The 60,820-nt window shown below is 36.4% G+C and overlaps 1 non-coding gene and 1 pseudogene across 1 annotated transcript; one reads left to right on the plus strand and one right to left on the minus strand.

Annotated features, from left to right (window-relative positions):
* The first annotated feature begins 2,629 nt into the window (after positions 1-2,629).
* On the plus strand, positions 2,630-49,087 carry LOC130981244 (lupeol synthase-like; annotated as a pseudogene).
* LOC130983803 (small nucleolar RNA R71) lies at positions 25,197-25,300 on the minus strand. Its single transcript, XR_009087777.1, has one exon. It is a non-coding gene; the product is annotated as a small nucleolar RNA R71 (small nucleolar RNA).
* Positions 49,088-60,820: the final 11,733 nt, after the last annotated feature.

The raw sequence follows: 60,820 nt of genomic DNA on the forward strand, positions 1-60,820 counted from the left end.
AAAATGTTTGGTCTTATTATGGAGTACTGAATTAGCTGTTAGTAAAATAATACTTATGTTGTTGCAGAAAATTATTGGAGCAGTTCCAAACTTGATGTTTATTTAAGTTCTAGATCCATATAGTTTCAAGCTCACATGCTGCCAAGCTACGAACTTCTGCTTCAGTAGACGATCCGCTTATAGTAGCTTTTTTCTACATGACCAAGAGATGAAATTAGTTCCCATAAAAACATAATAACTAGAAACAGATTTTCTATTCTCAAGATCAACAGCCCAATCTGAATTAGAGAAGGCACAGATCCTATAATCTTCACACTCGTAGATGATCAATCCATCATGTTTCGTTCCTGTAAGTTGTGCAAAATTCTCTTCATTGCTTTCCAATAAAAAAGGAGTAGATAGATGATGCCTATATTGAGAGACTTTATCTACAACAAATAAAAATAATTCAAGTCTAATCACAGCAGCATGCATATTATAATGCTCTAAGAATAGATCAAGATAAGATTGGATCTTCAAATTTTTCAAACCCTATTGAAAGTAGTTGAATAGAGAAAATTATTAGGGTTGACATAGGAACAGCAGTGTTCATTCCAAATTTTGATAACAATTTTTCTATATATTGAGTTTGGAAAAGATGCAATTGTCCCTCAATGCTGTTGTCTACCTTGACACCTAAATAGTATAGTTTTCCCACATCCTTTAGAGTAAAAACATTATTAAGAGAGTGAATCATGCCGTGAATTTCTTTAGAATTATTATCCGTTATAATGATATCATCTACATAATATAATAAGAAAATTATAGATTTTGGACTGTACTTGACAAAGAGAGAAGTATTTGAACTTGTTAAAGTATTTTCTTGTGAATTCATTTTGTTTTTGTGTGACTTCGAATAGACTGATCAGATGTTTTGTTTTTACAATTTATGTGATTTGTTACGTCAAGAATTTTTTGGAGACATCATCAAAGCAGAATATCGAACTATTTGAGCGAAAGGGTGTTAAACTATTTGATGGCCGGTCCAGCCAATGTTGCCAAAAAGGGTCTACACTGGACTGCGTCGGTTGCTCCCTCTAGATTCATCTTGACTTTGAAGGCCATTAAGTGTTCCTAAGGATCCATAGTGTCATTGTATTTCATGTCAGTTGATTTATCAAAACCCTTTGGCAACTTGACCTTTAGGACTTTTTGGTGAATTGGGTGGCTCCCATTATCACGGGTTCATTCCTTCTTCGTTTGGAATCTTTTTAGCGTTTAAATTTTCGCGATCTGCTGCTATTCTGTCGCCTACTGTGATGTCGATTTGGCGATCTCTCGTTTCTTTGCTTTTTTTGCGATATGATTTGGGAGATTTCTTCACTCGTGCGCTCCGGTTGGTAGTCTTTCTTAGAGGCGATCCGATCCTCCAAAGTCTGCATCCGATCTTGGAGCTCTTAGATGATCCAATTTGCTTGCTCTCCTAAACCGTTGAAAGTTCTACTTTCGTTAGAGTTGTAGTCTCCTTCTCGTAATAGTTATTTTTTATGATTGTGATTTGATTTAGTGTGGATAATGCTGGTTATCTTATTGTGATGTAAGAATTGCCGTCATTCTGCGGTTCACGCACTAGTGAGTTTGGGTGATCATTGTGGCTTAAAAGCTGCTCTCCACATTTGTCTGCCATGCCACCAAGTTTTGCAAGTAGGAGTGACAATAGGACGGGTAGGAGCGGGTTTTTGCCCTACTTGACCCCGCCCCACCCTACAATAATCCGCATTGAATTCATCCCACTTCTACCTACGGTAGCAAAAAAGTTAAACCCTAATCCGTCCTACTCCTACTCACTCCTATAATTATTAAACTCTAATAAATAAAATTAAATTTAAAATTTTATATAACCATCATTACATACATAACATAAATTAAAATAAAAATTTAAATATGATACAATATTATTAATTATTTTACTAATTATTTTATATATATACTGGAGGCGGATAGGGACGGGTTTAATCTAAATCCGATCCCGTCTCGTCCCGCTAAAAATCCATCCCAGTGGTGCGAGACGGGTATGGGCGGGTGGGTAGGGTTGCCACCCCTATCTGCAAGTGCCTACAGATAGCGGTGCCAATGTACAGGAACTTATTCATACGAGTTGAGTAAGAGATCGGAAATTTGCAGGTCTTGATAATGGAGTGATCCGAGCTCTGAAGTGGCGGAAGTAGTACCTTCAAAGACATTCTAATGTTCAAATTAGAATAAATCTAAGAGGTATAAGGTGTGTAAAATGAGTAAGGTATAAGGGCCTCTAGCTCCTCTTTATATAACTAACGGTAGTTATTTCATTTATCTTATCTGACTAAGATAAAAGAAATATTTAAATACAAATATTAGTTAGAGATTGTAGAACCAGCTTAGACCATCAAAAAGCGGCCAACCCGAATAACCAGGCAAGAGGCCATTCGAATGTGGGATTCGGGAACTGAATCCGTAACCATATGCATATGTGATAGTGTAATGAGTAAAGTTCAGAAATACATTTTTCACTCTTCTATTCATAATTCTAGTTTCCTTCTCTCTATATTCCTTTGTTCTTGGCTTGTGTTCATCATCTTTGGAAGACTTCGTAGGCAGTACAAATCGTAACATGGTCCGTTCTAGTATCATCAAAAAATTTAAAATAGACTAAATATGCGGGGCCAACCTATTTATCTAATAAAATAGACAAATTTTTACTTTTAAAATTAAATCTTTTAAATTTTGAGTTAAACAAATTAAATAAATTAATTAAAAAATGAAGGTTAAATGGATTAACTTGAGGCTAAACGAGTGGCAAAATATTTTTTTAAAGAAAATAATATAAAAAATAAACGGGTCAATCATTTAATCAGTTGGGTTAGCCATATAAATAGTCTAAGTTAAAAATTTATGACCCATGAATAAAATAAAATTGCATTAGTTAATATGTACGTAGTTAACTATACTTAATTATTATATATAGATGTAGTTGTTCATGCATGCAAAACTCTCCGGCTGATACTCTCCCAAAGCCCATACTGGAAAGATGTTTCGATATGATGCATAGTTGATGGTACAGTTCCTATAAAACATTCCTGTGGCATCCTGTATTTTTTTTTAAATAATTGGATCGGAAATTATTAAAATTATATTGATGACAGAAGCACACATGCAAATTGTTTACCAAGTGCTAAGAAAATTAATATATGGAGTAATTACCGGTTGAGGAAAGTCTCCATCTTCCATTTGTGAATTAATTATTAACTTTATTCCTTTGTGTATGGGTGTAGGATCAATCTCAGCCTTAACCAAAACTGCAGTAATTAGCACAATATTCATATTTTGCATCTAAAAATCTTCATTCTCTCATAACATAAAATAAAGAAATGGGAGAAAAAGGAACTTCATTCTCTCGTTTTAATACAGTACCATCACATATACTGTCGATCATGTTTTATACCATCTCCTGTATTCATAATATTTGTTATTTTAGTTATTTGTATACCAACTAAGAAATAAAAAGACCAAAATTGATTACCACTACCTTCAATTCACAATATCTGCTACCTTAAAAATATTATTGATTCGATATATTTGTCATTTCATATTTTAATAATGTAACGTTTATTAAATATTTACAGAACCTTTTTTTAGTCATAAAAGATTTTACAATTTTCCACCAGAGTTATTGCTTCAACACAAATTCAGTCCTTTTCATCCAGGTCATTATTTTCTTTTTTTTTTTTTTGGGTTCCTCAATTTCAATTCTTTGTGTAACCACTTATTTGCTTGTTTTATTAGTATTTTTTTTTTTCTCTAAGTAACTCCATTTTCTATTATGTGTTAGGGAAAATCATGTGCTACTCTCGCTTGCTTTACATGACGATAGCATACATATATGGAAAGAGGTTTGTGGGTTCTATTACTGACTTAATCAAATCTCTTAGAGAAGAAATGTACACTAAACCTTACGATGAAATCAACTGGCATAAAGCTCGGAATACTATTGCTAAGGTCAACACAAATTTTGTTGTTATTTACTTTTCTTATATATTTACTTAAAAGCTTATTTGTTTTCTCTAGGTTTATGTTATGCCCATTGTTATCTACAGTGAAAAAAAAAATCCTTCGGAGAAATTTAGTGTCATGTTGAGCTGGATGGAATTTGTGTAAATATCTTGGAAAATTGCAAATAGTTATTCCTTGAGTTTTATCTTTGTAATTTAGACTTCAGACATTTTAAAACATACAAATTAGTATATTAAAGTTATCAAATGGTGAAAAAAAAATCTCTATACTAACATTTTGTCAAAATAATGTTTTCACTAGGAAAAGTTAACAGAAAATTACTCACCTTTTTTACAAAGTATATCTTGGTCATGCTCCAAAAATAATCCCTTCACATATTGTAGGTTTTATTTAAAAATCACTCATAAAAAGTAATTTAGGAACAAAAGTTTACAAAATTTTTTCTTCCCCATTTTTATTTTACTATTTAATAATAATAACTTTAAGATAAGTAGTAATTTGTATATTTTAAACGTTCAAAATCTAAATTGCAGATGAGCTAATAAAAATTCAGGAGAATTACATTATTTTCCCCTACTTTAGATGTATATATGAAATTGAAATGGTATGTTATAATTTCAGGAGGATGTCTACTATCCACATCCTTTAGTACAAGATGTGTTATTCTCTCTCACATTGGAGAGCTCTTGCTAAATCGGTGGCCCTTTTCAATACTTAGACAGAAAGCACTTCAAATTACAATGAATCATATACGATATGAGGATGAAATTAGTAACTATCTTTGCATTGGAGTTGTAGAGAAGGTATATATGATGAGTAATGCTAGGAAATTAATATTATAGCAGTTAATTTTAACTAATATTATAGTAGGTTATTAAATAAGTCTAATATAAAATTTATTAGAGATAAAATTTTGTTGAATTTAAATTTCATATATTTTTTTAAAATGAGTTTCAAATGTTCTTAATTTTAAGAATTTCGAATATTTTTTTTCTTATGTTTGAATGTTCGTTATGTGATGTCGACTTTTAAATATTTTATATATATATATATATGATATATAAAAATAGAATTCAACTACAGAATTAACTTTTTCTGTTAATATGAACTAACATTTTGAAATTATTTTTTTTATTTTAAATTTTAAATCTTAATTTTAAAATTTAAATTGTCCAAAAATAAATACTAAAAAAATAATTTCATGATAAAAAATATAACTAATATTAATTAATTAAAAGTTGATAACCTGTATGTATTTTTTGAAATATATATTAATTATCACTACATTGTTGTATTTATATTTATAGTTTCAATATCCATATATAATAAACACAATTAATCATTACTTAAATGTAATGGAAGGTGATGTCTTTGATTGCACAATGGATTGATGACCCCAAGTCGAAGGCATTTAAACTTCACTTAGCTAGAATACCCGATTATTTCTGGGTTGCTGAAGACGGCTTAAAAGTTGCGGTTAGTATTATTTTCATTTTAATATATATATAACGAGGAAAATATTTAAATTGGGGCTATTATTGGATTTGAGATGAATGGTTAATATTATTAGAATCAATAATGCTAGGGAACCAACTATCCATCAGCCAAGAATCAGCCAAAATGTATTTGGGCTTGAAACCGGAAGCCCAATTGGCTTCAACATCCGAAAAATTAACCCACGGTTAAACAGAATAACCCTCATTAGAAACTCTACTTTCACCGTTTTACCAAAACTTTCAAAAACACCTTCAAAGGCGCCACACCACCGGGAAAATCGCAGAACCTCTTCCCTGTCCTCTACGGCCGCCGCAACCCCGCGCTGAAGCCTCAGCCCGCCTCGTGCCTCCACCCCTGCGGGAACTCTGCGGCTGCATGCAGGTATACCCGGCGCACAGGAAGCCTACTGTTGCAGCTGCGCCATCCGCCGGTGTTCCTCCAGTTCTCCAGCCCAGCATCTTCTGATCGTCTCACCAATAGTCAGGTAAGGTAGATGTTTTCTTTGATTTTCTATGCATGTTTTGAAAACAGAATTTGAAGTAGTTTTCTGTGTAGTGGTAATGGTGAATTTTAATTGAGTGGGTGTTTCTTCTTTCTTGGTTTTGATCATGTAATACAACCTCGGTGCATCACTGGTTGTTTCCAAGAGCATTAGTTGCATCTTTTATTGTTATTTGAAAGTTTGATCACAGGTAAATATGTTTTTCTTGATCCCTAATTGAATTTAGCTATATTCTTAATAGATAAAACCCAATCCAAAAAAGTTTGGTTTTATGATCAATATTTATACGAGATTTTACATGAAATCTGTTGGAGTTTGTAAGTTTCCTAGAAAAAAAAAATTGAACCTTGATGATAATTCAAAGAAGCTTATGAGGAACACGTGAATTGTGCTGTTGTTGGCTCATTAATTGTTAATTTTTGACCCTTTTTGGAGGTATGTAGTTCTTTACCAAGTGGAACATATATTTAAAGACCGTTTCTTTATTTATACATGTTATATTGTTGAATGGTGTTTCTTTGTTGGAGCTTTATGCTATGGGCTTATTTGTAATCTTTGGTTAAGGAGTGGTTTTTTTTTTTTTAAATTCATTGGGACTAAGATAGGTACTTCAATGGTAATTTTGATATAATTTCTAATTGGAATTGGGTTTGAGATGAATTTAAAAACCACCAGCAACAAAAAATGATTTGCTTACTTCTGAACACGTGAATGGTGCTATTGTTGTTATTGTAATTGTTACTTTTTGACCCCTTTTTTGGGTGTATGTAGTTCTTTACCAAGTGGAACATATGTTTAAAGACAGTGTCTTTATTTATACATGTTTTATTGTTGAAGGGTGTTTCTTCCTTGGAGCTTTATGCTATGGGCTTATTTGTAATCTTTGGTTAAGGAGTGTTTTTTTTTTTAAATTCATTAGGAATAAGATAGGTACTTCAATGGTAATTGTGATATATTTTATAATTGGAATTGCGTCTGATATGAATTCAAAAACCACCAACAACAAAATTTGTTTTTTTCACTAATATTATTTAGGTAATTCATCAATTGCCAAAGTTAAGCCTATATAAAGATTAAATAATTTCTACTTGTATTATATATGATGAGCTTTATATACTATACATACAGTGAGTGAATCATATTGGTGGAACACAATTTGCTGAATTCTGTTATGACTGATATTATTTTATTTGTTCAGGACAGCTTAATTTTTGTTTGCAAATATTATTACCGTAGAAATTAAATCTATATGCACCTATCATTACTACATGAGATTGCCACAACATGCAAATTCCTTATGGTATTCATTTTTTAAAACTGAACTCCAAGCACTATTTATCTGAATTCCTTAATTGCTTATTGTTCTTTGCACGGATTCAAATTCCATATATGCACGTGCACTAATTTCTTCAATAAGTTAGGAATATGTATATTGACATATCAGTGACTCTAGCTAATTAAAAGAACACTAATTATGATTTTTTTTCTAACTGAGATTGGGTCTGAATGGTTTATGCTAGTTTTGTAATCTATGATTAGCTTCAGGGACCACTTTGTTGGATGTTGCTAAATTGCTATAACTAGCGAATGGATGTTTCTGTAATTAGAATTACTACTTTGAATATTAGTTTGATATTGTATTAATTGAGAACTATTCTGATGTTGCATATTCTCTTTGAAATAACAGTTTTCGTTAAATGTTTGGGTGCTGTTTTCTGTGAGACTGTAACGGTATTGATTTGCAACAAAACCAACCAACATGGGGAAAAAGGTAACATGATTTTTACCCTTCACAGTTTACCATTCATATTATCGTATGTGTGACTTACCGTTGGTGTAACAATTATCAGAAATTGTTAGAGTTCCGATGCTCATCTAGCTACATTCATAACATGATGAAAACACTATCTAATAATAACTCCGTTGAGAAGCTTGCGGAGATTGATGAGATTGGATTCGGATTCTTGCGGCGTGTTCCAAATTGGTCTGTAAAGCAAGCCATCATGGTTCACCTGGCTGAGTCGTATCAAGTAAAGCAGAGAACTTTTGTACTCGACATAGGCAACATCCGCCTCAATGCCGAGCTAATCGGGAAGGTCTTCGGCCTTCCGTCTCAAGGTAAGTTCCTATATCTTATTTACTTTTGCATAGGCGTGCTGGCATAAATATATTTGGGCATGTAATATTACAATGCTATAACACATGAACATGTTGTAGGGGATCCATTTCCAACTCTCGATGAGAGTAATCCGTCCCACGTGGCCATTCAAAAAAGATTCCATAGACGGACAACAACCGAGCTTCGGGATTTAGTTTACAGTTGTCCAATGGCCACGGAATCAGATAGGATGGAGTTCAGGAGGTACTTTCTACTGGTGGTGATGAAAATGTTCCTGTGCCCCACCACTCAACAGGTTATCTCTCCATGGCACATCTACGCAGTGTTAGATGTTTCTGATCCGCGGAGATTCAACTGGCCGTTGGAAACTATGAAGTGGTTTGACAAGGCAGTGGAAAAGTATAAGCTGAAAGGGAACAAAACTTGTGAAGGCTGCATGTTCGTCATGCTGGTATGACGCAATTACCATTGCCAAATTTAGTATGTCATTTTCTAAACAAAATAAATTGTATACCAGTAATTTGCTTTACATTAGTTTGGAGAGTTCAGTCTCTGGTACTGTTATTTGTATGTTATTTACTGATATGTTGATGATTTACTTGAATATTTGTCTACTAATTTTGGATGCTTCGGTGTATGATTTCATCTAAATGTGTCCTAGCAATATTTCTGTGTCGCTTGCTATATTCCAGTTGACTGCTAGCAAAATAGAATCTTCTATCGTACCTCATGCTAACTGTTCAAGTTAATAGTATATTCATCCTGATTTTTCTTCATGTATAAAATGACTTGTGCCCGTCCTCTGTGTAGATCCTCTATTTTCAGCGGTTGCAATACGGTCTGCTCGAAAACTGTCTTGTGCCTGAGCCATGGCTCGATGCGTGGAGCTCGGAGATGCTAGAAAAGAAGGCACAGTATATTATATCTGAGGTACTCATTTCACTCTTGTAAAAGGTTAAGTTATGCCACTATGAAGGTCGAAAATGCCCATCAGATGAGTGAATATGTTTTTCTATATTTTCCTTTTTTCGTTGACTCTAAGTATGTTTCTTGCCGTTTTATCATTCTGTTTTCTGGGTTCTCTTTTGGTGGTGCCTTAGCATTCGATTAAGATCATTGATTCTCTTCATTTCTTAAATCAGGGACGTCTTTTGACTAGACAGGGTGTAGTTGAGGACATAAAGGGTCGTTCACCGCAAGCTGCAAGGAGAAAAACGGGAAAAAAGGCACCACAGAAGCATGGGCGAAAGGATTCGGTGCCGCCGAGGGTAAACACGATACTTTATCATGTTAATTAACAAATTTAGTTCGCTATGGTTAATTCGGTTCATGCAATCACTTCAAACAGGGGAGCTCGGTTTGTGGAGAGAAAAGGCAGGTGTCACAGGAAAGACGAACAAGTGGACGCACAACAGCTCCACCTCCTACTAGAAGCACTTCACGCCGCACGGACGGATCTAAAACTAACCCGAGAGTGAGTATATTGATAGCATTGCATAAGTTTATTAGGTTCTTTTCAATATAATTGGATGTTTCTTTACCCAACATAATCATTATGCATAAAACAGCATAGCAGGAGTGGTGCGAAAAAAAATAGAGGGGCTAAGAAGGACCGATCACGTAGGTCCAGCCCAAAGCAATCTGAGAAAAAGGAACTCCCAATTAGCACAGATGATGACGAGGAGAATGAGCCTCTGGCCAAGAGGATGTGCCGACTTTATAACCAAAGGGATGACCAACAAAAACCAAATGCTGATCCGCATGAAGTGAACCTCAATAAGGACAACGCAGCCAAAGCAACACCTGTCTCTAGCTTGCCCGATGCAGGAACACTCTCCGTTAGTTTGGTGAAACATGAAGAGTGGGAGTTCGACGGGCAAGTCTTCTATGCAAAACTATTTCATTTAATATTCTATTTTGCTTTTTAATGAATTAGGAATTGCATCCGCATACTACTACTTTTTCTCTAACATAGGTTGAGTTATTTGCAGTAATCCCGATTTCCTTTCGAACCGAGACCCCGAGAGTGAACAAATATGGCAATACCTTGAACAACTGCAGAACACGAGGCCACTGCAGATTGTGATGCCAGCCTCTCCGTCTTGCAAGACTCCTAGCCCACCAAGCAAGAAGATTTCACCGGGCATGACTCAGACGGAACAGATGCTCACCCAACATACCCCTATAAAGATTCATCCACTGCTAAAAGGGCGAAAGCTGGACGAGGCTGATGAGGAGCGATTGCGGCGATGGGCTGCCAATCGTTCGTCGGAGCAGAATCAGGTTGTGGCGGCATATGAAGGAAAGCAACATCTATCATTGCTCCGAGAGGACATCTGCTCATTGCTACCCCGGCACTGGGTCACCAGCAACGTAAGTAAATCACTCTAACACATTAATAGAATGAATATGTTTCTTAATATATTTGGTGGTACAAACATATGACCCTAACGCAATGTAAATTTTATATACAGATCGTTCATTGGATGTGTTCAACATTTAATGACTCAGAATCGTTGCGGTTTAAGAATGACTATTACTGTATTCCTCCGGGAATTTTGGTATGCACGAATTGGTGTCTTCTTATTGATCAATATTTGAGACCTGATCCTAAATTGTGCTTTTTGTATAGGAAACTGTGTTGCACAAGAAGAACTTGGATTCATTCATGGAGGTTCCTACTGTTAGCTATGTAGGGCTGGGTCCTCACTTCGGTGATGATTCTATGTGTTTTGACAAGATAGCAGCTTCGACGCGAAAATGGGTAAGTTAATGCTATAGTTGAATGTTGATTTGTCGGGTTAGGTGCTTACAGTATCGTGTTTATTACTTGGATGTTGCTTGTGATAGTTAACAGGATGTTCCCTTTAATTGCCAAATGGATGGTTCTGATATTTGTTTTTTGTTCTCACGTCTTAGGCAATTGAATCTGCATGTACTTAATTGAGATGTGATTGGCTTTCGTTGAGTTATATTTTCCTCAACACGCTAATTGTTTTAGACATTTTGTTATATTTGATTTTGGTGACTCCATTGCTCATGAAACTGCTTTGTTATCTCTGTTTCCATCACAGTGGTTTGCCCCAGTTTGTATTGATCGGCACTGGTGGTTGTATGCCTTTGAGATATATCAGAAAAGGCTGTGGGTACTGGATAGTATGTATACAGGAGAACCTAATAGTGAAAGATTAAAAATACATGCTTATGCGGTAAGTATAACTCAGTCAATTAGTTCAGCTTTTGCCTGGGTAACTCAAAATGTATCATTGCTAACGTGTTACTGCTTTTCAGGGGAGACTCATTGAAGACATGGCAAAAGTTACGATTCCTGCATATGAGCACACGGAGGCCGGTCTACCTCGTTTCTATCCTTGCGTGCCAAGACAAGATAATGGGTCAGTTAAAAAGCCACCTATCTATACTCTTAAAAACACTTCACTTGATATTGATAACATGACCGGAAATAATATTCTCTCTTTGTACATATAGCTCGGATTGTGGTGTATTTGTCATCAAGTTCATGCAGTTTTGGGGTCTAGATAAACCCTTGCAGCATTGGGACAAGGTAAAGTTAGATATATTATAACAATTAATTTGAAGCTCTTTCTAGTCAGTTTCTTTCACGGATTTAAAATTATCCTTCCACACAATATTGTCATGCAGGACGTTGTACAGGAGTTTAGGAATGAGATCATACTAGACATAGTCTTGGGTCCTCATAATTCACAAATTGGGATGGCACTGCAGGCATTGGACAACGCTCCTGTGCGCCGCAACCAGCCTAGGAAAAAGACAAAGGCTGTGAAATCACCCTACACAGCACCAAGCACGAGGAGCATGCTGCAGCGTGCGGGGTTACCCACTAGAAAGCCAGGCAAGGGAGGGAGACAACGGAAGAAGACAGATGCATAGGTAAGAAAAAATCAATATACATGCCTTAGTCTATCCATGGCCTCCAGATAGAGTTATAGGCGTTCATATACCCATTTGCCGACTTAGATTCAATTCGTGTGAGCCTTATAAAGCCAGTTTCACTGCAGGTTTAGGTTTTCATGTTGCAGAGTTTGTCAAGTTAATGGTGACATTCAAGACTCCTCTGCATGGATATTACTCGTGCTTGGCACTAGGATGTTTCTTTCCTTTGTAAATTGGATGGTTCTGAAATTATTTTTTGATCTTTCATATTTGAGGAATTTGAACTTGTATATACTTAATTTAGAGGTGAATTGCTCGTGTTTTATTAGATACTCCTTAGCAGGTTTCGTATATTAGGTATTTCAGGATTCTCAAGAAATTAGTTTTAACTAAGATTTTAATTGGATGTTGCTATTGATAGGCACATGGATGTTACTTTTCCCTGTAAGTTGGATGATTCTGATTATGCTTCATCAACTGTATAGTCTTAGTCATTTGAACTTTTGAGTACTTCATTCAAAAATATGCGGCTCGTGTTTTGTTATAACCCTTTTGTGCATGACTATGCTTGAGTGACAGTTCATTCGATTTACTAGCGTGGTGTTAACAAAGTGTAGGCGTTATTTTTTTTCCATTATTTTCTGTTGCTAAAATTGTGACGACGCTGGAAGTATAACCTTTGCATGGCCTTCGAGCGTAATCCGTCTAGATTTTAACCAAGTTTTTAACTAGATGATGCTACTGATAGGCATACGGATGTTTCTTTTTCTTGTAAAATGGATGTTTTTGAATATGAATCCTATGTTTCATGTGTTACGCATTAACGACAGCGTGCACTTCGTTGACATATGAATGGATTTTATTTTTGAATGGCAATTTTCGGTCCGAATTTAATACATTTATTTTTTTGCGAACAAATCAGTGATACCTCATTACTTCAAAACCATACTAACCAAATATTGGGGAACAATAACAACAAATGTACTTTTGATTATTTTAATGAATACTTCAAAACAGGATAAATGAAAGTGATGTAACAAGAAATTGAGGAGTTTGTTCATTTGTTTCTAACGGACCAAGAAATCTAGCAAAGTATGACAAATTACTCATGCTAAGAAACATGGCTATTAATGCCTAAAAGAGTTCAACAGGTCCATAAATCCGCCACCATCTGCTGAATTCCATATAGTAGGGTCCTCAAATCTGTTGTCTATAGAACCTTGGCAATCATTATCTGTCTGAAGGTCAACAACATCCTACAAGATCCACAGCACAAAGAGAACAACTTATGAGAAACAAGAACACCATTCCATATAAACAATTTAACATAGACGTCACTTCCGACACATACCGGTTGTGATTTCCTCTTCCTTTTTTCCATTGACTTCTTAATTGACTTGTCCAACTCTGCTCCAAGTCTCTTACCCTTAGGCCGTCCTTTGGTTTTCACCCTTGAGGGTCCCTGTATGTCATGTAAAATAACATCGCATGTGTTCCGTGTGAGCATCCTATTCTGAGTCCCATCAAGAGTGCAGGAACGCATGCTAGCACGATGATCAGTCAGCTTGGACTTTGCATCCAAAAGGGCAGCTCGCAAGATGGCTGCTTCCTCTTCACAAGCAACAAATTCTTGAGCAACGTTATAGAACTCTGAACACAGATTCCTAAACAAATTGTGGCTTTCATTACTCCGAGCCACGTCATGGCTACTCTTAATGTAAGTGTGCTTGCGGATGACATTCTTACTCCATCGAGGAAGTACATAGCAGCTCGGTACTGTGTCAACTCTATAGTATGACCAGATCGCAAGGATATGGCAACACAATATACCAACAGATTCAAATTTATTGCACTCGTACCGACTCTTTCGACTCAAAGGGTCAAACTGTATTATGAAGGTATGGTAGACAGGCTTCCCCCAAAATACCTTCTGCTCATCCACTTTAATAGAAATTGTATCTCCCTTTTGTTCAGTTGATCGAACCACACAATCGGTTTTTTTTCTTACCTCCAGCTGAAGGTTCCGGAACATATTACTGGTGTATTCCTGCTGAAACTGTCGCTCAATACCTGTGCTCCCTATACATGGGATGACTCCTTTCGAGTCTGCAGCATCATCTTCAAGCTCCTTTTGCTCCTTGTTTCCAAGCACGTTATCGTATTCATGGACGAACTGAACCAATCCACTCTTGCAATGAAGGTATCCACCGTAGAATGCGTGCATACTTTCACTCCGCTGTGTGCTCCTCATGCCGGCCCAAAATTCATTCTTGAAGAATATTGGCACCCACTTACGTCGATTCGCATAAAGATCTGCACCGGAAAAAATAAATAGCATAAGAGTGTCGCTTATTACCAACAGGATGACAGCGTACAAAGCATCGATAGAACATATAAAAGAAACATCCAGACACACTATGAAAAGAAACATCAGTATGTGTATTGAAAAGAACATCCGCTGCCATAAAATTAAGAACAAACAGAAGAATGAAAACACCCGGCAGTAATAAAATTAGATGAATAAATATGCACCATGAAACCAACAGACGGGATTTAGTTTAACGATCACAAACCTGCTAACCATCTGTTCTGACCTAACGCAAATTCTTTGATGAAAGCAGCCCAATCAACTTCAAACGATTCACTCGAAGGAGAGTTATACACAATGTGATTCATCATTGCACTCAGCTCTCCATACCTAGCGTAGCCACCAAGCTTGAATTGTGTTTTCTTCATTATGTGCCAAATGCACCATCTGTGGACAGTATCAGGTAGGACCTTCCTTATAGCACCAGCCATCGCCTTGCACTGGTCGGTAATGATACCCTTTGGCGCAGTCCCAATGCATCTCACCCACTGCGTGAACACCCACTCAAAACTAGGGATCTCTTCATTGCCAAGTAAAGCACAGCCAAGAAGGGTTGACTTCCCATGGTGGTTTACACCGACAAAGGAAGCAAACGGTAGACCATGCCTGAGAATACATAAAAAGCAAATGTAAGGTAACACGACAAATTTAACAGATAACTGCTCATGCAATTCACCAATATTTATATAGACCTGTTTCTTCTATACGTGGTGTCGAACGATACCACATCTCCGTAATATTCATACGAAGCCCTGCACCTTGCATCTACCCAGAGTGCGCTCCTAAATTTATTAGCATCGTCAACATCTATGGCATAAAAGAAGTTGGGATTGATTTCCTTCATTCGAAGGAAATAATTCATCATCCCATTGAAGTCCGCATTGTCATCGGAGCATCGGAGATTGCTTGTAATGTAATTTCTGACATCCTTTTCTGAGAAACTCAGGTTTGAAGACCCACCAACTTCGTTTGCAAGTGCTAGATACGTCTTGTTGGGTCTTATGCCAGCTTCGTCGTTATCCGTAATGACACACTTGGCATGCATGGTCAGCTCCCGGTACTCATGATAGTGGACGGCTTTATCAGCCGAACAGGGGTGAGAATGCCTCAATTCTACCCTGGACACAACCCAACATTCATTCTCCCTGTCCAGCATGACATACATTCTTGCTTTGCATCTCGTGGCTGTTATTCTGTTTGACCTAGTTGCTGCCTTAACACGAGATTCTCGATAACCCTCTCGAGTGCAGTGGAGAGACTGATTAATGGGTATCTTTGCGTCCTTCTGCATCTTGTCAAAGTTCGTGTTCCTGACTTTAGTTACAAACCCCAATTTCTTTGCATAACTTGCATAAAACTCCTGTGCCAAATGCAGCGAATCAAATCTCATTCCTATGGCTGGGATTTCCTCTTCACCGAGCCCACTATGATCCGGCAACTGTAAAGCCAATTCACATAACCAAAATACAAATTAAAGATAGTATCAAAGTGGTAACTATAACGTGCGAATACACAATAAGAAATACTTCAAACCTCGTGTCTTAAATCCAACTCATCATTTCTCGTCACCATGACGTCGGTGATTTCGTCGACCTTCAATTAAAGACAACCGGGACAGAAGTTTAATCCACTTATGACCATTACTATATAATGAAGCAATCCAATAAAACATATCAACAAATAAATAGAAACATATATAGCACTCAATCAGACTTTATTACTATAAACAAATTATTTCTCCAGATTTTTCCAAATGCTAATAATCTAATTACCATGAATAAGAAGCCTTCACAACACACATTTTAATAAAAAATTTCTATTAGGAATCAATTAATCAATAACAACATTTAATTGATTGCATGCATTATGACATAGACGGACACCATAGTGTGATTGAAATAGATCTTGGACTATACGCACATCTAGGGTCAATATTCAATACCAATAATTTTGTCTTTGCCAGCATAGATGTTACATGTCTTCCATTTAATTTCCATATCCACTAACTATGTCTATCTCTATTGGAAGTTTTATTATCAATGACATTAGCTAATTATCATCTATTCCACAACCCAATGTATTCAATTGCAATCATATCTTATTAACATGTCCACTAGCAACGTCGGTGTCCAATATTTTTTTTTCAAAGAAATAAATTTAAGAAACATCTAAAAACATGGAAAAGAAACATTCACACTTCAGGTTCTCATATAACTATTCATCAATTCAATACTAACATATACAACATAGAACGTACCAAGGAACCCTCTTGATTAACAACGCCATCGTCATTCAATTCATCATTGCCTTCACTAGCATTGATCACTGTGCTATTCGGTTTCCCTTCCGGATTTGAGCGTTCCATGGAGAATTTTTTTACAGAATATTTGCGCCGCCACAGCCGCAACTTCTTTCTAGAGTAACAGAGGCACGGACCGAGGAAAAGCAAGGATGGAGGCACGGTTTATATGATTTGATGTGGACGGTCTAAAGCAAGTGATGATGATCAAGGTGACATGCATGCAAGGCTTCCGGGGACGTGATGCATCAACGGCGGCTACTTGGTGAATGAAAAGCGGCCCCAACGGTCAATGAAACAACGCCGGCGACACAGCTTGAGTGATCGGGTAAAGACGGTGGAGGAAGTAGGCGGCTGTGCTTCTTGGGGGAGAGAAAAAAATGACGACGCTTATTGGAAAGGGTAACCGAGGGTGTTGAAACTGAATGCTATGTTTCCGTGATTCTCTCCTACGAGAATCGTTTCTTTCCTCATATTTTGTAGGTTGTCAACAGTAATTTAAAAACAAATGAAATTATACATTAATAAAATTAAATTAAATTAATTATATTTTAATTATGTTGTTCCATTCTTGGCTGATTAGGAGTTGGTTCCGTATACTTTTCCTATTAGAATATAAAATTACATAACTTTTTTGTTTTCGTTTCTCATTCTCGTTATATACCATATACGTAAGCTGTATCTATCAAAAGAAGTGATTTCATATAATGAGAGCAGAAGACCAAAGTCGAGTAGTACAATCATACATAAATAGCCTAAAATTAAAATATCACATGAATTAATTATGTTTTAATTTTGGCTATTAATGTAAGCCTCAACTACATCCTTATACGATATATAACCATTTATATAATCTTTTTTGTCTTATTAGTTTAAATTTTTTAAAAAAATAGTATTATAAAATGATATCATAATTTTAAATTTTAAAGGTCTACAATTTAATCTTTGATGAACTAAAAAAAATAATATAAAATAAATAAAAAAATATTTATGTAAAATTTAAATAAATTTAAAAGAGATTTTTATTTAAAAAAATGTATAAAAATATAACAATTCATATTATTTTTTTCTATTCGCTTAATTTTTTTAAAAAAATATATCATAACATTATAGAACACTATCTAAATTTTTACCACTTATGCCAATATATTTAAAGAATATATGTTATTACTTTTTATAGTTATTGATTATAGCAATTGAAGATCTTTAACGCAGGATATCGGTAGTCAATTGTGGGATGTATCTTTTGGTATACAAGCAATAATAGCTTGCAATATGATTGAAAAGTATGGGCCTACACTTAAGAAAGCACACGAGTTTTTGAAGGCTTCACAGGTAATAACTTTATGTACTATCCAATACGTTATATAAATTTAAAAGTTTTTATTAAAAAAAAATTTACGGTTCAATTTTTGTTTACTAATAAAAACAGTACAAGCCAAATAAAAAAATTATGCAAAATTCAGACAATTTGGAAAAAAAAAATTATGTGAAAAAGATATAAAATTATTTATGTACCTGCACTTAATAACTCAAATTTTTGAAATATTAGTTTTATATATATATATATATATATATATATATATATATATATATATATATTCCTACACTGGCCCAATAATAAAGGCCCAGGTCCAAATAAAAGGCCTAGTCCAGAGGATTGAGCCTTACTAAACACCAACCTTCACACTTAGAAGTCGGTGTCAAACCCGACTTACTCCCAAGAAGTCGGGACGGAGAATAGTTGGCAGATAAACACTCATTCAAATGAGTAACTGCTCCTAAAATCTCTCTAACTACTTTAATCAAGCCATATCTTAACCTCCCTAAGATAATGGGACGGTTAACACCCTAAAAATATGGCACTACTCCAACGGTGGTTATTGGCTCACCACTACAAATACACTGACACCCCTCAGGTATCTCTAAGCCCAATACTCTCTAGACCTGCTCACACCCTTGCTAACTTAGGCATCGGAGTGTCTTTGCAGGTACCACCCCCCATTCACTCACGAGCACAAGTCGGAAGGAGGCTCCAACGTGCAAACTAGCTCGGAAGCCACCATCCGCGGACGATTGGGCCAACCAAAGCCATCCATCTTATTAATCTCCGGTTACCCATCGTAACATTGGCGCCGTTGTCGGGGACCTGAGAGATCATCCAACGATGGCAGATAGATCCCACGAAGAAGGTCATGTGGAGACAGACTCTGAATAAGAGAATCTGGACACAGGCAACAACGATGTGGACCTCACCCTCCACCAAGAAATCGATAATCAACACAGGGAAGGCACTTCCGGAATAAAGAATCCGAAGGTAAACTCCTCAGAAGGGCGCGAATCAGAAAAAGAAGGACCACCCCATGTGACTGAACTCATGGGATTAGTCCACAGCCGCCTGGAACAATTAGAGCAGGAGCGAGAACGACAAAAGGAAACTGAAAAGAGCCTAAAAGAGGATATGGAACGACGAAAAGAGTTAGAAAGAAAGCTCTTACAGTTGGAATCCTCCCTCAAAAGTCGCAACTCCCGCGACGAACAAGAAGAACCACCCCTAGGTGGGGAGGATCCCTTCAGCGAGGACATCATGAGGGCTAAAGTTCCGAGAAACTTCAAAAGCCCTGACATGGACCTCTATGACGGGACCACGGATCCGAAGCATCACCTGAGCAACTTCAAAAGTCGGATGTACCTAGCTGACGCTTCCGACGCTACACGATGCAAAGCCTTCCCGACCACTCTATCGAAAGCAGCGATGAAGTGGTTCGATAGCCTCCCCCCGAGGTCGGTTACTAGTTTTGAAGACCTCTCAAGGAAGTTTTTGATGAGGTTCTCAATCCAGAAAGACAAGGTGAAACATGCACCGAGCCTCCTGGGAATAAAACAGGAGATCGGAGAATCTTTGCGAGCCTATATGGAAAGGTTCAACAAAGCATGTTTGGAGATTCAAAACTTGCCCACAGAGGCAGTCATAATGGGATTAGTCAATGGACTCAGAGAAGGTCCCTTCTCGCAGTCCATATCTAAAAGACATCCCGTTTCTCTAAGTGATGTACAGGAAAGAGCTGAGAAGTACATCAATATGGAGGAAAACGCCAAACTAAGAGACCTGAGTTGGCGACCTGGGCCCCCTCCCTCAACAAAAGAGAGAGAAAGGGAAACCAAGAAAAAGGAAGAGCTCGGTCTCGAAAGGCCAAGAAAATATCACTCTTATACTCCTCTGAAAATTTCTATAGTGGACGTATACAGAGAGATTTGTAATACTGAGAGATTGCCACCCCCTAGACCCATTAAAAATAAAAAAGGGGGAAGCCGCAGCGATTATTGTGAGTACCATAAAATATATGGTCACTCCACAAATGACTGCTACGACCTTAAAAATGTGATAGAAAAGCTGGCTAGAGAAGGTCGGCTTGATAGATATCTCATAGAAAGGTCGGACGGTCATGGAAAGAGAAAGCGAGACGACATGGATAGAAGAGACCCACCACCGCAAACACCAGAGAGACATATCCATATGATCTCAGGAGGGTTCGCGGGAGGGGGACTTACCAAATCCTCTCGCAAAAGACACCTCAAAAGAGTCTATCAGGTCGGGGAAGAGTCATCCGACCTCCCCACCATTTCATTCACAAAAGAAGATGGGCGAGGAATAATCCCTGGACATGATAATCCAGTAGTGATAACCATGATCCTAGCAAATGCCCATCTCCACAGAACCCTGGTGGACCAAGGAAGCTCGGCGGACATCCTTTTTAAGCCCGCTTTCGACAAGCTAGGGTTAGATGAGAAAGAATTAAGAGCCTATCCCGACACCCTATATGGATTAGGGGACACGCCAATAAAACCACTAGGATTTTTGCCCCTTCACACTACTTTTGGAAAAGGGGAAAAATCAAAGACTCTGAGTATAGACTTCATAGTCATTGATGTGGGGTCAGCATATAATGCTTTAATCGGCAGAGCTACCCTCAATCGACTCGGAGCAGTGGTATCTACTCCCCACCTTTGCATGAAATTCCCGACCTCAGCGGGAATAGCAACGGTAAGGGGAGATCAAAAGTTGGCAAGGAAGTGCTACAATGAAAGCCTAAACCTAAGAGGAAAGGGCAGAGAAGTTAACACAATAGAGCTCGGGGGCACAAGGGCCAGAGAAGAGCTGCGACCACAACCGGGAGGAAAAACCGAGGAGATACAGGTCGGTAAAGAGGAAGGGAAAAATACTCATATAGGAGCCAACCTAGGGGAAACTCTAAAACAAGGGTTGGCTAAACTCCTAAGAGATAATTCCGACCTCTTCGCCTGGAAGGCCTCTGACATGCCTGGGATTGACCCCGAGCTCATGTCCCACAAGCTCTCGGTTTATCCAGGATCCCGACCTGTACAACAAAGAAGACGCAAGCTCGGCCCAGAACGAGCCCTAATAATAGAAGAACAAGTACAGGCGCTTCTGGAAGCTGGCTTCATCAGAGAAGTCAAGTACCCAACATGGCTAGCCAATGTAGTGCTAGTCAAAAAACAGAATGGCAAATGGAGAATGTGTGTCGACTACACCGACTTAAATAAGGCATGTCCCAAGGACCCTTATCCCCTGCCAAGTATTGATTCCCTAGTGGACTCTAGCTCGGGGTACCAATACTTATCATTTATGGACGCTTACTCGGGATATAATCAAATCCCAATGCACGATCCAGACCAAGAGAAAACATCATTCATCACACCCAGAGCTAATTTCTGCTACGTGGTTGATGAGCGGATAATTTATACACTTTTTGGCATTGTTTTTAGTATGTTTTTAGTAGTTTTAGTTAGTTTTTAGTATACTTTTTATTAGTTTTTAGTTAAAATTCACTTTTCTGGACTTTACTATGAGTTTGTGTGTTTTTCTGTGATTTCAGGTATTTTCTGGCTGAAATTGAGGGATCTGAGCAAAAATCTGATTCAGAGACTGAAAAGGACTGCAGATGTTGTTGGATTCTGACCTCCCTGCACTCAAAGAGGATTTTCTGGAGCTACAAAAGCCCAATTGGCGCGCTCTCAACGGCGCTGGAAAGTAGACATCCTGGGCTTTCCAGCAATATATGATAGTCCATACTTTGCCCAAGATTTGATGGCCCAAACCGGCGTTCAAAGTCACCTCAAGAAATCCCAGCGTTAAACGCTGGAACTGGCACCAAAATGGGAGTTAAACGCCCAAACTGGCATAAAAGCTGGCGTTTAACTCCAAGAAGAGTCTCTACACGAAAATGCTTCAATGCTCAGCCCAAGCACACACCAAGTGGGCCCGGAAGTGGATTTTTATGTCATTTACTCATCTCTGTACACCCTAGGCTACTAGTTCTCTATATATAGGACCTTTTACTATTGTATTTTCATCTTGGTTCTTCTGGTTCCTCTCTGAAGCCGAAACCAATGATCACTCTTGTTCTTATGTATTTTCAACGGTGGAGTTTCTACACACCATAGATTAAGGTGTGGAGCTCTGCTGTACCTCGAGTATTAATGCAATTACTATTGTTCTTCTATTCAATTCCGCTTGTTCTTTGTCCAAGATATTCATTTGCACCCAAGAACATGATGAATGTGATGATTATGTGACGCTCATCATCATTCTCACTTATGAACAAAGTGACTGACAACCACTCTTGTTCTACAAGCAAACGAGGCTCTAATGTTTATCTCTTGGATTCTTTAACCGGAATCTTCGTGGTATAGGCAAGAACTGATGGCAGCATTCAAGAGAATCCGGAAGGTCTAAACCTTGTCTGTGGTATTCTGAGTAAGATTCAATGATTGAATGACTGTGACGTGCTTCAAACTCCTAGCAGGCGGGGCGTTAGTGACAGACGCAAAAGTATCAATGGATATTATTCCGGCCTGACCGAGAACCGACAGCTGAATTCCGCTATGCCGTGACAGGGCATATGCAAATCGCTTTCACTGAGAGGATGGGAGGTAGCCATTGACAACGGTGAAACCCTACACAAGCTTGCCATGGAAAGGAGTAAGAAGGATTGGATGAAGACAGTAGGAAAGCAGAGAGACGGAAGGGAAGGCATCTTCATGCGCTTATCTGAAGTTCCTACCAATGAATTACATAAGTATCTCTATCTTTACCTTTGTGTTATTTTCGTTCATCACCATATCCATTTGAGTCTGCCTGACTAAGATTTACAAGGTGACCATAGCTTGCTTCATACCAACAATCTCCGTGGGATCGACCCTTACTCACGTAAGGTATTACTTGGACGACCCAGTGCACTTGCTGGTTAGTTGTGCGAAGTTGTAGTGATCACAATTTTGCGCACCAAGTTTTTGGCGCCGTTGCCGGGGATTGTTCAAGTTTTGAGCAAGCTTTTTGTCCGGTAACATTAGTGCCAAAATCCGGCAACAACACCAAGTTTTTGGCGCCGTTGCCGGGGATTGTTTTGTGTATGGACTACTGACGGTTCATCTTGTTGCTTAGATTAGGTATTTTTTTCAGAGTTCTTAAGAATGAATTCTAGTGTTTCAAGGTGATGTTCTTATCATCACCAAAGCTGATTGATCATCATCAATTTAGCTCTTGAATGCAATGTTCTGCTGAAGCTTAGCTAGCTATGTCTAATTCCTTTAGACTAAAGCTTTAGACTAACATTGCATGATTCCTGGAATTCTCATTAAGAATTTTGATACCTTTATTTTCTTTTCCATATAATTTTCGAAAAAGCACAAAAAAAATTTACAAAATCATAAAAACCAAAAATATTTTATGTTTCTTGTTTGAGTCTAGAGTCTCATGTTAAGTTTGGTGTCAACTGCATGCATTCCTTCATGTGTCTTAAGGATCTTCAAGATGTTATTGATGATTTCTTACTCTAATCTTTAAATTCTCTTGACTTGAGTGTTTTGTGTATCTCATATGCATTCTCATTAGTGTCAGTAGTATACAAACTGCTAAGTTTGGTGTCTTGCATGCATTGTTATTTGATTTTAGTTGCATTTTGATTATTAAAAATCCAAAAATATTTTTAATTTGTGTCTTCTCAAGTCAATAATACAGAGAATTGAGGATTCAGAACATACAGCAGAGGAATTGCACAGAAAAAGCTGGGCGTTCAAAACGCCCAGTGAAGAAGGACAGACTGGCGTTTAAACGCCAGCCAGGGTACCTGGTTGGGCATTTAACGCCCAAAAGGGTAGAGTTTTGGGCGTTAAACGCCAGAATGTGCACCATTCTGGGCGTTTAACGCCAGGATGGCACAAGGGGGAGGATTTTGTTTTCAAATCAATTTTTTTCAAGTTTCCAAAGTTTTTCAAAATCAAATCTTTTTCAAATCATATCTTTTCAATCAAATGTTTTCAAAATCAATTCCTTTCCTTTTTCAAAGATACTTACTAACAATTAATGATTTGATTGAACATCTCAAATATGTTGCCTTTTCTGTTGAGGAAGGTTTAATGTTTGAATCATATCTTTTCTTGTTAGACAAGTCATTGATTTTCAAAATCAAATCTTTTAAAAATTGTTTTCAAAACATATCTTTTAAAATTGTTTTCAAATCAAATCCTTTCAATCATATCTCTTTAATCACATCTTTTTCAAAATCAGTTTTCAACCAAATCTTTTTAATTTCTAATTTCAAAATCTTTTTCAAAAATCACTTGATTTCTTTTCCACTTTCAATTTTCGAAAATTAACAATCAATTTTTTAAAATGCTTTTGACATCTTTCTAATTAATTTTCGAAAATTCTCTTCCCTCCTTCTCACATCCTTCTATTTGTGGAGTACTACTCCTTCTTAATGCACAATTCGAACTTTATCTCATCAAGTTCGAATTCTTCTACCTTCTTTCTTCTATTTTTCTTTTCCTCTGACACCTCAAGGAATCTCTATACTGTGACATAGAGGATTCCACATCTTCTTGTTCTCTTCTCTTTCTTATGAGCAGGAGCAGAGACAAAGGCATTCTTGTTGAAGCTGACCCTGAACCTGAAAGGACCTTGAAGCAAAAGCTAAGAGAAGCTAAAGCACAACTCTCTTTAGAGGACCTGACCGAATTCTTCAAAGAAAAAGAACACATGGCAGCCGAAAACAACAACAATGCCAACAATGCAAGGAAGGTGCTGGGTGACTTTACTGCACCTACTCCCGACTTCTATGGGAGAAGCATCTCTATCCCTGCCATTGGAGCAAACAACTTTGAGCTTAAGCCTCAATTAGTTTCTCTAATGCAACAGAATTGCAAATTCCATGGACTTCCAATGGAAGATCCTCATCAGTTTTTAGCTGAGTTCTTGCAAATCTGTGACACAGTCAAGACTAATGGGGTTGACCCTGAGGTCTACAGACTGATGCTATTCCCTTTTGCTGTAAGAGACAGAGCTAGAATATGGTTGGATTCACAACCTAAAGATAGCCTGGACTCTTGGGAAAAGCTAGTCAATGCCTTCTTGGCAAAGTTCTTTCCACCTCAAAAATGGAGTAAGCTTAGAGTGGAAGTCCAAACCTTCAGACAGAAGGATGGAGAATCCCTCTATGAAGCTTGGGAAAGATACAAACAATTGATCAGAAAATGTCATTCTGACATGCTTTCTGAATGGAGCATCATAGGTATTTTCTATGATGGTCTCTCTGAACTATCCAAGATGTCTTTGGATAGCTCTGCTGGAGGATCTCTTCATTTGAAGAAGACGCCTACAGAAGCTCAAGAGCTAATTGAAATGGTTGCAAATAACCAATTCATGTACACTTCTGAAAGGAATCCTGTGAACAATGGGACTAGTCAGAAGAAAGGAGTTCTTGAGATTGATACTCTGAATGCCATATTGGCTCAGAATAAAATATTGACTCAACAAGTCAATTTGATTTCTCAAAGTCTGTCTGGAATGCAAAATGCACCAAGCAGTACTAAGGATGCTTCATCTGAGGAAGAAGCCTATGATCCTGAGAACCCTTCAATGAAAGAGGTGAATTACCTAGGAGAACCCTACGAAAACACCTACAATTCTTCATGGAGAAATCACCCAAATTTCTCATGGAAGAATCAAGAGAAACCTCAACAAGGTTTCAACAACAATAATGGTGGAAGAAATAGGTTTAGCAATGGCAAGCCTTTTCCATCATCTTCTCAGCAACAGACAGAGAGTTCTAAGCAGAATACCTCTGACTTAGCAACCATGGTCTCTGATCTAATCAAAACCACTCAAAGTTTCATGACTGAAACAAGGTCCTCCATTAGGAATTTGGAGGCACAAGTGGGTCAGCTGAGCAAGAAAATCACTGAACTCCCTCCTAGTACTCTCCCAAGCAATACTGAAGAAAATCCAAAAGGAGAGTGCAAGGCCATTAACATGGCCGAATTCTGGGAGGAAGAAGAGGCAGTGAACGCCACTGAGGAAGGCCTCACTGGACGTCCACTGGCCTCCAATGAGTTCCCCAATGAGGAACCATAGGAATCTGAGGCTCAAAATGAGACCATAGAGATTCCATTGGAATTAATTCTGCCATTTATGAGCTCTGATGAGTATTCTTCCTCTGAAGAGGATGAGTATGTCACGGAAGAGCAAGTTGCTAAATACCTTGGAGCAATCATGAAGCTAAATGACAAGTTATTTGGAAATGAGACTTGGGAGAATGAACCTCCCTTGCTCACCAAAGAACTGGATGACTTGTCTAGGCAGAAATTACCTCAAAAGAGACAAGATCCTGGGAAGTTTTCAATACCTTGTACCATAGGCACCATGACCTTCAAGAAGGCTCTGTGTGACTTAGGGTCAAGTGTAAACCTCATGCCTCTCTCTGTAATGGAGAATCTAGGGATCTTTAAGGTGCAAGCTGCAAGAATCTCATTAGAGATGGCAGACAACTCAAGAAAACAAGCTCATGGACTTGTAGAGGATGTTTTGGTGAAGATTGAAGACCATTACATCCCTGCTGATTTCATAGTCCTAGAGACTGGGAAGTGCATGGATGAATCCATCATCCTTGGCAGACCCTTCCTAGCCACAGCAAAGGCTGTGATTGATGTTGATAGAGGAGAGTTAATCATTCAAGTGAATGAAGAATCCTTTGGGTTTAAAGCCCAAGGATATCCCTCTATCACCATGGAGAAAAAGCATGAAGAGCTTCTTTCAAAGCAGAGCCAAACAGAGCCCCCACAGTCAAACTCTAAGTTTGGTGTTGGGAGGCCACAACCAAACTCTAAGTTTGGTGTTGAACCCCCACATTCAAACTCTAAGTTTGGTGTTGGGAGGTCCCAACATGGCTCTAAGTATCTGTGAGGCTCCATGAGAGTCCTCTGTCAAGCTAATGACAGTAAAGAAGCGCTTGTTGGGAGGCAACCCAATGTTTTATAATTAACTATTTCCTTTTGTTATTTTATCTTTTTTGTAGGTTGATGATCATAAGAAGTTACAAAATCAATGAAAAAAGCAAAAACAGAATGAAAAACAGGAAGAAAAATAGCACACCCTGGAGGACGCACTTACTGGCGTTTAAACGCCAGTAAAGTTAGCTGTTGGGCGTTTCACGCCCAGTCTGGCACCATTCTGGGCGTTTAACGCCAGAAAGGGGCACCAGACTGGCGTTAAACGCCAGAAAAGGGTAAGAAGCTGGCGTTAAACGCCAGAAATGGGCACCAGCCCGGCGTTTAACGCCAGAATTGGCTCAAAACGTGTTTTTGAATGCCATTTGGTGCAGGGATGACTTTTCCTTGACACCTAAGGATCTGTGGACCCCACAGGATCCCCACCAAACCCAGCACCCTCTCTCTTCTTCAACCATTCACCAATCACCTCAATACCTCTTCCCCAAAAACCCCCACCTCTCAAATCCCACTATCATCTTCACTCCTTCATTTTCACACACACTAAACACTACTTCTTCCCCTTTTGGCCGACCCACAAAGCCATCTCCCTCTCCTCCATTTCTTCTTCATCTACTCTCTTCTTTCTTCTTTTGCTCGAGGACGAGCAAACCTTTTAAGTTTGGTGTGGTAAAAGTGTTACTTTTCGTTTTTCCATAACCATTTATGGCATCCAAGGCCGGAGAAATCTCTAGAAAGAGGAAAGGGAAGGCAAAAGCTTTCACCTCCGAGTCATGGGAGATGGAGAGATTCATCTCAAGGGTGCATCAAGACCACTTCAATGAAGTTGTGGCCATGAAGAAGGGTCAACTTTGATCAAAGGTTGGACCAAGTCCTCACAGACATTTGTGAAGAGGGCGCTCAATGGAAGAGAAACTCAAGAAGGAAGCCGGTTCAACTGAGAAGGCATGACCTCAAGCCCATCACTAAGAAAAGGATGGAGTAAACAAGAGACCCCTCTCATCATGAGATCCCTGAGATGCCTCAAGGGATGCACTTTCCTCCACAAGACTATTGGGAGCAAATTAACACCTCCCTAGGAGAATTGAGTTCCAACATGGGACAACTAAGAGAGGAGCAACAAAGACAAGGAAGAGACATTGAGGAGCTCAAGCACTCCATAAGACCTTCAAGAGGAAGAACAAGCCGCCATCACTGAGGTGGACCCGTTCTTTAATCTCCTTGTTCTTTATTTTTCTGTTTTTCGAAAATTATGCTTTATGTTTATCCATGTTTGTGTCTTATGATCATTAGTGTCTTAGTGTCTATGCCTTAAAGTTATGAATGTCCTATGAATCCATCACCTTTCTTAAATGAAAACTGTTTTTATCACAAAAGAACAAGAAGTACAGGATTTCGAATTCATCTTTAAAACTAGCTTAATTAGTTTGATGTGGTGGCAATGCTTTTGTTCTCTGAATGTATGCTTAAACAGTGCATATGTCTTTTGAATTTGTTGTTCATGAATGTTAAAATTGTTGGCTCTTGAAAGAATGATGAAAAAGGAGACATGTTACTGAGGATCTGAAAAATCATAAAAATGATTCTTGAAGCAAGAAAAAGCAGTGAATACAAAAAAAAAAAAGAGAAGGAGAAAAACGAAAAAAAAAAGAAAAAAAGAAAAAGAAAGAAATAAAGTTGTGATCCAAGGCAAAAAGAGTGTGCTTAAGAACCCTGGACACCTCTAATTGGGGACTCTAGCAAAGCTGAGTCACAATCTGAAAAGGTTCACCCAATTATGTGTCTGTGGCATGTATGTATCCGGTGGTAATACTGGAAGACAGAGTGCTTTGGGCCACGGCCAAGACTCAGTAAGTAGCTGTGTTCAAGAATCATCATACTTAACTAGGAGAATCAATAACACTATCTGGATTCTGAGTTCCTAAAGAAGCCAATCATTCTGAATTTCAAAGGATAAAGTGAGATGCCAAAACTGTTCGGAGGCAAAAAGCTACTAGTCCCGCTCATCTGATTTGGAGCTAAGTTTCATTGATAATTTGGAGTCTATAGTATATTCTCTTCTTTTTATCTTATTTGATTTTCAGTTGCTTGGGGACAAGCAACAATTTAAGTTTGGTGTTGTGATGAGCGGATAATTTATACACTTTTTGGCATTGTTTTTAGTATGTTTTTAGTAGTTTTAGTTAGTTTTTAGTATACTTTTTATTAGTTTTTAGTTAAAATTCACTTTTCTGGACTTTACTATGAGTTTGTGTGTTTTTCTGTGATTTCAGGTATTTTCTGGCTGAAATTGAGGGATCTGAGCAAAAATCTGATTCAGAGACTGAAAAGGACTGCAGATGCTGTTGGATTCTGACCTCCCTGCACTCAAAGTGGATTTTCTGGAGCTACAGAAGCCCAATTGGCGCGCTCTCAATGGCGCTGGAAAGTAGACATCCTGGGCTTTCCAGCAATATATGATAGTCCATACTTTGCCCAAGATTTGATGGCCCAAACCGGCGTTCAAAGTCACCTCAAGAAATCCCAGCGTTAAACGCTGGAACTGGCACCAAAATGGGAGTTAAACGTCCAAACTGGCATAAAAGCTGGCGTTTAACTCCAAGAAGAGTCTCTACACGAAAATGCTTCAATGCTCAGCCCAAGCACACACCAAGTGGGCCCGGAAGTGGATTTTTATGTCATTTACTCATCTCTGTACACCCTAGGCTACTAGTTCTCTATATATAGGACCTTTTACTATTGTATTTTCATCTTGGTTCTTCTGGTTCCCTCTCTGAAGCCGAAACCAATGATCACTCTTGTTCTTATGTATTTTCAACGGTGGAGTTTCTACACACCATAGATTAAGGTGTGGAGCTCTGCTGTACCTCGAGTATTAATGCAATTACTATTGTTCTTCTATTCAATTCCGCTTGTTCTTTATCCAAGATATTCATTTGCACCCAAGAACATGATGAATGTGATGATTATGTGACGCTCATCATCATTCTCACTTATGAACAAAGTGACTGACAACCACTCTTGTTCTACAAGCAAACGAGGCTCTAATGTTTATCTCTTGGATTCTTTAACCGGAATCTTCGTGGTATAGGCAAGAACTGATGGCAGCATTCAAGAGAATCCGGAAGGTCTAAACCTTGTCTGTGGTATTCTGAGTAGGATTCAATGATTGAATGACTGTGACGTGCTTCAAACTCCTAGCAGGCGGGGCGTTAGTGACAGACGCAAAAGTATCAATGGATATTATTCCGGCCTGACCGAGAACCGACAGCTGAATTCCGCTATGCCGTGACAGGGCATATGCAAATCGCTTTCACTGAGAGGATGGGAGGTAGCCATTGACAACGGTGAAACCCTACACAAGCTTGCCATGGAAAGGAGTAAGAAGGATTGGATGAAGACAGTAGAAAAGCAGAGAGACGGAAGGGAAGGCATCTTCATGCGCTTATCTGAAGTTCCTACCAATGAATTACATAAGTATCTCTATCTTTACCTTTGTGTTATTTTCGTTCATCACCATATCCATTTGAGTCTGCCTGACTAAGATTTACAAGGTGACCATAGCTTGCTTCATACCAACAATCTCCGTGGGATCGACCCTTACTCACGTAAGGTATTACTTGGACGACCCAGTGCACTTGCTGGTTAGTTGTGCGAAGTTGTAGTGATCACAATTTCGCGCACCAGTGGTCATGCCATTCGGATTAAAGAATGCAGGAGCCACATATCAAAGGTTGATGAATAAAGTGTTTTCCCCTCATCTGGGGAGTCTAATGGAAGTATACGTCGACGATATGCTGGTAAAAACCAAGAAGGAAGTCGACCTCTTTTCAGACCTCTCTTAAGTCTTTGACACCATAAGACTGCACGGGATGAGACTAAATCCCGCAAAGTGTGCCTTCGTGGTGGAAGCAGGGAAGTTTCTAGGGTTTATGCTAACACAAAGAGGGATCGAAGCCAATCCCGACAAGTGTAGAGCCATCCTAGAAATGAAAAGTCCGACTTGTTTGAGAGAAGTCTAACAGCTAAACGGCCGACTTGCAGCCCTCTCCAGATTTTTGGCAGGATCGGCACTGAAATCCCTTCCACTATTTTCCTTATTAAGGAAGGGATGCCAGTTCGAATGGACTCCTGAATGCGAGGAGGTGTTCCAGGAGTTCAAAAAGTTTTTAAGCCAACCTCCTATTCTAACCCGACCAGTACCTGGGAAAGACCTCGTCCTGTACTTATCCGTAGCAGACAAGGCTGTCTCATCAGCCCTAATAAAAGAAGACGAGGTCGGACAACATCCAGTCTACTTCATCAGTAAAGTTCTACAAGGCCCTGAACTAAGGTACCACAAACTAGAAAAGTTTGCCTACTCCTTAGTAGTAGCCTCACGAAGGCTACGGCCTTACTTTCAAGCTCACACAATAAGAGTCCGTACGAATCAACCCATGAAGCAAATCCTCCAAAAGACGGATGTTGCGGGGAGAATGGTTCAATGGGCAATAGAGCTCTCCGAGTTCGACTTAAGATATGAAACTCGGAGAGCGATCAAAGCTCAATGCCTCGCCGACTTCGTTGCAGAATACGCAGGGGATCAGGAGGAAAAACCAACTACATGGGAACTCTATGTAGATGGATCCTCCAACAAAACAAGAAGCGGCGCAGGCATAATATTGGTAGATGAAAGAGAAACCCAGATAGAGGTTTCCTTAAAATTTGAATTTCCAGCTTCAAATAATCAGGCAGAATATGAAGCCTTGATTGCTGGATTAAAACTAGCAGAAGAAGTCGGTGCTACAAAGGTGATGATATACAGCGACTCACAAGTGGTGACCTCCCAGATAAGGGGAGAGTATCAGGCAAAGGACCCAAATATGAAGAGGTACTTGGAGAAAACTTTGGAGCACCTAGGGCGCTTTGCAGAAACCGAGGTCAAACATATAACTCGGGATCTAAACAGCAGAGCGGACGCCCTCTCCAAGTTAGCAAGTACCAAACCAGGAGGGAATAATAGAAGCCTGATCCAAGAAACCCTCCAGGAACCCTCAGTAGTAAAAATAGAAGACAAGCAAGAAGTACTTGAGGTAGTCGGTCTAAACCTCGGATGGATGAATCCCTTAGTTGAATACATGAAATTCGACATCCTCCCTCAAGAGGAGAAAGAAGCTAAAAAGATCCGAAGGGAAGCACAACACTACACCTTGGTGAGAAATACCCTCTACAAAAGGGGGATATCAACACCATTACTAAAGTGTGTACCGACCTCAAGAACCGCCGAGGTACTGGAGGAAGTACATAGTGGGATCTGCGGAAATCATCTCAGAGCAAGGTCGCTAGCCAGGAAAGTAATCCGAGCTGGATTCTATTGGCCGACCTTGCAGAAAGATGCCACAGAATTTGTGAGAAAGTGCCAACCATGTCAGATGCATGCAAATTTCCACGTGGCTCCCCCAGAAGAGCTCATCAATATCACTTCCCCGTGGCCTTTTGCAAAATGGGGAATGGATTTGTTAGGTCCTTTTCCCCAAGCGTCAGGACAAGTCAAATACCTGATCGTGGGAATAGATTACTTCACAAAGTGGATAGAAGCAGAACCATTGGCCACCATCACCGCTCAAAGAAGTCGCAGGTTCCTCTACAAAAATATCATCACAAGATATGGGATACCTTATTCCATTACTACAGATAACGGGACCCAATTCACCGACGCTACCTTCAGAAGCTTAGTAGCCAGTATGAAAATCAAACATCAGTTCACCTCGGTGGAGCACCCACAAGCCAATGGACAAGCCGAGGCAGCTAACAAAGTCATACTGGCAGGACTAAAGAAGAGACTGCAAGAAGCAAAAGGGGCTTGGGCTGAAGAGCTCCCTCAAGTGCTATGGGCTTACAGGACAACACCCCAATCCGCCACTGGAGAAACACCCTTCCGACTAGTCTATGGTGTGGAGGCAATGATACCAATAGAAATCAATGAGCAAAGCCCAAGGGTAATTCTCCACGACGAGATCGGAAACATACAGGGGCACAAAGAGGAGCTTGACCTGCTCCCCGAAGTCCGAGAAGATGCCCAGATAAGAGAAGCAGCGTTAAAGCAAAGGATGACTACAAGGTACAACAAAAAAGTCATTCGAAGAACATTTGCTCCAGATGATTTGGTCTTAATCAGAAACGACATTGGAGTCAACAAATCAGGAGAAGGAAAGCTCGCCGCAAATTGGAAGGGACCATACAAAGTCAATGAAGTTTTAGGAAAAGGTTATTATAAAATAATCGACCTGAACGGCACTGAGCTCCCGAGGTCGTGGCATGCTTGTAACATGAAAAGGTACTATAGTTAAAAGCGAACTCTACTCCCTGATGTACTCTTTTCCCAACTTCATGATTTTTTCCCAAAAGGGTTTTTTCTGGAGAAGGGTTTTTAACGAGGCATCATAGTAGAGGCTAAGGAAAATAGATTATCAAAACCCTTAGTAGCAAAAAGGTACCTCCCCGATTAATAAAGATCTTTTTCATCTACGATATCTCTTATAAAATCCTTTTCATTTTTTATTTTTTAAGTCTTTCTATGAAACGCGCCGACTTAAGCTCGACAAAACGTGAAAATCCCATGAACCGACCTAAGAGGTCGTCAGGATAAAACGACGAGGTACAAGTCGGTGTAAAGAGGTTATAAGAAGTCGATCGTAAAAACTCGGGAACAAATCCGACTCATAAGTCGAAACGAGATCCCGGGTAGAAAAGCTCGGGAATACTTCGATCCATAAATCGGAGTGAAGGACCGAGCAGAAGAAAAACGCATCGCAAAAATAACCTAAGTCATAAGAACTCACTAAAACTAAGTTGAGTATGAGGGATAACGAAAAGAGATAGGAAAACCTAGGAAGAAGTTTAAAGGCTGTCCCAAAAGTCCTTAAACAAAAAAGCTCAGAAAAACAAACAAGCCAAAAAGAAAGGTTTTCAAGAAAAGGTCAAGGGGAATTCAGAAAATCAAAAAGACATACACGCATAAGGTAACTTAAACCCTTATCCAAAAAAGGGTATTTATTTTGTTAAGTTAAAACCCTTATTAAAAAGGGCACGCATAAAATATTTTGTTTACGGCCTCAAAGGGCCAAAGAAAATTGTTCAAACTAGAAATAAATAAAGAGTTTAAAAAAACGGGGGCCCACAGGCCGGACCCCAAATAGCCACAAGTCATTTTTTAGAAAGATCACCACCACCGGAATCAGGAGGAGCGCCACCAGAGATATCCATGGGAGATGAAGAGATAGGAGGAACTGCTGAAGAACTCAGAGCGTCTTTGGAATGAGGATGAGACTCAATAATCCTCTGCCCCCGAGTCTTCAATTCTGACTCGGAAACAATTACGGGGGCAGGAGGATCCACGATGGCACCATCAATAACAACTTTGTCAGGATGTAAAGGAGAAAGATCCAAGTCGGGAGCAATCACCCTGACTTGCTCCAAGAAAATCCTCCAAGACTCCTCGGCGCCATCAGCAATTGAGTCCTCCAACTCATCATATGCCTTCCGAGAATTCAGCAGATCATTCTTCACAGACACAAGATCCTTGAATAAGCTTTGATAGCTGGCCTGCGCCGTTTTTCTCAACTCCATCTCCATGTTGTACTGGGCCTGCAAAGCCTTCCCTTTCTCCCGGAAGGTATCTCTCTCCTTCCTCAGCTTGGCAATCTCCTTCTTCAACTCTCCCTCATGCTCCTGATATGAGCGAAGCCTTCCCTCTAGCTCCTCGACCTTCGAGGTCGTCCCTAAAGAGCTGAGGGGAGCCTTCTCAAAGATATCCAAGAGCTTGCCACAAACCCCCACCGCCTTGAGACTCTCCTCGACCATAGTGGTAAGGTGGCCCCGAACGGACATATCATCCATGCCTATACGAACATGGGGATAGATATTCTTTTGGACAAACTCAATAGCATCCGCCTTAACCTCACCAGAAGCACCAGACTCTAAAGTCTTGCGCTTCTTTGGATCAGGGGAAGGTCGGACAACGGGGAGCGACTAAGGGGGAGCTGAAGAAGAAATTACGATAGGCTTGGAAAGAGTCCCAACGTTCCGAGGAGGAGGAGGAGGAGAGATAACCCTGGCACCACCGGCCCGAGCGCGAGACTTGGCCTTGGCCTCCTGGACTCTTTGGAAAGATTCTTGAGCATTTGTCTTAGCCATTTCTGAAAGAGAAAAACAATAGCTAAAGAATCAAACAAGTCGGAATGATCAGTTGATAAGTCGGAAATTCAAAACAAGAAAAAACTACCTAGCTGCGCCTGGACAAAGGTCGGAGACCCTTGGAGAAACTTCTTAGTATCCAAATATGGGGCCCTCCCCCACACTTCTCGGAGGAACCCCACAATGGCAGCCTCTACTTCATCCAGGTCATCCAAACCATATTTCTCACAAGGGGAGGCCTCCAGCCAATATAAGGGAAAGCGAGGAGAAGAGTTATCATCCAGAAAAAAGGGGTGGTGACCCTCTACAGCTTGCACTTTGAAAAAATAATTTTTGAAGTCATGGAAGGATTCGTCAAAAAGGGTAAAAATCCTCCGACCTTGTATGGCTCGGAAGGACACCCATTGCTGTTTGTTGTTTAGCCCACTAAAGGGCTTAGTCATGTGGAAAAGAAAAAAAATCCTCAAAGAAGTCGGGAAGTCCAAAGCTTGACTAATAAATTGATAAATTTTCAGAAAACCCCAAGAGTTGGGGTGAAGTTGGGTAGGGGCAACTCGACAGTGGTGCAAAACAGACATTTCAAAATCCGAAAAAGGAAGAAAGACACCCAGACGGGTGATCATACATTCATACATAAAGAAGAAATGAGAAGACGCCTCATTGGCCCTCCCAAAGCAAACCCGGTCTTCTGGACCCGGGACTACCAACTCATACTTCGGCTCGTCATCCTCAGAAACACAAATCCTGTGGTGAGTACGAAGATGAGTAATAAACTCCGCATCAACCAAAGGTTCCTCTCCTAGGACTGTGACATCAACCCATTGAGAAAGAGCCTCTACAGAAGACATTTTCTAAAAACACGACGAAAACCTACAAAGGAAAAAGGAAAAAGAATCAAAAACGAGAGTCCCTAAGGGGATACGAAATCCTACAACGTCACTCCTCCCTCTCCAAAGAAAATAAAAGCATGCAATCACAAAGCATGTCATAAAAGTAAAACGCTAATCTTTATCCGAAACCGAAGGTTGAAAGAAGCAGAGGTCTCCGAATGCAAGAATGAAGCACGAACAAAGCAAGAAATTTGAAAAATTGCAGAAACAAAAAAATGAAAGAGAGGGAAAGTATTTATAAACATACTAAGGGGCATAATGGTAAAAGCGGGGCAGTCATTAATGAGAATGCACCGTTACCAAAGTCTACGCACATCCCTAACGGACACGACGCTTGATTAGACGTAACCGTCAGAACTGAAGAGACACGGAAAGTCACGTCGGTTTCAGAAAATCACGTCGGTCCTCCAACAAGTCGACTACGATCCCGAGTAAAATACTCGAACCCAAGTCCTATAAAGATCTTGGGCTCAAGTAGGAGCACTGTTCCTACCCTGGCCCAATAATAAAGGCCCAGGTCCAAATAAAAGGCCTAGTCCAGAGGATTGAGCCTTACTAAACACCAACTTTCACACTTAGAAGTCGGTGTCAAACCCGACTTACTCCCAAGAAGTCGGGACGGAGAATAGTTGGCAGATAAACACTCATTCAAATGAGTAACTGCCCCTAAAATCTCTCTAACTACTTTAATCAAGCCATATCTTAACCTCCCTAAGATAATGGGACGGTTAACACCCTAAAAATATGGCACTGCTCCAACGGTGGTTATTGGCTCACCACTACAAATACACTGACACCCCTCACGTATCTCTAAGCCCAATACTCTCTAGACCTGCTCACACCCTTGCTAACTTAGGCATCGGAGTGTCTTTGCAGGTACCACCCCCATTCACTCACGAGCACAAGTCGGAAGGAGGCTCCAACGTGCAAACTAGCTCGGAAGCCACCATCCGCGGACGATTGGGCCAACCAAAGCCATCCATCTTATTAATCTCCGGTTACCCATCGTAACAATATATATATCTTAGTTAGAAATAATAATTATGAATGAAATAAGCTTTTGATTTAATTTGAAGGTTCGTGAAAACCATTTCGGTGATTTTATATCAATGCATAGACACATCTCAAAAGGGGCATGGACATTCTCAATTCTTGATCAAGGTTGGCAAGTCTCTGATTGCACAGCGGAAGGACTAAAGGTTCAAACCATATTCTATCAAATAAATCTGATGATCTTTATCTTATTTCTTTTTTTTTTTCAAATTTCATAATATATGTACACTACATATAATGTCCACATTTAGTTTTTGGTGTCATATAATGTTCACATTTGCTACTGAATTTGTCATCCTATTTTTATCTATATATAGGTTGCTCTCATATTGTCCAAAATGAATAATATTACAGAATCAATTATTTTCAGCCAATATTAATTAATTTTTAAAAATTATTTTATTTATTTTAAATTATAAAATTTTAATCTTACATTTTAAATTATAAAATTTAAACTTTGAATTAAAAAAAACCTTAGAGTTAAAAAATAAAAATTAATTAATATTAAATAACTAAGAATGGATTCTTATTCTTTCTAGTTAACAATATATTGTGAAATAGGTATGTGGAGTGCACATCATCAATAGTACAAGGGTTGGTCACATTTAGAGAGCTATACACAAATCACAGTAGAAAAGAAATAGATCACTCCATTTCTAAGGCAATCCGTTACATTGAAAATGCACAAAATCTAGACGGTTCATGGTATTGTATTTTTCATTTGCTAATAACTTCTGCTAATTGTAAACTTTTTCCATTATAAGAATTCAATCTAGTTAATTAAAAATTGGTCATTGGATAGTCACCAAAAAAAAAAAAAAATTGGTCATAAGATCAGTTTGGATCAAAACAAAAATCGCTTAACAATAAATTAATAAAAAACCAAAAAAATTAATAAAAAATCGATTAATCTATTGAACCAGTACTATTTTTAGCAGTTAATTAATTTAAAATAATAAATAAAAAATTAATCTTTTTAAAAAATGTATATTTTATTTAAATATTATTTTATTATATTCAGTTTAATTTTGATTAAATTTTTATACTCTTAATTTTATAGAGGTATGGTTGTTGGGGGGTTTGCTATACATATGGCACATGGTTTGCTGTAGAGGCACTAAAAGCTGTTGGAAAGAACTACCATAAGAGTCCTTCGTTGCGCAAAGCATGTGAATTTTTGTTGTCAAAACAACTTCCTAATGGTGGTTGGGGTGAAAGTTACTTGTCATGCCCAAACAAGGTCTATATATATATTACTTTCCTTTTGCTCTGAATTGTGCACCTTGCTAAAATAAAGTGAAGAATTTGGTTACATATCTACTCACATTGTATGCTAATTTTCTTCTCAAATAGGTGTACAAAAATATAGAAGATCACCGCATAAATCTAGTTCAAGCTTCATGGGCTTTATTGGCACTTATTAACGGAGGGCAGGTTGGTAGCCGAAAACAAAAATAACCTAATATATGTGTGGCTTTTTTTTAAGGTGAATTCTACCCAACCCCCTCTAAAATAACATGTAAGTTACCCTTCTGTTGATAAGCTTAGAATTTTGAATTTATGGATAGGAGCCTAGTAACCACCCTCTGTTGAAATTTAAAATATCCCAACCACCCTATCCCCAAATGTATATAAATAGGGGAGCACCCATAGGTAGAAAATCACTCCTCTCAGATACTAATCCTCTCCCTTCTCTCTCTAGAAAGAAATAATATTCTGTGGGCAAACACAAGAGGCAAGCTCGAAGAAGCGTTAGGAAAAAGAGTAGGGAATTATGTTTTTTTAAAATGCTTGGCATGTGTTATGTTCCATTTTTATTTTCTTCCATTCACGAATGTTATCATGGCATTAATTATCTTTCACTCATCCTTTATTCATGTTGATCATGTCTATCCACCATGTCATTCATGTCTTCTTGAATCGTTAGTATATGTCTCCTTGTGATGTTCATTCAATTATTCACTATACTCATTTTGTGCTCTTTCATATGATTATATTGTTAATATTCTCTTAGATCGAGAGTACATGCTTTCTTAAGTATTTTATTCAAAAATTTAATATACCTTATTCTATTATGTGCATCTATGTGACCTGTTATATTATTATGTCATTATTACTCCTTTAAAGCCAAGAGTACATGCTTTTTTAAATATTTTATTCAAACATCTAATATACCCTATTCTACTATGTGCATATCATTATGTTATTATTACTCCTTTAAAGTCAATAGTACATGCTTTCTTAAATATTTTATTCAAATATTTAATATACCCTATTCTATTATGTGCATATCATTATTATTACTCCTTCAAAGTCAAGAGTACATGCTTTCTTAAATGTTTTATTCAAATATATAATATACTCTATTCTTATTATATGATCGTTGCACCATTATCGAGAATACATAATTTCTTTAATATTTTGTGCAATTATTTAAAATGCCCTATTTTCTGCACTTTGATATGACCTCTTTCAATCCATGCTATTATATTACCAAGATCTTTTAATTAGAAAATCTATATACATGCTAGAGTCTCATGATTTTCATATATCCCTTTATTATCACAATTGTTCCTTTTCTTCCATAATCTCTTCTTATATGATTTTTCTCTCGTGTATGTTTAAACAACCTAATTGTAAATTGAACTGAGGGAATGATCCTTCGGTAAGGGAAGGTGACCCCCAAAGACAAGATAATCGAGATGATCCTTCGGTAAGGGAAGGTGATCGGCAAACCTTTGGGAACCTTCGGTAAGGGAAGAGAACTCCCATCAATTTTTTATAATAAGATATCTTTGTTGATATAACTCTTTTCTTGTGTATGTCTAAATAACCTTGATTGTAAATTGAACTGAGGGAGTGATCCTTCGGTAAGGGAAGGTGACCCCTAAAGACAAGATATCGAGATGATCCCTCGGTAAGGGAGGGTGATCGATCGAGATGATCCTTCGGTAAGGGAAGGTGATCGCCAAGACACTCGAGATAAGAACCTTCGGTAAGGGAAGGGGACTCTCATTTATACCGGTTTGAGCTCAATACCTTCCATAAAAAGTTAAAAGTTAAGAAAGAAGAAAGCATGAATGAAAGTTTGATGTTTATGTTTTTTTTTCTTTAGATTTAATTATGATTATGTTGATGTTACTTAAGATGCTAGCCTTCTATTTTCTTTTGCACACATGTTTTACAAGAAAGATACATATTACATGCCACGTTATACGCTCTTTTTAAAAATCCCGCACGCGGGCTGGAGATGGATATGGAGGTGTTGCATAGCACTCCTACTGAGACGTTAGGTTCTCACTCCCTTTCTTTTCCCATACTGTCTCCAGAGGAACATGGCACAGCGGATAGAGACGACGCAGTGTTTCCCGAAGGTAACTTCTGAGTATGACCCCTCGAAGCACGCGTGGGTAGTTGCGACCACTACTACCGTGCTCCAAACTATCTACTTAGATCGAGAGTTCGTGGAAGAAGAACCCCAGCTGCCCGTCGTAACCTTCCTAGATAGGAACGCTTCAGCATCTAAGAAGCGGTCATCTAAGGTGGTACACCTCGAGTCTGACTCCGAAACCGAGGAAGAGGAATCCGACAACCCGAGCCAAGGATAGGACATGACACAAGGATGGAAGTTTCTTCGATGAAACTAGTTAGGATGCGTTAGTTTCCTTTTCGTCATAGTTACCTTTAAGCACTATCTCCTTTAGAACCGTGTTCATGGGAATTCTTTTATGTTTGCTTGAACCCCTTTGAGTTTTGTTCAATTTCATCCTTTTAGTACTACTCGATTTCCACCCAAAGTTTCGCGCGTGTTTTCCTTCTTTTCTTAACTAACGATTTAGTTCTTTGCTTTTTCATATTAAGTGTGACACCCTACTTAAAGGCCTTTTAAAGGTAGAATATTAACTTAGGATGTTACATTATTGGTATCAGAGCAAAGTCGATCCTAGAGATCCTGTTTTAGAAGGTACGACTAATAGAACTTCTCCTTATAGTTACCCATGAACAGGAAATCTATGGCAAGCCAAAGGAGCCCACCAGTCAGAAGATTGAATCAAGGGTAAGTGCACAATTAATGGAGTTCCTTTAACTATTCTTTACGATACTGGTGCTTCTCATCCATTTATATCTCTCTCTGCTACTAGTAGAATCAGTTTACCCGTGACCAAACTATCATATGTCCTACTGGTGACTACCCCAGCCGGTAAGAGTGTCAAAACTCAGCAGGTTTGTCAGGGGACTTGCATCCTCATTTCAGATAGGTCATACCTTGCTGACCTAGTGTGCCTCCCTTTAGTAGGACTAGACATGATCCTAGGAATGGATTGGCTCAACAAAAACCGAGTCTTGTTAGAGAGAAAAGTCATCTTTCTTTCTCCATCCATACATGACACAAGTGATAAATGACACAAGTGACCTTCCAAGGTCCTCCAAAGGTACAAGTACGAGACAAGAATGTGCCTTACTAAATTCGGTAAAAGCAGATCCCAATCAGGAGTTGTGTGAGATACCAGTAGTACGAGACTTTTCAGATATCTTTCCCGAAGATATACCCTCTTTTTCCCAACACGAGAAGTCGAGTTCTCCAAAGAATTGGTGCCTGGAATAGGGCCAATCTCCATAGCCCCTTACCGGATGGCTCCGTTGGAGCTCACTGAACTAAAGAACCAACTAGAAGAACTGCTGCAAAGGGATTCATCAGACCAAGCGTCTCTCCCTGGGGAGCTCCAGTATTGTTCAAAATGATGGCAGTATGCGTCTCTGCGTAGACTATAGACACTCAACAAAATCACGGTGAAGAACAAGTATCCCCTCCCAAGAATAGATGACTTAATGGACCAACTACAAGGTGCAACGGCATTTCAAAAAATTGACTTGAGATCAGGGTATCATCAAATAAGGGTAAAGAAGAAGACATTCCGAAGATGGCTTTTCAAACGAAGTTTACAGTAATGTCTTTTGGGTTGCGTACTAATGCAATGCAAGAAGGTAGTGGCGTATGCGTCAAGGCAACTAAAGACCCACGAAGCCAACTATCCAATTCACGACCTTGAACTAGCCGCAATAGTATTTGCACTGAAGACATGGAGACACCATTTGTACAGAGTTTGGTTTCAAGTATTCTCCGATCATAAGAACTTAAAGTACCTGTTCGACTAGAAGGAACTCAACATGCGACAAGGGAGGTGGATGGAGTTTCTTAAAGACTACGACTTTGTTCTAAACTACCACCCGGGGAAGGCTAACTTGGTGGCTGACGCTCCAAGTCGGAAGGTACTCAAGGCATCATGGCTGATGATAAAAGAGGCAGAGTTGATAAAGAATTTCAGAGACATGAACTTACAAGTCACCCTCGCTCCAGAAAGCATACGTTTGAGCCACCTAACAGTGACAAGTCAATTCAAGGAACAAATAACTAAGGCACAGAGCTCCGACCCCGACTTTCAAGAAATCATGCACCTTGTCAAGGAAAGAAAATTGAAAGGTTTCACCAAAGGAGAGGACAAGGTATGGAGATACCAAGGTCAAATCTGTGTCCCAAGAGAAGACGATCTTCAAAACAAGATTGCGGAAGAAGCCCATAAAGGAGACTTTACCATTCATCCAGGCATGACAAAGATGTACCATGATTTGAAGAAGATGTTTTGGTGGCTAGGGATGAAAAAGGATTTGGCTACAGTCGTGAATAAATGTCTGGTTTGTCAGAAGGTAAAAATCGAGCATCAGAAACCATCGGGGGTATTGCAACCCCTTGGCATCCCAGAATGGAAGTGGGAGAACATATATCGATAGATTTCGTCATGGGACTACCTCGTACTCAAGCAGGACGTGACGCCATATGGGTCATTGTGGACCGGCTTACCAAGACTGCCCATTTTCTACCAATCAAGGCGCCCGACTCGTTAGAAAGACTAGCCACGCTATATATCAAAGAGATCGTGGGGTTACACGGGGTACCATCAACCATAGTCTCGGACAGAGACCCCGGATTTACCTCCAGGTTTTGGAACGCATTGCAGAAGGCGTTCAAGACAAAATTGTGCCTAAGCACGTCATACCACCCGCAAACAGATGGACAAATGGAAAGGACCATCCAGTCGTTGGAAGATATGTTACGAGCTTGTGTCCTAGACAGACTAGGAGAGCGGAAAAGTCACTTACCACCGATCAAGTTTGCTTATAACAACAGTTACCATAATAGCATCGAGATGGCACCATATGAGGCACTTTACGGACGAAAGTGCCAATCTCCTTTATGCTGGTATAGACCAGAAGAGAAAGGCTACTTAGGACCCGAATTAGTAAGACAGACCACAGAAGATATCAAAAGGATAAGGGAAAGAATACGTACCGCCCAAAGTCGACAAAAGAGCTATGCAGATCAACGAAGAAAACCCCTCGAATTTCAGGAGGGTGATCACGTGTTCTAAAAAATCACCCCTACCACCGGGGTAGGAATGGCCCTTAAGGTACGGAAACTAAGCCCCCGGTACCTGGGCCCATTCCAAATCCTCCGGCGTATAGGAAAGTCGACATACCAACTCGCCCTACCGAATCTATCGAGACACACAACGTGTTCCATGTGTCCTAGCTCCCAAAATACCAGCACGATCCAAGCCATGTGTTGTATTAAGAGGATGTAACACTCAAAGACGACCTGACCTTTGAACTACCAGCCGTGAAGATTGTAGACAGAAGCATGAAGCAACTAAGGAGCAAGACGATACGATTGGTAAAAGTGATATAGTGGCAATTCAAGGGACTACACATGGAAAAAGAGATGCTGACATAAGACAGAAGTTCCCGGAATTATTTACAGGTAACGATCATGGTGAAGATTTCCTTTCCAACAATAGGAGATTACAATAAGACCCCTAAGTTATTTAACAATCCTCATCGACCAATTTCGGATATGGAATTTGGGGACAAATTCTTTTTTTACGGGGGTGATAATGTAACAACCACCCCTTCTAGAAACAAAAATTAAATTCGAAATTCGAAAGTCAGTTAGAGATAAGCTTAGAATTTTGAATTTATGGATAGGAGCCTAGTAACCACCCTCTGTTGAAATTTAAAATATCCCAACCACCTATCCCCAAATGTATATAAATAGGGGAGCACCCATAGGTAGAAAATCACTCTCTCAGATACTAATCCTCTCCCTTCTCTCTCTAGAAGAAATAATATTCTGTGGGCAAACACAAGAGGCAAGCTCGAAGAAGCGTTAGGAAAAAGAGTAGGGAATTATTTTTTTAAAATGCTTGGCATGTGTTATGTTCCATTTTATTTCTTCCATTCACGAATGTTATCATGGCATTAATTATCTTTCACTCATCCTTTATTCATGTTGATCATGTCTATCCACCATGTCATTCATGTCTTCTTGAATCGTTAGTATATGTCTCCTTGTGATGTTCATTCAATTATTCACTATACTCATTTTGTGCTCTTTCATATGATTATATTGTTAATATTCTCTTAGATCGAGAGTACATGCTTTCTTAAGTATTTTATTCAAAAATTTAATATACCTTATTCTATTATGTGCATCTATGTGACCTGTTATATTATTATGTCATTATTACTCCTTTAAAGCCAAGAGTACATGCTTTCTTAAATATTTTATTCAAACATCTAATATACCCTATTCTACTATGTGCATATCATTATGTCATTATTACTCCTTTAAAGTCAGTACATGCTTTCTTAAATATTTTATTCAAATATTAATATACCCTATTCTATTATGTGCATATCATTATTATTACTCCTTCAAAGTCAAGAGTACATGCTTTCTTAAATGTTTTATTCAAATATATAATATACTCTATTCTTATTATATGATCGTTGCACCATTATCGAGAATACATAATTTCTTTAATATTTTGTGCAATTATTTAAAATGCCCTATTTTCTGCACTTTGATATGACCTCTTTCAATCCATGCTATTATATTACCAAGATCTTTTAATTAGAAAATCTATACACATGCTAGAGTCTCATGATTTTCATATATCCCTTTATTATCACAATTGTTCCTTTTCTTCCATGATCTCTTCTTATATGATTTTTCTCTCGTGTATGTTTAAACAACCTAATTATAAATTGAACTGAGGGAATGATCCTTCGGTAAGGGAAGGTGACCCCCAAAGACAAGATAATCGAGATGATCCTTCGGTAAGGGAAGGTGATCGGCAAACCTTTGGGAACCTTCGGTAAGGGAAGGGAACTCCCATCAATTTTTTATAATAAGATATCTTTGTTGATATAACTCTTTTCTTGTGTATGTCTAAATAACCTTGATTGTAAATTGAACTGAGGGAGTGATCCTTCGGTAAGGGAAGGTGACCCCCAAAGACAAGATATCGAGATGATCCCTCGGTAAGGGAGGGTGATCGATTGAGATGATCCTTCGGTAAGGGAAGGTGATCGCCAAGACACTCGAGATAAGAACCTTCGGTAAGGGAAGGGGACTCTCATTTATACCGGTTTGAGCTCAATACCTTCCATAAAAAGTTAAAAGTTAAGAAAGAAGAAAGCATGAATGAAAGTTTGATGTTTATGTTTTTTTTTTCTTTAGATTTAATTATGATTATGTTGATGTTACTTAAGATGCTATCCTTCTATTTTTCTATATGCTTTCCTTTTGCACACATGTTTTACAAGAAAGATACATATTACATGCCACGTTATACGCTCTTTTTAAAAATCCCGCACGCGGGCTGGAGATGGATATGGAGGTGTGCATAGCACTCCTACTGAGACGTTAGGTTCTCACTCCCTTTCTTTTCCCATACTGTCTCCAGAGGAACATGGCACAGCGGATAGAGACGACGCAGTGTTTCCCGAAGGTAACTTCTGAGTATGACCCCTCGAAGCACGCGTGGGTAGTTGCGACCACTACTACCGTGCTCCAAACTATCTACTTAGATCGAGAGTTCGTGGAAGAAGAACCCCAGCTGCCCGTCGTAACCTTCCTAGATAGGAACGCTTCAGCATCTAAGAAGCGGTCATCTAAGGTGGTACACCTCGAGTCTGACTCCGAAACCGAGGAAGAGGAATCCGACAACCCGAGCCAAGGATAGGACATGACACAAGGATGGAAGTTTCTTCGATGAAACTAGTTAGGATGCGTTAGTTTCCTTTTCGTCATAGTTACCTTTAAGCACTATCTCCTTTAGAACCGTGTTCATGGGAATTCTTTTATGTTTGCTTGAACCCCTTTGAGTTTTGTTCAATTTCATCCTTTTAGTACTACTCGATTTCCACCCAAAGTTTCGCGCGTGTTTTCCTTCTTTTCTTAACTAACGATTTAGTTCTTTGCTTTTTCATATTAAGTGTGACACCCTACTTAAAGGCCTTTTAAAGGTAGAATATTAACTTAGGATGTTACAGTTATTATCTTAACTATAGTTAAGTTATTTTGTAATTTATTATTTTAGATGGGTAATTGTATAATTTCTTAAAATATTAAAATTCTACCCGGTAAGCAGCGCTGACTTAGTTGCACGCAATCTCTTTCTACAGTGCATCATTCCTTAATGAGTCGTCGGAATTCCCATGACTTGTAACTTTCTCGTTCTTCCCAGTATAGCCAGCGCCGACTTCATTGCTATTTCCTGTCCTCTCACTCAATCCCTTTTTTTTTGTCGTGGATCACTTCTTACCAACATAATTAATGGTTAGTTCGGTTATTAAATTTTTTTCATTAAAAATAATATATGAAATATATATTCATATGTAAAATATAATATAATAAAATAAATCTGTTCAGAATACTTAAAATATAATTAAAATCAGGAATATACAAATATAATAATAAAATTTGTACTCTAAACAAGTAAATATATCTTTTATCATACATAAATTATTTAAAAAAAGATAAATTATTAAAATTAATAACAAAAATTTAAAATAATAAAATTTAACTTTCTTACAAGTATTTTTTATAATATTTTTATTCTTTTAATTTTTAATTTATTAATATTTTATTATTTAATTAATGATTAAACAAATTATTTCATGAGAAATTATTTTTTATATAATCTTGAAAGAGACCAATATAACAGTTTAAAAATTAATGTAAAAATGATATTTTAAATAAAATAGTTAATATTAAAATTTTTAAATACATAAACAAATTGTATAAATATTCAAGATATAAATATAAAATATATGTTTAAAATAAATAAAAAGACAAAAATAATTATTTATTTCTCATGAGTACTCCCATTTTATCTGTTTTATTTATTTTATGCATATATTATATTATCTTTTAAATATTTATACAAATATTTTGTATTTAAAAATTTTAATATTAATATTTTTATTTAAAATTTTAATTTTACGTTATTTTTTAAACTATTATATTGGTCTCTTCTCTAAGATAATACAAAAAAATAATTTATAAAAATAATTTGTTAATCATTAATTAAATATAAAGTACTAATAAATTGTAAATTAAAAAAATAAAAATATTATAAAAAACAGTAAAAATTGGATTTTATTATTTTAAATTTGTTATTAATTTTAATAATATATTATTTTTTAAATAATTTATGTATGATAAAAAATGTTTACTTTATTAGTATAAATTTTATTATTATATATGTTCATGATTTTAAATATACTTTAAGTATTTTTGAATAGATTTATTTTATTATATTATATTTTACTATGAATATATATTCCATGTTAAATAAATATATATTTTTTAATGAAAAAAAATTTAATAACTGAACTAATCATTAACATGTTGATGTTGGTAAGGAGTGATTCATGGGTCATGGCCAAAAAAAGGGATTGAGTGAGAGGACAAGAGATAGAAATGAAGTGGGCGCTGGCTATATTGGGAAGAACGAAAAAGTTACGAGCCATGAGAATTCAATGACCCGTTAAGGAATGATACACTGTAGAAAGAGATTGCGTGAGAACGTGCTTCAATTAACGGGGTAGAATTTTAATATTTTAAAAAATTATACAATTATCCATCTAAAATAATAAATTACAAAATAACCTAACTATAGTTAAGATAATGACCAATTAAAGTGTGACACATTATGAAGGGTAACTTACATGTTATTTTAGAGGGGGTTGGGTAGAATTCACCTTTTTTTTAATATTTTGCTAAGGGCTTGAAGGCTAAGTTATGTAAAATATTTTATGACTGAAAAAAAAGGATTTTTTATTTTAATAAATAAATTAAAAATTTAAAAAATATTTACCCAAATAAATAATTCTCTCTTCAAGATAATTTTGCATGCGTAAATGAGATACATGTATTTTTTCTAAAAAAAAATTTAAAAATAATAAAAAATATTAATAATATCAATAATCCAAACTTTTAGTATGCATTTAATACATAAAAAAATTGATAGAAGAGATTAAAATGGATATGTTTAATCAATTAATACTTAAAAAAAGTACATAAAATTTTTTTGATTAAATTATAATCCAATTTGATTGATTTAAATTTAAAAAATAAAAAATTTGTACGTGTTAAAATTTAAAACGAGAGAATGAAGTTTCTTTTTCTCCCATTTCTTTATTTTATGTTATGAGAGAATGAAGACTTTTAGATGCAAAATATGTATATTGTGCTAATTACTTCAGTTTTGGTTAAGGCTGAGATTGATCCTACACCCATACACAAAGGAATAAAGTTAATAATTAATTCACAAATGGAAGATGGAGACTTTCCTCAACCGGTAATTACTCCATATATTAATTTTCTTAGCACTTGGTAAACAATATGCATGTGTGCTTCTGTCATCAATATAATTTTAATAATTTCCGATCCAATTATTTAAAAAAAAAATTACAGGATGCCACAGGAATGTTTTATAGGAACTGTACCATCAACTATGCATCATATCGAAACATCTTTCCAATATGGGCTTTGGGAGAGTATCGCCGGAGAGTTTTGCATGCATGAACAACTACATCTATATAATAATTTAATTACCAAAGTTATCAAATTCTCGAATTTACTCCTACACTTTTCTAAGTTGCTTTTATAATAATAATATGGTTGCTTGTGTAAAATATGTAAAATGTGCTTCGTATTTCATATGTATTTGTTTGACTTTGATACAAGTTGTCTTTCTTCAATCATCGTGCTCTGTGATAAACAATAATCTAAGCAAAATTTATATGAATATTTTATTTCTTACTGTATTTGATTGTCTCCAATGGAATATTATAATCCTTGGTCGTGCTTTAATTAGTTAACCTACATTTTTTTTGTCAGAATTAGTAATCCTGCTTCAATTCATATTATATGAAAGAAAATTATTGGCAATATGTATGTGGCTGACAATAACAAATGTGAAGCTATATTGGAAAAAATGATGCAAGTTAACAAAATACAAAATCCAATATTTTGTTCGGGCTGAGCTGGGGCTGTTAAATGGGTAAGCACTATATATACTAGTAAGCGAAACAGTGATAGTGTCTTGACACACATGCAAGCCGAAACAGTATAACAGAATCCCTCTTCTTTAAACTAACTTTTCACTAAACAACTTCACTACTTAATTACATCATTGCCTTTGACAGCCATGAAATAATTCATGGGTTTTTTTTTTTTTGACATATTTCATGGGTCGTCTCTAATTTTAAAACATAAAATTATGGACTGTTACACTAGTGGATATAGATTAAATTTGTTATAATACAATATGATACACGAGCTAATCATTTTATATAATACAATTCGATATATGAGCTAATCATTTTATATAATGTGTTTGTTTGGCCGCCATTATTTTGATAAAAAAATATCTTTTTTCAATGAAAAAATATTTTTTTTTATTTTTTAGCGTGTTTGGCAAATTTTGAGTAGTAAAAGTAAAAGCACTAAAAAAATAAAAAAATTATTTTTTTTGAAAAACTGTAATTTACATCTTTTTTTTAAAATATATTTTTTTCTTTAAAAAAAATATTTTTTATATAATAAATAACAAAAAAGTACTTTTATATTATTATATCCAAATATAATTGATAGATAAAAAATTTTTTTATATAAAATACCCAAACATAAAATTACTTTTACTTTTTCATAAGATGTTTTAAAAAAAAAATAACTCAAAAAAATTTTTTTTTTTTAAAGTTTACCCAAATAAATCCAATACAATACGTATGAATTTGTAGCCCATGCTTTTACAATTAGGATAACAAATGGATCCAAGTTTACCGAATCATCTCGCTTAACCTGCCAAAAAAGCAGGTTGTACTAAAAAGTAAAAACTAAACCCATTTTAAAGAAAAGAACTCTTTCGCTAACTTAATTCACGGATATTAGCGAGGCGGAGCGGATAAACCTACAAAACGTCCACTTAATTCCTTTTTTCAAAGTGTCCAATCCAATTCCTATTAAAAAAAGAATTTTATCAACTTAGTTTATAATAATATTTAATTGATAGAATTATAAAAAATTTAGACTAAAACTTGTGAAAAATAATAAAAAAATATTCTTGCCTGTCTACCATTAAATGAGATAGGCTCGTATTCTAATTCTAGGACCACTTAATTACAGGACAGGGCAACCTGCCTAGAACAAGCTCAAAGCGAATAGGGTGGGACGGCCTATCTCATTTGCCACCCATATATTTACAACACAATACAATATGTAAGGTAGCTAATGGCTTCTTTTTTTTAATTTCTTATTTTCTAATTCTATTTTTGTGTATTATATTATATATCAATTTTGCATACTTAGCAAAATTAAGAGACAATCTAGTGTCGCACTTACTACCTGCAAACTACAACAGTATATTCTCTACCTTAATTCCGTAGCCACTGTTAAAGAAGTTAGGCAAAAATAAGTTGTTTCTCAATCTTTTTAGCCTGATTATTACCCTAATTAAACCCAACAAATTGAGATATAATATTATAAGTAGTCAAATAATTGTGATTACTCCATGAATGAAAAGTGAAAAATTGTTTGAGTTTAGTTTTTGATGAAAATCCTATTTTTTATGGATGAAATTCTTAATCTAGCCTGCCACATATATCACTTTGAAATCACAGCATCATATACTAAAAATAAAAATATAAACCAAACTCAACTAATATTTTTTCATTGAAATTACAGTACTGCTATTTCAAATAGCCAAATTATAGATTTTGTTATTCTCCTCCTATTATCCAATCAAATTAAATTATATTATGTATGTTAAAATCAATTATTAAAATTAGTTATTATGAATTTGTATATATAAATATTAAGGTTCTAAAAATCAAACCGATCAATCAAACCACTCGAATTACTGATTCATTAGTTTAAAAATTCAACCAATTAAACCGTGATTCAATCGAAATAATCGAATTATAATAAAATAACATATCAAATTATAAACAAATATACAAAAATATAAATATATATACAAATTAAAAGTATAATTTCAATTAAAATCTCATAATCACATTTAAATACAACACATGAGTCAAATATAAAAAAAACAAATATCAAAGGTCAAAATTTATATACGTATAAAATTTATAATATTATATGAAATTTAAGATCAAGATAGCCATAAGAAACAAAAAAAATCATTAAATTAACCAAATTAATAATAAATATTCGATTATTTACTTATCTAAGTAATTAAGTTAATTTAATTCATCTATTTCTTTATTAAAAATAAAGATGGCAAATTTATATCTTCTCTAACAAAACATTGATCATAACAAACAAATAGACACTCTGCTTTTTTGACAAAATTTTTAGCATAATTTTAATAAAGATTAACAAAATTTTTAGCTGATCACAATTTTAATAAAATTTTTACATAATTTTATTAAAGATTAACATTTTTTTTCAAAAATTAACTAAAAAAAATTCTGCAATGAACTAATCATTCAATGATTCAATCAACACCAAGAATACAAAATATAAAATATAGAAAAGAATAGCACTAGTTCATTGCTAATCATTCAATGATTCAAGTTATGAAAGAAAAAGCTCTAAGATGGTTCAATCATTGCTAACAACCATATATGTATGCAATCTTGCGAAAATCAAGCAACAATTTAGTAATCATCAACCACAATTGTAGATCTAAAATCAGTAACAGAAATTATATAATTATAAATTAGTAATTACAATGAAGCAGCAACACAAATTCGATAACAACAGAACTAAATACAACAATTAAAAAACTTCATGCCAACAATAACTTTAGAATCCAATTTCAGAACACAAACTCAACTCAGAATCTTAAAAATTAACTAGAAAATAAAGATGAAACTAAAGAAGAAGTGGTCTATCGGTGAGACACTGAGAGAGGAACAGCGGTGACAGAGTGAGTTCGGAGAGAGTGTGAGCTCGGAAGAACACAGCGCTAACAGTGACCTCATAGAGAAAGAGAAAGAGCTTGAAGAGAGAGATGCCGGGAACAGAACTCGTTATGACAAGGAGACGACAGTTGAGTAGGAGCAGTTCGCAACGGCAACAAAAAGAACTCCGAGCAGAGATTCCACGGCAAGGAGAAGGAGGTGAGTGGCAGAGACGTTGGCAACGGCACCCTCTGTCAGTCACAATTTCGGCGGCAACGGTGAGCTCTAGCCGAAGAGAGGAGTTCAGCGATGGTAGAAGTTGCTGCCTGTTGCAGCTGGTGGTAGCTGCTGGCTGATGAGTTGATGAATTGTGGGACTGGGGAGGCTTTTAGGTAGCGTTTGTTTTGAGGCATTGGGACGGAGACTGTGAACTGAGACTCAATATCATGTTTGTTGGCCCAAAGACTGGTATTAAAATTCCAGTCTCTGTTTCCAAAATTTCAATATTTCAATACCTCCAAAAAGTGGAGACACAAGATACTAAAATTTTTTGAGACGGAGACTAAAACTTTAATAATATTTTATATCTAAAATATCTCTATTTCAATTAATTAATTTCAACTTTACCATTTGTGCAAATTAAATTAAAACTTCATTTTTATTTTAGTCTCTATCTTTCACTTTACACCAAACACAATACTGAGACTTATTTCAGTCTCTGTCTCTCAGCCTTTGTCTCTCAGTTTCATTCCTCAATCTTTGTCTCTCTTCCAAATGATACTTTAGGATTAACCGATTAAGAGAGGGTTCGTGAGTGGAGACTAGGGCTGCGGTTTGAGTCTTTAGAGTTTGGAAGGTAGGGTTGCTTTCGGATTTAGGAAGGGAGTGAAAGGAAGAGTGAGTGATGGTGCTGCAGTTTAGTTAGGATTTCTTTAAAGTTTGAAACAAAACAATACTGTCTGAGAAAACTTTTAAAATTGGCCGGATTCGGATTCAGTTCGACTAACTGATTCTCAACTAGTTTAACGAAGAAAGGTTTATGATTATAACTTCTAATCAAACTGCAAATTTTATTAGTTTACAGTTCAACCGATTTGACCGAACAATTTTAACTAATTTTCAAAATTTTAACAAATAAATATGCTATTTAACTTATTTTTAATATATATTTTATATTTATATTTTATTGTATATTTTTATTTTATACTAATAATTAATTTTAATATACACTCAACATCATTATTAATATATTGATTTTCCATCCCGTTACTAAATTGAGTAAGAAAACTAAATCTTAGCCAACCAATATAAGTTTGATTATCTAGTTGAGTAGTTGGGGTTATGCCTATCGTGAGTCACACAGCTAGCGAACGAGTCATGACTCATGAACTTCCACGCATCCACAACTGATGAGAAAGTTACTTCTCATCTGTTTCCCATATAAACTTAATTAACAATAAATATTGCTCAACTAGGGCGTGCTTTTTAGTACTAGTGTACTACTCATCGCCTCTATTTCTTTTAAGAGTAAAAGACAAAAGAACATGCTACCGACTAGGGTGTTTCCGATGTGGATAGAATTAATTTTGAATAAAAAATTTATTCGATTTAAATATTAATTTTATTTGTAATGCAATTTAAATTAAATAATTTTTTAAAAAAATTCAATTCAATTTTGAGTGATTTGGATTGAACTGAATTTATAATTTTGTAAATTAAAAAATTAAATATATATAATAAGTTTCAATATCAAATTTTAAATAATCAATAATATTTTAAAAAAATCAACGATAACATAATAATAGAAATAAAATTATAGATTAATTAAAATAAATAAATAAATAATATTTCGAATATAAAATATTTATTAAATAATAATAATACATGAATAATATAAAAATATATAACAAATTAAACATGTTATAAGTATACTTATAAATATAATAATAAAATAATAATATTATAGTACATTGTATAGTTTAAATTAAATATATAGGATCAATTATGAAAAATAGATCCAAAATATAAATTTTTATTAGCACATTAAAAATATAAATTAATATATGATTTTTAAATAATACTTCAATTTTTTATATCACGAATATTTAAAATATATATTATAAAAATATTTACTTGAAACTATTTTTAAAAGTTTAAAACAACAAAAATATTATTAGCACATTAAAATTAGTTATCAAAATTAGTGACTATATATTATGTATAAATATATATAATTTATTTTATTTTTAATATGTATTTTATACTAATTATTAATTTTAGTGTATATCTAATATCATCGTTAAAATTTATATAAGAAAACTGTCAGAGAATAAAATATTTAATTATTATATAAATATAGTGGCATATTAGTAATATAATTTAAATCGCGACATTCAAATAATTAATTTTGAAAATAACGGCAATAAATGGAGAAAATAGTCACGAGTTAAAAAAAACGTGCGATATATTCGGAATAGTCAGAAAGGCTTTATGGAAAGGGGCTCGAGAATAATAATCGCTTTGCACTTCCGAGAATAATAATCGCTTTGCACTTTGCAGTAAAAGTTTTTTTTCCCTCAAATTGTGGTGATATATATTTCTCACAAAAAGCATTTTTGGTAGCTTTTCCAAAATTTGAAGTGGCCGGTACAAGTTCTTTTTAGACATTTTTCCCTTTTAAAATTATATTATACTGGAAAGTAGCGGCTAATTTTTTTTAAATAAAAAAATTAGTATTTTTTGTTAAAAATAAAATTATTTTGTGTAATTATAGGTAAATAGATTTTGTAGTGAAAATTGGAGAGTCAACACATAAATTGTGTATTGAACACGTGTCATTATTCTAGTGAAAAATACGTGTTAGACATCTGTTAACATTCTGATCGACACATATAAACATTTTTTGTACACATTCATAATACTATAATATATTTTAAATATCAATATTCAACAAAAACACTACTTTTATCTCCATATTAAAATTAATTCCTAAAAAGTAGCATTTATTTTTGAATTTTTAGAATTTTTATAAGCTACAAATATATCATTATATTTATATTTACCTATGACATCATACTTTAATTTAAAATTATATTTTCGATCATCTCTAACGTTGTTGTTATACTATTTGTGAGAATACAATAAGGATGGAAGCTTAATATTTATAAAAGAATAAAAATGATGATTTATAATAATTTTTGTTTTTATATAAGTAATATCATGAAATTATTTTTTTAAAATATAATAAAGACTAAAAAAATATATAAATAATTATATATCTAATATGTTTTTTGAATTTATTTATCTTGTATCTTAAAAATATATGTTAAATTTATAAATTAATTTTTTATTAAAAATATAAAAAATTTAAATTTTTAATATATTTATTTTATATTTATTAAATAAAAATATTTAAATTTTTTACTAATAAAAAATTTATTATGTAGCTAACAAATTATAACTCAAATAGCATAGTCTTCCTAATTTTTATACTCACTTATAGATCGCGGGTTCGAGTCTTATTTCTAACTTTGGAAGAAAAAAAATTTATCTTGTATTTTTAAGAAACATATTAACTAAATTGTATAGTTTTTATATAAAATTGTTTTTTAGATTGACATATATTATTTTATATAAATTTTTATACTCTTTATTTTATTTTATTTTATTTTTTTTAAATATTAATATTCAAATTTTAGATTTTTAGGTTGAAAAAACTACTAAAACTACCTATGAAATTTACAAACGGCGACAAAAATACTCATAAACTAAGAGAATTAACAATGTATCCATGAAAGATGGGTTCGTACGACAAAAGTATTCAAACTTTAATTTTTTGTTAATTTTTTAATAAATTCCCAAATTACCCCCACCTTAATCCTATTCTACCGTCGCTCTCTCTCTTCTCACTTCTTCTTCTCTCCTCACTTCTCCCTCTCTCAAACCCTCACAGAGTCATAGAACTCTCCTCCTACATCCTCACCATCGTTTGTCACCCATCTATCCCGTCACCACCAATCTCCTCCCCTCTTATTGCTTCTCCCTCTCACACTCAAGGTGACTACATCACCTTCGTCGCGCGCCTGTTCCAGCCAAGGAGAACGTTGTCGTGGTGTGCCTGACCCAGCCGAGGAGAATGCCATCGTCGCGTGCTTGAAAAGAGAAAAGGGTCGTGGTGCTGCTGCATGCAGAAAGAGGATTGGATCAAGAGAAATCGAAGAAAAAAGGGAGGCGACTGCTGATGGAGATTCTGCCGTCGACGATGTTATAGTCAGCAAAAAAAAGGTATTTCTTTTTTTTAAATATTTTCTATTTTATTTTTCTTCTTTCCAGAAATTGATTTAGTTACTACTAAAAAGATACTGTTCTATTTTTTTAAATCTGCTTCTGTCTTTTATGAAGGCTGAGATTGATTTACAAAAGATGTGGTTGATGGCTACTTCTGTTTTTGGTTTTTGCAGAAGTAAATTTCAAATTGGATGAATTAATTTGTTGGTTTTTAATGGTTGATGGTTGTTTTTGCTTTTGGTTACTAAAGTGAATTTGAAATTGGATGAATGAATTTAAAAATTTTTATGTTCTTTTGGTATTTGATTGATTAGGTTTGGGTATGAATTATAAAGGTGAAGGTTGGATTATGAAAGGTTGGAAAAGTGAGTTGAGGATGGAGATAGCTTGAAAATTTTATTAAAAAATAACAAAAATTAGGGTTTGGATACTTTTGTTGTACAGAACCCATCTTTCATGGATACAGTGTTAATTTCTTTAGTTTATAGATACTTTTGTCAGTATTCGTAAACTTTATGGATATTTTTGGTAATTTTTTCCTTTTAGATTACAGAAACATTTAAAATGGTTTTATGTATCACAAGTTCACAACTATATATTTTCAGTTCCCCGCTTTCTTAGCCCACAGTAACACGAGATTAATTCATGTACGTGGCATTTCAACACCATTGGCTAACATTTCAATACCATTGGAATTTTAACATGATATCAAGAGCATAAGTTTTTTTTTCTATCGAAATTAGTTCATAACCCTTTTGTTTTCTCTTCCAGCAGTATTCTTTGTCCTTAATCTTTGTTTCTTTTCCGATGCTTCGGTTCATCACCGCTTTTACCATTGTCTTCGTCTCATCGTCACGAGTTCAACGAGTCTAGAATCGTATCCAGAAACCACTAGACGCATCGTCATGAGCCCCCCCTGAAGCTCACTGTTCGCTTCAAGTTCTTCCTCCCTCCAGACATCTCCAGTATCGTTGGATCCACACCTAGGATAAACAGCCCAGCAGTGTCCCACATGCCACGCAACGTCTACACGGACCCGTTTCTCAACCCGCGTCCCTCTTGGCCCAACTTGACCCGACTCTTGACCCGCGTACCACATCCTTGTCGCATCAGCGTTGACGTGTTCTTCACCTCCTTTCACGTGTCACCACGTGTACTCCTCTGTTGACCGGGCTGCTAATGTGGCAAACAGTGGGACCCCCTAAAATTTTTTTGTGAGCTTCTTTCGATTCTGTCTTTTGTTTTTTCGATTTCTACCCCAATTTTGTAGTTTCTTCTCTTTCTCATCTTTGTTTCTGTTATTATGAAAAAATCAGATATTTTTCAACATATTCCTGTTATCCTTAATAGCTCCAACTATGCTCATTAAGTTAACGCTATGAGAAGATTTCTTAAAGGCCGCAAATCATAGCGTTATGTGACTGGTAATGTTGTTTGTCCTGTTAAACCAACTGTGATTGAAAAATCAAAAGATGGCATCTCCAAATCCAAGGAGGATGTTGAGCAAGACTTTGCGGAGAAATTGGTAGATTGAAATAGTAAAAATCATCAAATTATCACTTGGTTCTGCAACACTAATACTCCAGGCTTTCAATTATAGTTCGGATGTTTTGTAACTGCTAAAGAGGTATGGGATCATTTGACAAAATGTTACACTATTTCTGACCTCTCCTATCAGTACCAACTGCTAAAATAGTTTTATAGCCTTAAGCAAGAACGTGAACAAGAAATTTTTTACTTTCTTGCTTTGATAAAATTATTTGGGATCAATTGACCTCTTGTGAGCCTATTTTTAAAGATTTTGCTGATGCTAAGGCATATGAGGATTATCGTAACTGAACGTGTCTTATACAGTTCCTTATGGAACTTACTGATGACCACGAGCCGGTTCGAGCTTCTCTTCTTCACCAAAATCCGCTGCATAGCCTTGAATATGTGCTTCCTCGTCTTAAGTCTGAAGAAACACACCTGGGGTTAACTCGCCCTAAGAGTGAAACTGTCTTTGCTACCACCGACAGAAAGGGTAAACTTTGTCGAAACTGTAACTGTTATGAGCACTCTTCTCAGACTGTCCTTCTGTTGAATGTCGTAAATGCAAACAGAAAGGTCCAATTGTCTCCATCTGTTTAAAACTATTATGCCATTATTATAAGCTCTTGGGACACTTGATTAGTACCTATTCTACTCGACCACCACGTTCATATAAAAACAATTATCAATCTCGTCCCAACTACTCTCAGAATGTGTCAGCTTCTACTGCTGTTGTGGCTGCTATTGAATCCAACAACTCTATTTCTCTCAACCCACCTTCAATCTCTCCATCCAACATTGAGTCTCTTCTTAAGCAACTTCTATCGTTTTCTAGTAATACCTCTGTTGCTCTTTCCACTCCTCTAGGTAATTTTAAATGGTATTTTGATTCTGGTTATTTTAATCACATGTCTCCTTTGCATCATCTTTTCTTGTCTTTGTCTACAACTATAAATGCACCTTCTGTCAATACTGCTAATGGTTCTCTCTTACATGCGACCCATAAGGGTTTTATCTCCTTGATGCTTATTTTATTCCAAAATTAAACTTTAATCTTATCTCTGTCGGTATCTTGTTGATCTCGATTTTGATGTCAATTTCTCTATTTCTGGTTGTTGTGTGCAGGATTATCGGATGAGATAGATCATCGGGACTGGATGTAAGGTCAGAAGATTGTGTGAGCTTGAGAACATTCGTGTTCCTTCTACGTCAAATCTCTGTTCCATTTCATCTCCTTCTACTCTTCTCTTGTGGCATCGCCATCTTGCCCACAGCTCCTTAGGAAAATTGTGTCCTCTTATGTATATAGGTATTTTAGTTCAAGTTAATAACGAGTCCTTTGATTACACTTTTTGTCAAACTGCAAAACAACCAACTTTATCTTTTCATAATAATTCATCTCTTGCTTGCTCTCCATTTGATCTTATTCACTCTGATGTTTGGAGTTTCACTCCCACTGCTTCTATGGAAGGGGCTCAATACTTTGTAGTATTTAATTGATGATTATTCATGTTGTACTTAGGTTTATTTATTAACTAATTATTATGAGCTGCCTCAACTTTATCTTAACTTTGCCACTGTGATTAAAACTCAGTTTTCGAAGGTCATTAAAAACTTCTGACGGGATAATGCTATGGAATATCATGACTCCAAACTTTTAGATTTTATTGTTGAATAGGGTACTTTGTTTGAGTTTTCTTGTCCTGGTACCTCTCAACAAAACGGAAAAACTGAACGCAAATATCGTCACATTTTTAACTCAGTTCATGCAATGCTTATCTCTTCTTCATGTCCTGAGCGTGCTTGGGGTAAAGCTATTCTCACTATTGTTCATGTTATCAATAGAGTCCCTTCTACTGTTCCTGGTAACACGACTCCCTTTGAACGTCTTTATCATACTTCTCCATATTATAGTTCTCTTCGTATTTTTTGTTGTGTCTGTTTTGTCCTTCTTGAACCTCATGAACATAATAAACTTGAACATTGGGCACACATGTATTGTTTTCTTAGTTATGGAACTGAACATAAGGATTATCATTGCTGGGATCCTATCTCTAAACGTATTCATATATATCGTCATATTGTATTCTGGGAGCATCACATGTTCTCTAGTTTCTCCTCTTTTTAGTCCATTCATTCTACTCAGTCACCATTTTTCACTAACCCCAATGTTAGTCTTTTTCCTAGTGATGATACTATAAGTTCTATCTCAAGTCCACCTTTCGACCCTCCTACTCTTCTGTCTTCTCCATCTCTTAGCTTAATGATTCTAGAACAGACGATGCTCCTACTCTTGCTATCATGCCTCATTCCTCACTCGTTCTGTTAGGGTAAGAAATCTACCTCCCAATCTTCTTAATTATCATTATTTTTCTACTATTCTTTATCACCATGAACCTAAGTCATCATTCTAAAAAGCCTCCACAAATTTAAATTGGCAACAAGTAATGAAGGAAGAAATCCAGACACTTGAAAAAGCACACACTCTAAACTTGGTTAATTCTCCTTCTGATCAAGAAGTTGTGGGTAGTAGATGGGTATACAAGATTAAAACTCGCTCTGATGGTTCTAT

This window comes from Arachis stenosperma, chromosome 5 (genome assembly GCF_014773155.1).
Source record: "Arachis stenosperma cultivar V10309 chromosome 5, arast.V10309.gnm1.PFL2, whole genome shotgun sequence".
Classification (NCBI taxonomy): domain Eukaryota; kingdom Viridiplantae; phylum Streptophyta; class Magnoliopsida; order Fabales; family Fabaceae; genus Arachis; species Arachis stenosperma.